At 38.0% G+C, this 72,089-nt stretch overlaps 1 protein-coding gene and 1 long non-coding RNA gene across 4 annotated transcripts; one reads left to right on the forward strand and one right to left on the reverse strand.

Moving 5' to 3' along the window:
• The first annotated feature begins 9,518 nt into the window (after window positions 1–9,518).
• Window positions 9,519–23,910, forward strand: LOC131223377 (disease resistance protein RPS2-like). 3 transcript variants are annotated; one of them, XR_009160406.1, is made up of 3 exons: window positions 9,519–9,874; window positions 11,959–12,019; window positions 12,513–13,063. XR_009160406.1 is itself a non-coding variant. In XM_058218786.1 (3 exons), the coding sequence occupies exon 3, from the start codon at window positions 21,131–21,133 to the stop codon at window positions 23,795–23,797; it is 2,667 nt and encodes an 888-aa protein (XP_058074769.1). In that variant the 5' UTR covers window positions 9,525–9,874; window positions 11,959–12,019; window positions 21,129–21,130; the 3' UTR covers window positions 23,798–23,910. The 3 variants fall into 3 exon arrangements, 2 of the variants coding, with proteins under 2 accessions (XP_058074769.1, XP_058074770.1); XM_058218786.1 differs by lacking the exon at window positions 12,513–13,063 and adding an exon at window positions 21,129–23,910 and having other exon boundaries at window positions 9,525–9,874; XM_058218787.1 differs by lacking the exons at window positions 11,959–12,019; window positions 12,513–13,063 and adding an exon at window positions 21,129–23,910 and having other exon boundaries at window positions 9,525–9,874.
• A 7,630-nt stretch (window positions 23,911–31,540) lies between these two features.
• On the reverse strand, window positions 31,541–32,216 carry LOC131223378 (uncharacterized). Its single transcript, XR_009160407.1, has 2 exons — window positions 31,870–32,216; window positions 31,541–31,780 (listed from the first exon to the last, which is right to left on the reverse strand). It is a non-coding gene; the product is annotated as an uncharacterized LOC131223378 (long non-coding RNA).
• Window positions 32,217–72,089: the final 39,873 nt, after the last annotated feature.

Genomic DNA, 72,089 nt, shown 5'->3' on the forward strand with positions numbered 1-72,089 from the left:
ATACCACAATCCTGTAGGTATTTAGCGAATGGCCCTGGATTGCGTCCTGATTCGTCATATCTGCCATAGTATTCACCACCACGGTCAGATCTGACAACTTTAATTCTCTTATCGAGTTGATTTTCAACCTCGGCTTTATAGATTTTAAAAGCATCCAGGGCATCTGATTTCTCACTGATAAGGTATAGGTACCCAAAGCGAGAGTAGTCATCTATAAAGGTAATGAAATATTTGTGGCCACTCCATGAGGCTGTAGGGAATGGTCCACAGATATCTGTATGTATAACCTCTAACAGATCTACACTCCTGGTTGCACCTTTCTTTCTCGTTCTAGTCTGTTTGCCTTTTATGCAATCAATGCATACTTTATAGTCAGAGAAGTCTAGAGAATGCAAAATTCCTTCTCGCACAAGCCTGTCTAATCTCTCACGAGATATATGGCATAGCTGCCTGTGCTACAACATGGAGGTATTCTCATAGTCTAGTCTTCGCTTGGATCCCACTACATTTCCATGCAAGGTATTAATATTATAGACGTGAGAGGCAATCAAGTCCAACTGGTATAAGTTGTTTACTAAAGAGCTGGTTCCAACTTTAATCGAATTAAAGTAAATACTAAAACTTTTATTTCCAAAGTGGAACGAATATCCCAACTTATCCAAACAGAAAATTGAAACTAAATTGTGCCTTATAGACGGCACACAGAATGTATTTACTAAATTCAAAAAATGACCAGTCTTCAACTTAAGCCTATAGACTCCTATTGCCTTCACGTCAACTTTGACACCATTGCCTACGTATACTGAGTGCTCCGCATCAGTTGGTGGCCTGGCCTGTAGTAATTCCTGCATAGAAGTGCATATGTGAATAGTAGTTCCTGAATCTATCCACCAGGAATCCACTGACACATCACTCAGATTAGATTCAAAACAGACAAGAACAGAATGATTACCTTTCTTTATGAGCCATTCCTTAAAATCTTCACAGTCTTTCTTTAGATGACCCATCTTTTTACAAAAGTAGCACGGTTTGCCTTTAATCCGTTTGCGTTTAGATCCATTTCCAGATTGATTCTCATGGTTTCCAGATGGAGGACCAGAAAATCCATTATTAGAACCTTGTTTCCTCTTCTTTCTACCTTTATTCCCTTGTCCATGCCCTTGTCCTGAAGTTACCATATTAACATTTTGAACTTTTATCATCTGTCTGATCCTGTCTTCTTCTTGGACGCACTGTGTGATGAGTTCATCCAATGTCCACATGTCCTTCAGAGTGTTATAGTTTACCAGGAACGTGCTGAATTGGGGAGGTAGGTTGTTCATGATCAAATGAACCAGTTGATCATCAGTGGGTACAAGCCCTAGAGCACGGATCTTAGAAACAACTTCGATCTGCTCTACAATGTATTCACAGATGTTGCCTTTTCCATCGTAGGATGAGCGAGTCAATTTATTCAGAAGAATGCCTACTTCAGATTTATCAGATTTCTTGAATCGTTTTCCCATTTCAGTTAGGAAAACTTTAGCCTTATCTGTTTCAGGCATGACACCCTTCATCGATTCAGAAATTGAATATTTAATGACTTTCAGGCATGTATCATTTGATCTAAACCATGCAACCCATCTATTATATTCAGCTTCAGTGGCATTATCAGATGGCTTTGGCGGTTCTGGTGTTATCAAGGCAAGATCTAATTGAAGACAGCCCAGTACAACTTCAATGACATTCTTCCATTGAGTATAATTAGACCCATTTAAGGCAGGGACTTGATGCGTATTAGTTGGAATTGAGACTGAAATATAAGAGATACACATATACTCACATTAGTTCATTATTTCACAAAGCAATTTAGTGAATGTAAATAAATATCAGGCAAAGTTAATCAATTCAGTTGCTGAGGGAGGCATTGACTGAATCATCCAAGATGAAGATGGGCCCAACCATCACATCTTAGTGAGAATCTGTTACATCATCATCATTCTTCCTGTGGGAGGTAATAACAACATGTTAGTGATTCTCCTAAACATGAAGCTAAGTGATGTCAGTCATGTAAATCTGAGACACTCAACACCTGTGGGTGAGATGAGTCTTTCAGCTTTACATTACCAGCACCATTTACCTCACCCGTTCACTTGACTGCCAAATGGTAATCGTCTTTGTTTTCGTTACCGTATGCATGAAAATGTGAACGCAACTGTATGCAATCCACTTATCCCAATGTTACAAGTCTGTACTTGCAATATTTTCATCGATTGAGGTCACTATGGTGGCTAACACAACTGAATCCAAAACTACAAATATAGACTTTAGGATTGCTATTATAATCCTGTCTCTCTATGGATTATATCTTAATTAGTCCGATGTGGCCCATAAGTTAGTTGATACTAACCTTTTTGAAAATAAAGGGACCTTAAGTGAAACATATAAATAGGTTTCACACCTTACATTCCAACGGTCCATATCAATACTTAAATATGGGTGATGGGCAAATAATAGGGCCTAATTAGGACTCTCATTTGATCTGTACTTGTTCAAATGAGCATGATTAAATCGAGCTCTTGACATTCTAATAATGGACCGATATTATGGATTGAATAAATTTGATGGGTAGATCTGTGTATGGCCGTCCATAAGTTTGAATAGATGAGTTAAAAGTCAGATGAAAGTTCCTGATCAAACTAATAAACGGTCAGATCATAATAAATGGTCCCTATCCTCCTGAATGAGTTAGATCATACGCTCATGATTGAACCCATATATGGTCCAGGCCCAAAAATAAAATTATATCAGAATGATATCAAGTGGACCAGATTATCGGACCAATGGGCCTTGAATGATGTCAGGGCCCACTAATAGAAATATTGGATAATAGAAAATCCGGTTCGGGTCCTGAATTGCAGACCCGACTATCATTCAATCTGGTCCGCAAACCCGTCACCCAAAAAAAACTCGGGTAGGTAAAATCCCTGCCGCTAATGCTTCCGTTCGGAATCGAAATCTCCCTCCCTAGTGAAAGGTCTAAGAGGCATCTAAGACTGACTGTTATCATTGCCGCCACCATCCTTGGGACCGGACGTCCGACGTCCATCACCAGACCGACGGGAAGAATCTCCAGTCACGATGATGGCCACCGTGGCCAGGGAAGAACACAACTAGCTGAGATGCTGCCATGGATGGAAGATGGTGGATATAAGGATCCAGTCGGCCATCAATGGAGGTTGTAACCTCGGATCTGCTGAAGTCAAAGATGATGCATAACTCCGGCGGTGAATAGGGTATCCATGGCTGCCTCCTTTAAAGACACAGGTGAGGGTATGGAAAACCCTAACGAGAAGAATTTTGGGCGTCTGATCTGAAATTTCCCAAACTGTATTTGGAGATCTGGATTTTGAAATCCTTAATTAATCTGTATTTGGGGATCTGATTCCGGAAATCCCTAATTAATCAACCGGATTTGGGGATTTCGAAATCCCTAACTCTGGATTCTGTAATTGAGGTTCAAATCCCTAATTACTGGATCAAAAGTCCCTAATTGGATGTCTGCATTTAGGGGTTCGAATCTAAAATCTCAGATTTTAGGGCTATTGGAACTGAAATCCCTAATCTGGATTTGGGATTCGAAATCCTGTTTCAGGAATTCGAAAAAATCCTAATGTTGATCTGATATGAGATTCGAATTAGAAAGCCCTAATTGCTGTATGGGTTTCGAATTTGAAAGCCCTAATTGACGAATTTGATCATCCATTCCTATGCACATTGTCTCTGATACCAACTGTGGGATCTAATCTAGATGCGGAATAGGCCCACGGATCTGTCTGTGCATGGGACATGGCGATCAGGGGTCGGATAGCTTACCTAGCTGAGACGCCGCCATGGAAGCCGGATAAGAATACCAGAATACCTGTAGAACTTAGGATCTTCCTCTCCTTCACACCCTTTCTGCAAATCAGTAGATGGGACTCGAATTTCTGCTGTGGTGTAGGATTGGGGACCCAGCTCTCTTTTATAGAGTCTGTGGAGAGGGAGTTTGAAACCCATCACAACTCTCTCTCCCATGCTCCACGTTGTAGCATCCTAGTTCAACTCAAACTGCTGTCTGCGTAAGACAGCTATAGCATTCCAGCCCTAGTACGCAGAGCTGCGCAGATAGACTGCGCAGCGCATCACCTGAAGTGGGGCCCACTGGTCTACTCAATCATCCAGTCCAACTGTATAACAATCCAGACCGTTGATCAGTGAGGCCCACTAAATAGAGTTCTTACAGAACGGCCAGATGATTCGCCAGCCCATCACATTTAACGATGGAAAAATAGCTCCACCATGTTCCCTTTCAAGCTTAGAGAAATGGTTGGTGAGGTTGGAATCTTTGGCTTTTGCTTTACTTTAGCATCCTGTCTTTGCTTTCCCAAAAGCATATTTTTCTTGTCGGTGGTTAGCTTTATCCTTCGCTAGCTTTTACCTTTTTATTTTTATTTATTTATTATTATTATTATTATTTTGGCTCAGTGGGATGTATTTCTTATATCCGCTCCATTCAACCGATTGGCAAGCATAATTTAGGATATGTCCTTAGACATGAGTTAGATCCAAAGCTCAAATGGACCACACCGTAGGAGATAATCGGGTTAAAGATGGACCACACCATAGGAGAAGATAGTGGGATTAAAGATGCCAGACGTTGAAAACCTTCTTATGACCCACCAACCCCTTCATATTGCTAGAGGTGTACACGAGTCGATCTGAGTCGAGCTTGGCACAACTTGGCTCGACTCGGTCAATAGCTAACCCCAGCTCGAGCTGGCTCAAAATTTTTTCCAGCTAAGTCAGCTCAAACTTTGTTTCGAACCGAGTTGAATCCAGCTTTTTCGAGTCGAGTCGATCAAGCTAATGGAGCTAACTTGGTTCATATACAACTCTACATATCACTACTAACTTGGTTGAAGGGAAAACACATGTCACCAGAAATAATGATAAATGACTGTTAAAAACTTTTTGTAGACCATGGAATTTTTGGATCAATTTGATATTTGTATTTTCCCTCCATCTCTAGCTTTTACATTATCATCTGGTTAGATTGCAAATAAACACTAAGAAAACTTTACTATAGCCTCTTTAGTAATTTTAAATAATGGGGCACTCAGTCATCACTGTTTCCAGCATTGTGGCTCACCTGATATTTGGATCTTCATAAAATTTTGAACCCTGTCCTATGGACGCCACGGAAAGATTAAGGCGCATCCTAAAAGTTTGAAAATGGATGGATGGGGTGAATATTGAATACACACATCAAGGTGGGCCCCACAGTGAGGGTAGCAGCATCTTTGGGTGAGGCCCGGGTCTCACTTAATCGGCTCCCATGTTGAAACCTCCTACGGTTTACAATGATGTTTTTTGTTTGGTCATCCAACCGGTCACACATACCTAGATGAAGGGCAAACACAAATGTCAGCATGATCTAAAATTTCTGTAGCCTTGAAGAAGTATTCGATAGTGGGTGTTCAATTCCTAATGTGTTTGGTCGTGTGGTCCACTTGAACTTTGGATATGATTCGATTTTCGGATCATGTTCTTAAATGAGCTGTAAAATTGGATGGATGTCATGGATGAAACACATATATTACAGTGGGCTCCAAAGAGATATTCACACCACAGTAAAGGGTGGTGAAGAGCTAACTACAAAATCCGCCTTCTTTTCTTCGGTGGTGGTCCGTGTGGACGTGAAATCCGCGTCTTCTTTTCTTCGGTGGTGGCCTGTGTGGATGTGAAATCCGCATCTTCTTCTTTTTTTTTTTTTCGGTGGTGGTCCGTGTGGTGAAATCCGCGTCTTCTTTTCTTCGGTGGTGGACCGTGTGTACGTACAATCCGCGTCTTCTTTTCTTTGTTGGTGGTGTTTGTGGAGGAAGCGGATTGCTTGCGAAAATTTGAAGCGGATTGGGTGGTGTACCTCACACAGCTATATAGCTGATGTATTGACTTCAGCAAGTTCTGTGAGTTTGATAATGAGATATGTGTTATATCCAAACTGTCCATCCATTTGAAGATCTCATCTTAAGACTTGATATGAAAAATAAGACAGATCTACCTACAAGTGGACCACACTGCAAAAAGCAGCGGGGGATTGAATGTCTACCATTGAAACTCTTTTTGGGGTCACATAAGTTTTGGATCAGTATAATTTTTATTTTTTTTTCCTCTTCCTTAAGGTCTTTGTGACCTTATGAACAGATTGAATGGAAAATAAACGTTATGGCGGGCCCTACGAATTGTTTAACAGTGAAAACCATTATCTCGGCTGCTATTTGTGGTGTGGTCCACTTGATCTTTAGATATGATTCATTTTTTGCAAAATGCTCTAAAATGATCTCTAAAAATAGACGAACGGTGTAGATATAATAAATACTTCACTATAAGCCATATAAATTTGATTTCCTTTGAACTGTTCGTACAACTCGGAGCTCCGGGAGGGTCAGTGCTCGTCTTCGCACGACACGTACACAGCAGCTAATAGCTGTCGTGTGGTACACGAGCCAGTCCGCTTCCGCGAAAATTCCGCAATCGGCGTCTTCTTTTCTTTTGTGGTGAGCCTACAGTGAAGTTCGCAGCAAGTTTCAGCACATGGGTAGGACCATTATAATGTTTTTGAGAAATCCTTCCCGTTTATCCTCATTATAGGACAAGATGCTAAAAATGATGTGTGGTCCACATAACTTTTTTTTTTTTTTTTTTTTTTTAAAAAAAAATTTCTGGGGTTAGTGCTTATTAGTACACACCCACTGTCATTGCATACTACGATGTTAGAGACCCCACTAGGAAATCGATACCAAGACCTCGGTCTTGAAACCAGGTATATGCAGTTGAGCTTATCAGTGCATGAATACTTGCAATCCCCGGCTGTATATATGCAATCTGCAAACTTTTTCTAAAGGTTGTAGGAAGGGACATTCAATGGAACTGGCTGTGACAACGAATGGTGGATGGTCCGAGAGAAGGATGCTAAAGACGGTCCTAGCCAGAGTAATATTAGGTACGGGCACCTTCCACCATGTGGGTCAAACTAACCCGTTCATCAGGGACACGGCCGCTTGTTTAGATCGGAACCCATAAATCGGGATAATAAAAAGCATGGGGGTAGGTCACACCATAATAAACAGTTGATATAGAATGCCCACTGTTGGTTGTGTAGGGCTTACTGTATATATGTACATCTCATCCACCTCGTTCATCTTACTTATCTCATCATTGTAAATTATTCCATTACAGGAAGGATGCTATTCCAAAACTCATGTACGAGGCATAACACTTGAACTTAGATGTTTATGTATTATTCCCAATGGGTAGCCCACATGAGTGTTCAACCAGTCAGATTTTTGAAACCAAGGGTAACAAGGGCTTTTATACGTGATGGGCGGGTTGGATATCTTGCATTTAAAGTCGTTCTCCTCATAGAAGCCTTTGGCATGCAAGACCTGATAATAAGTATGCAAGAATTTTCCAAGAATTAAAACCAAACTCCTTCCCTTAGCCTATTCAATTGCCAAATACCCATAAGTCATAGGTTAGGATCATGTAATCGATTCTAATTTTAAGGACATGGTCTACTCAATGGATGGTCTGGATTGAGGTAGTGTCTGCACGTTTATGGTATCAGTATGCACGTACGAGTGTAGTTGATTACAGTGTGTTTGGGAGTATCATTGTTTCTCTCATATTATTGTACGGTTCTTAGCCTTTTAAATTTTTTTTTTCATTGGTTAAGATTGTCGGCCACTTTTTCTTTATCAATTCCGTGTTTCTTCCTCATCCACATGTCAGGGGAAAGCTGAGAAGAAAGGATGGTCAGGGTTGTCCTGTTATTTTTGTTTTTTTAACTATGAACTACGTATAGCAAAGACCATCATGTGGACGGTCGTGATCCATCATATATGCTTGCAAATGGATTGCAGATGGGACTACTATATCATTTACTCCACCTATGGGGTCAGTGCTATCGATGAGTTAGTGGACATGATTCAATCCGAACTGTCCAAAATGTTGGTACCACTTCAGATGAGACATGGCCCCTAATTAAATCAAGTTGCAGATGATCTAACCTCTAATGAATGGGTACTTGTTTGGTGAATTTCATATTTGACTACTTTGATTTTAACCATTCATTTGATTGATAGCACTCCAATTTAGTCCCACGCCCCAAATATCAGCCATATCTGTAATTCGGGTGAACCACATGATTGGAAATAATGAAAAGGGCAATGCTTATCTTCCTAAGAGTTCCTCTTCTTGTGGCCCACTTGAGTCACTTATTGGGGTTGTTTTTGAGCCATATACCTAAATTTTAGTGTCATCTTAGAGTGGATTTCATATAAAAATCATGGATTTTATATAAAAATCACATTAGGCCATGTAAAAAATCATAGGTCACCGTCCCTTTCCTAACTATTTCCTTTGGTGTAGCCCACCTAAATCACCGGTGAACCCGATTTTATAGCCCTAGGCCTACCATGAGATTATACATCTAATGATGAGAGTGAATTTGAAATACACATTATGATAGCATGCACAGTAAAAAATCAATAGTGGATATATGGCATACCAAAATTTAAGCATGAGGGCAAAAAATAAGGCCCATACATAATTCCAGTGGGCCACAACAAGAGAAACATTTTAGAGGACTAAGTGGCTATGGCGGGTGACTGGTTAGTAGAGAGACTAAAGGACTGAGAGAGAGATCTCCCAGTATAAATAGAGGGACTAAAAAGAGCTGTTGCAGCAGAAACTGTAACAGCTGAGCCATTAGTGCAGGGTCCAGCTGTAACTGCTAGAAAACGGCCAGTTGTTGTCTCACAACAGTCAGCATGCAGCAGCTTGATGGTCCATGCACAACAGTCAGAAAACTGCCATAAAACGGCTAGTTTTCCAACAGCCAGAAATGGCTTAATGGAATTTAAGTCTCTGGACCATAACCCCCTAGCCACCATAGCCTATAAAAGGAGGACCTGGATGGGTTTCCAAACCATCTCAACTCATTCCAGCAAATCCATACGAACTGAGACAGCCAGCCCATCTCCACTCATATATTCTAGTGTTTCCAGCAACATAGCAAGGCTTAAACCTTAGCTTGAAGAACTGACCAGCGGTGTGGTCTAGAACGGTTCAACTGAACCAGTAGCTGAAGATTTGAACTGACCTGTGCAGAAGTTTTTTCTCTTCTTTTCTTCTTCTTTTGAGATTTTTTCCTTTATACTGTAATACTGCCAGAAAGTGTGTAATTGAGTTTCATTTAGTGGGCCTTCGTGTTTGCTGAACGTAGACCCACACCAGGCTCGTCGTATCCTATAAGCTATTTGCCTGTAACCTACCAGCATACTCAATTTACTTGAGTAGGGGCAAATAATGCTTTAAGGACAGCGTTTTAGACATGCTTCAGCTTGTCCTGATTTCTGATTATTTTGTACTTTTCGGTTTTCACATTATACAGAAATACATTAATCTGTATAATTTCTAACATTTTAGAGGGTGAGAACCCAGTACATCGTTTCTAACTGTGGTCCATCAGTCCATGTGAATCATGGATAGGGGTGACACATAACGATTGGGGTTGTGTGGTCGTAAACATTACAGTGGGGCCCACACGCCACCCTCCTAATTTATTCCCCTCTTTCTCATCTTCCAACCCACTTCCCCTCTTCTTCTGAGTTCCAACCTCCTCTCTTTCTTTCACCTTACAAGCTCTTCCAGTCATTGTCTCTGACCAAACCATCAGATTTTTGCCTGAACCTGCCCCAAATTTGGCAATATTCTCGCCTTATAAATACCCAACAACCACAGGACCAAACACAAAGCGTTGTGGCTGTTGCAGAAGTCGAGCCTTGAACAGGTCAGCGTAACTCTCTCTCTCACTCTCTGCGTGAAAGAAGACGGACTAGCCTTACTGATAGTGGGTGAGTGGGGAGCATACCTAAAACCATGTAGACCAAATTTTGCATTAGATCCAACCCATTCATAAGCTACACATACTCTTATTTAGGTTCGTACCAAGAAATCATGATGGTCAAAATCTTATGCTGGCCACGCTATGGGAAACAGTTTGATAAAGAATGCTCACCATTGGTTTTGTGAAGGGCCCACAGTGTTGTATATATATCATCCAGTCCATTCATCTAAATTTGATTCATCAGGATGAAAGCATTCCCCAAAATCCAAGGCTATTCCAAATCTGAGATGGGTCATAACATGTGAACTCAGAGGTTTCTGCATATGGGATGGCCCACCTGAGTGTTGAATTGGCCTTATTTTTGGTGATCAAGGGAAGCAAGGGGTTTTATACCTGATGGACAGTGTGGATCTCATGCAAGTGAAGTTGTTTCCCTTGTAGAAGCAAGGAAGAGTTTTTCAAGAATTAAGATTAATTTCCAAATGTCAATTAGGAGGTTAGGACCATAAAATCAATTTAATTCGGATGACATGCCGTAACACCTGGTATTTTTCAATACTAGGGTATTATCCCGTAATAACTTGGAGCGGTGCTTACATATTAGCCCTTGAAATTTTTATGGAATATAATAAATCGGTCTAAATTAATGTGTTGGACTGTCTAAGGTCCCAACGCCAACTAAGAGCACTCGGGAGCGGATTAGGTGAGACACTGGATCCGGCTGGTGGGACCTCTGACTGTAGGGCTCATAGTGATGTATGTGCCTTAAATCCACACCATCCAACCGTTTTGAAAGCTCATTTTAGGGTGTGATCTCAAAAAAAATGAAGCAGATAGAAATCTTATGTGGACTATACCATGGGAAATAGTAATGATTGAATTCCTACCACTAAAAACTTCATTGGAGCCACTGGAATGTTTATTTGCCATCCAACCTGTTGATAATGTCACAAAAATCTGGATGAACAGACCACGCAAATATCATCTTGCCGACCCAAAACTTTTGTGGCCCACAAGAAATTTTTGATGGTCGATTACCACTATTTCCTCTATTTTGGTCCACCTGAGATTTGGATATGCTTTATTTTTTAATCATGCCCTAAAATGAGCTTTCAATATGGATAGACGGCGTGGATGTAGTCACATACACACAGTGGGCCCCACAGTCAAGGGTCCCACCGACCTTGGTGGGTCCGGTGTCTCACCTAATCCGCCCCCGGAGCACTTACAACGTATAATAGTGCTTTGAGAGCAGTTTTGATCAAAGATATAAAAAAGAAGTCTTACAGTGCCCTCGGATCACTATATCAGTTGCAGTGCTCCTAGTTGCATTGGGACACTTGGACAATCTATTCCATTGATCCAAACCGTTCCGTAGGTCCAATACACATTAATTCTTCCATTGATCTAAATGGTTCAATAAGTCCAGTGCACATTTCCTGCACCACCCATAAATATCACACTCATCTGAAAAATATTAGCTATTTGATCAATGGATTTTGATACGGATTGTCAAGATTATTTACATGAAAAATATCTAATAAAAAACTTGAACCATCTACTTTATGGGAACCAACATATATTTCTTATGGTTCTTAAGAATCACTTTTGTTAGGAAATTATAATCATCCGTCAATGCTTGAAAAAAAAAAAGACTATTACCAAATAAATCCCATTTTCTTCCCTTTTCAACGAAACATAAAGGTGACCTGTACATGCATGTGGGCCCAGCAGAACTCATAACTTTTGCCTCATGTTGGTGTTGGTTTGTATGCATTTTTACGTGAATTTTTCTTTAGTCCAAGTAGAGGCTGTGGACTAACAGTGAAGTGTGAACTGACAGGGGGCATACGATAGCTAACAAAAAAAAAAAAGGAAAGAAAAAAAAGAGCGGAAGCTGTGGAGGGTTTTTTCTTCTGGTTTTATTTTTATTTTTATTTATTTTTGTAATGCTCATGCCCTAAGTTTAAAAGTGTAATGAAGTATATTTGGTGTTTGGATCATTTGAATTGTGATCCACATTATAGGGTTTGGATTACATAACCAGCTGCCACGTTTGTTCAAACTGAAATATAGCTAGAGATTCTGGTAAGTGTTTTATCTTAATTTTCAATATGATTTCATCATGTTGCAGTTGTTAAAAGGTTACTTGTTTGAATACATTAACTCAAATTAAAATGCATAAACCGTGAAACTGATTGTAACTAAACTACAATTGGAAAATCAGATTGTTTGAAAAATCTGATTGACATCTGTTTGCTGAAATAAGGCTGTTTGATATTTTTCATTTCAACCGTCCAATAACTCCTCGTAAATCCATTAGTCATGCAGTTAAATAAGACCAATTTCCTTTTCTTCGTGAGAGGACATTCCATTACCAAATGTCCATTAGTAGGAGGCTAGGATTATATAATATGCTCCATTAAATTGGATGGCTTGGATTAAAGTAGCGTGCAGGGATGTAGATAGTGTAGATGGTCTCAATCTGTTTCGGAGTATAGTCTATTAACTTGAATTATTGTACGGGTCTTACTTTTTTCTCGGTTGAGAGTGCCGTCCTCTCATTTACTGTCATTTTCAGCATTATTTTTACAGCTTCGGCTAATGCAAATTAAATGTCTCAAACGTTCCATTTGTGTGGGCTGAAAAGAAGGAAAATGAGTTAGCGGTTGTAATTAAAGGGGAAAGATGAGCAGAAAGGATGGTCAGGGTTGTTCTGTTTTTATGATTCTCGAACCAATGGGCCATGTAAGGCTGAGGCCATTATGTGGACGGTCATGATCTATCATATATGGTTGCAAGTGGATGGCAGATGGATTGTACCATATCTTTTCCTCTAAAGAGGGGTCTTGATGTGTTGGTGGACATACCTCAATCCAAACCGTCTAAATTGTTTGTAACACCGTAGATGAGACATGGCCCTTAAATAAAGTTGTTGGATGATCTAACTTCTAACCAATGGACACTTATTTGTTTTGATATGTGACTACTTTGATTTTGACTGTATATTTGATGGACACCACTCCAATGGATGGATCCCTCTATTCATCAGTTGCACCTCTAGCAACCTTAGTATCATATAACTCAAAAGTTTTACTTTTCTCGTAATATCGTCCAAGTCCTCATAGGATGGAATCCTGACAGTAATTGCGTGTGGCCCACCATGTTATCTGTGGCACATCTACTCCATCCATCGGTTGCACCCCTTGACTCTAGGCCCAGGGCTAAAAAACAGCCGGGTTCACAACTTAAGTGGACCATCACAACAGGGAACAATGGGTATGGGACCCCAACCATTGGCTTGTTTGTGGGCCCACCATGTTATTTATTTATCATCAAACCTGTTCATCAAGTATGAAAGCGAAAGAATCAGCCTGCTTCAAAACTTAGCCCAGTCACAGGTTCGTGAACTTAAAGGTTTAGCCGCAACTGTTGATTGTTGCCAGAGGTTTAGCCCATCTGAGTTCTATATCAGAGAAAGCTTTTGTATGTACCGTGAACATAAGGACTAGCACCGGATGGATGGACTGATGTTGTTGTATCATGTTTACTACGGTACCTAAAAGCAACTAATTAAAGAGCTACAAGTGTCATTACACATGAAGAAATAGTTTTTAAAGAAAATATATTTTGAGCCCTTTTTATGAAACTGTAGCTGGTGTTGAACTGGATGGACACATCAGCCAATGACAGGCATAGCTGAGAAGACCGAGAGACAGAAAAGTGGGTCGAGGGAAGAGAAGCCATTAGAGGGACACGTGTCAAGAAAATATAAAAAGATATAAAAGACTAAATGTAATGACCGTTTCAGCTGCTATAACTGTTGAATTAAGGGAGAAACAGCCAGATGGCACAACAAAAATCTATAAATTACAAGAAGTTTAACAAAGAAAGACGTCTCATACAAATCCAACAAATTTAGTCAAATTTATCTTATTTTATCTTAGCATAATCAGTAGCCTTAGATCTATCTTAAGAGTAACGTTAATTTTTTAGTTGTAATCCAAGTCTACATTTCTATGTTGGATTATATCTGTTTTTAATATGACTTCTTCATTCAGAAAAGGTTCTTGTAGTTGCTCCTCGACCGGCTATGAGTATTTCTCTCTATCTATTTGCAACGAAGTAGTAACAATTAATTGTATACGGAATGTAGGATGTGATTCACCTAGCTCTATGAAAATTGGAGTTGTGTCGTACAATGATCACGGATGGCTGAGTCTTGCCTTGAGTTCGGGGTGGAATTAGCATATTCGCAATACAGTCGAGGGTTGCATGGTCAACTAACTCTCATAGTAGAAAGTTTCTATTCTTTCTGATAGATAACGAATCTGTGGATCACTATACATAAGATTTTGATCAATTCAGTTGTTAGTCATCGGCCGAGGGAAATCCTCGCTCTAATACTACTGACGCGGGGAAGACGTGATAAGGTCGATCATTGTCTTTCTCAATCGATAACTACCTTGAATCCATAAGGCTCTCTTAAATTCACAAGAAAAAATCTCAAATCCACGAGAATAAAAAAGAAAACTTCTAAGAAATTATTATTTCTTTAAATTAATAAATAATTGAATTATAAAAATTGAGTTTTAACCTCTTTAAATAACCCAAAACAAATTCTAAAAACATAATCAAATAGTCCTAATCAAATTAGAAAATAAATTTAGAAAATATGCAAATTTTCTTCGCTTGTCGACTTGTCATCGATTGGTTAGTTCGATAGGTCGACCTTAAGTATCTAGAGACTTAAGTAAGAGATTCTGCGATTTTCGATCCGTTGACTTATGAATAGTATTTTGACTTATTGAACAATTCTATTGACTTGTTGAATAGACTTGTGAACAATATTTTGACCTATCTAAACTAAGTAGAAATTAATCCAACAAGCAATTTGAAATTTCTTGCAAAATATAGACCCTTCGACTTGCCGAACCGTATTGAAATTTTGTCAATTTCTTTTTAGGCTTCTTCTATTCCATGTGCGTTGGGAACATTACATACCGAGTAGATATACAAAATGTCATTGAGGTGGCTCCTACGGCAAGGGTAACGCCCACTAAGCGGCACCAAATCCGTGCCCATAACTTACTGGGCACTTAGTTGCATTTTTTTTTTTTTTTTGCCATTTGGATAGTCTAATGGGTTCATCTAAACAGTCTATTCACTCAACAACACTTTTTATGGACTAACATAGAGAAATTTCCTCGTCAAATGATCCAATCCATCCTTTATTAGGCCTTATTTTCTCTAGCTATGCATTTTGAAAGCCATGGATCTGATGGTTATAACTGCATAACAAAAGTGATTCTTTAAAATAATAAGGAACCTTAATGGGCCCTAACAAATAGATGGACCGAATTGTTGACTGGATCGGTTTTTGTATAAACAGCTTTGACCGTAGACATTAAAATCCTTTGGGCCAGTGGTTAGTATTTGTTACATTGGTACCATGTTTACATCTTGGCTCCTGAAATGTTTTAGATTATAATGAGTGGTCTAGATTAATGTGTTGGACTGTTTAAGGTTGCAACACAACTAGGACCAGCATTGGAGCATTTCTCTGTTACCTTGGGACGCGGATTGCCAGTTCCCCGCCTACATGAAGTTCCTGTAGTCGGAATCTCTCACAGATGCCTGCGAAAAATCCACTCCTTCCATCAGTAAAACCACAGGAGTCTAAGAGACAAGCAAATCTAAAACTCACGTGCGTCACACAAAACAAAACAGTAAAATGTAGGTGCAACTACATGAGAACGAGGTTGCCTCCTACACTAAAAGAAATTGACCTTTTACCGATGAACTTATTACCGACGAAACTTATTTCGTCGGTAAATATGACTTTCCACGACAAAATATGATTTCGTCGGCAAAAAATTTCCACCACGACTAAATATGTTCCCGCCACTATTTACAACGATGACCCGGAAACTTTTACCGACAAAATTATTTATCGTCAGTGAAAACAATTTTCCCGTCGATTTCATTCGTCGGTAAATGTAATTTTTCCCGACGAACCAAATAGTTCGTCAGAAAATATCAGAGATGCTATTTTTACCGACGTTATATAATATCGTCGGTAAAAGTAACTTTTTACCAACGAATGAAATCGTCGGTAAACATGACTTTTCCCGACAAAAGCATATTTTGTCGGCAAAAGATTCCCGTCACACCTAAATATATTCCCACCCAATGAGGAGAGGCTAATTTCACTGACATTATACAATATCGTCGGTAAAGGTGCTTTTTACCGACGAAAAAAATCGTCGGTAAAGGTAGCATATGATTTCACTTTTTACGGTTGATCATGGATGTTGAATTATAATTTTTGTTTTTAGTATAGTTAATAAGTATATTTGTATCTAAGATTATTTTTAACAATTGATTGAATGTAATATACACACACACACACACACACACACACACACACACATCAAATAAGTGAAAATTTATTTTTTAAAATTAAAAGTAATATATAAATGATTTGTAATATCACATGAAAAAGAATATTGAGAAGTTTAAAATTTTAACAATGTATGAGAAAAATTTTGAAAACAAAATGATGCTTTTACAGAAAAAAAAAAATCGGCATTTTGAAATTTTTTAGAAAAAGTTAAAATGTGAGAAATTTTTTGAGATTTTGAAAATAAAAATTCAGAATTTGTATTTTAATTGTTTTTTTTAAAATTTTTATAATAAAATTGATATTTTGTTAAAAGCTTTCAAAGAAAGATTAAGAGTAAAAAAATATACATTTTGAAAAAAAAAAAATGTTATTTTTAAATGGAAATTGAAATTTATCTATGAAAAAAAAAATATATTGTTTTACCGACGAAATATATTGTTTTTCCTACCAAAAGTAACATATTTTGTTGACGATTTTTTTCGTCAGTATTTGTTTTACCATTGCCGACGAAGTAATATTTTGTTGGGAAAAACCTTTAGCCACAGTCTTATATAGTGACGATCTTTTTGATGACATATTTCATCGGTAATAATTATTACCAACGAAAAAAAATAAAATAATAACGAATTATGTCGTCGGTAAAAGAACAATTTCCTGTAATGCTACTGTCGTCGCTTGTCTCTAGCCACAAATGGACAGATTTGTGTGGGAGCCCGCCATGATGTATCTGTTTATCCATGCCGACCATCCCTTTTCTCATGTCATTTTAAGGTATGATCCCAAAAATGAGGCAGATCCAATGATCAAGTGAAAACATAAAAAACTTAGTTTGATACGAAACTCTTGTGGCCATACAAATGTTTTAATGATGGTCACTAAATACTGTTTCCTCTCATACGGCCACCTTGAGTTTTGGATCTACTAGATTTTTTCATCTCTTATCCTAAGGTGATCTGGAAAAATAGATGGAGGGAGTGGATTTCTCACAAACATCACGGTGGGCCCCATCTAGCATCCCAGTGCAGGAATTGTAAGGTTATTAATTTAGCACATCTGTATTTCCTACCGTTGGTCCACTAAGCACAAACAGCAACGTACGTCAGTGCACAAATTTCTCTCAAAGGTTTTATTTTCTTTTTATTTTCTGAGATTTATTTAAACTTTTATCTTTTTTTTTTTAATTACTGAAATATAACGAGACTCGGCTGAGTTAACTCATTCGATTCTTGACTCATTGTTTGATGGAGCCAAATCTGACACAGAAGTTTATACAGTGGGTATATCTTTCAAATAGTGGGAAAATCATGTAATGGCCCACCTTTAATGCTCTGTGGGCCATACTATGATATCATGTGCATCATCCGCGCAGTTCATCTATTTTGTAAGGTCATTTTAGGGCAAGAAATTAAAAATGAGTCGGATCCACATCTCAGGTGGACCATACTAAAGGAAACATTGGTGATTGAACACTTACCATTAAAAACCTACCTAGGCCCCACTGTAATGTTTGTTTGACATCCAATTTATCCATGAGATCACGTAGACTTGGATGAAGGGAAAGCATCAATATAAGCTTGATTGAAATTTTTGCAGCCCCTGTGAGGTTTTAATGGTGTCCATTCAATGACTACTATTTCTTGTGGTGTGGTCCACCTGAGATTTGGATCTGCCTTTTTTTTGGCTAATGCCCTGAAATGATCTGAAAAATTGAATGTATGGCATGAATATACAATGAAATGCATGCGTCTGAGTGGGCCCACTGCCAGGGTCCGCGCACCTCGCTGGTGCACAACTTGTCTTTAGTAAACGATGGATTATCTTTGGAAAGGCTTTCTCGGGAACTTCCTGCCGCAGGAGCTGCTGGCCCCACCGTGATTTTTGTGTGACCTCTGCCCGTCCATCTTCCATCCATTTGCACGCATATATGATGGATCATGACCATCCACATGATGGCCTTTGCCCTGCCGTGTGGATAGTGCAAAATGGATCGACAGAGAAACGCGGATTTGATAGAGAAAAAGTGGCCGAGGCCGACTCTCTTGACCAAGGAAAAAAAAAACAGTAAGAACCATACAATAGTTCGAGAGAAACAAACGCACTGTAATCAACTACACTTGTCACGCCCCAAAATTCGGGTACAGAGTGTGCACCCTCAGATCCGAATTTCAATTCGTAACTCGTATACAAAGTGTACTAATTTAATTCCCTAATCGGTTTAATCAGAGATAATAATTATATTTAATATAAGGTCCACCATAATCTCAATCACACATACATAATACTTAGCACCAATCAACTAAATATATATAAATCTTGACGACCCTTAAAATAAAATGAACCTTAAAATCATTCACTTATTATACCATTATACTATAATGATATTTATTCCATGCTAACATTATTTCAAAGAAATAAATCTAAATAATTGCTTAAATTCTCAAAATAAATACTAGTATGCATTATCAAACTATGCTAACAAAATAAAACATATAATCAAAAATTGTCTAATGCCATCACTTCATCTTCAGATAAGTATGCCCATATTTCAGGTGGGTCGTGTTCAGGTATAGTAGATCCTTCCGGTTCTTGCGTCACATCATCTGCTAATAGTTCCTCTGTACGGTTTTTTCATCAATAAAAATGTAAGCTGGCCAGGCTTAGTGATATAACTCAGCATGGTTCATAATCATAGCAATTAAAATAATACATAAATACATGTTCAATAATATGAATGTAAAATGATGTATGAATGCATCAGATGGGATGATCGTCCATCTGCTTGGGTTGGAGGTCGTCAACCCGCATTCACCCGTTGCGTAGGCTTCCACCTTTCAATAGGCTTGGGCATAGCCTGCATCTGGTAACGCTCTACCAGGATCTACATTTCTTCCAGGGAGGGCCCTTAGAATCGACCATACATTATGCAATGCAATGAATGAGGGATAATATGTAAATGCATATTTTTCATATTTAGCATAGTTGTCTCGATTAAAATATTCACACATAAATTTATCGTATAATTATCATATCAAAATATTTAAATCAGTAAATCAATCAAACAATCACAATGATTTATTTTAATTTTAATGAATTAGGAGACAAGTTGGGTCACTCATCTAAGTTTGGTAGTATTGACTCTGCAATGTAATTAGGTTGATTTGAATTCCGAGGTCCTATCAATTATATCAACGATATTATTATTCATTTATTTATATTATATGGTGGGGTCCACATTTGATTAACATTCTAAGTGGCCAAATCTAAAATAATCAAATAATTAAAATTATATGTTTATATAAATTTAATTATCAAGATTTATATTTTCTTTTTAAGATCTTGAAATTGAATGTCAAATAATTAATCGGGGTGGCCCACCGGATGATTAGATCATCTAGATTCTTGAGGTATTATCATGTTTTGCCTCTACACATTAGATGGATGGTGTGGATCTAACCACACATACACCGATGACCTATCTCGACCTTTTACGCCAAGTGATACCAACACTTGCGCGAAAATCTAAGATTCCTTTATTAAACACTTTTAGATCTGACTAATGTGGTCTATCTGATTGTTAGATTGATCTAAAAATTATGACCTTTGTATATTTTGGCCTTAAGGATTATATGATCCGTACAGATCTATATTAGCAAAATCAGATTTTATCCATTTAATGTATTCCTAAAATATTACTAATTAGACTGAAATCATAAAAACATCACTTTATTAAAATTGACTCTACACAACTATACAATGATTAGAACTTAGGGCTTCCTATTTTCTTTTTTTTCTTTTTTAAACGCAGAAACCTTCCTTATCTCTTTTTTAAAAAAATTCTCATAAGATAGGATGAGGAGGTCGATCCCTAAACCTCTCTTTCAATTAAGAATTTCGTTACCAACTCAACTATTGACTTATTTTTATTTTTATTTAAAAATAAAATCTTTAAATATTTAATTTAATTTTTTTTATAATGTACCAAAATTTAGGGTTGTTACATAAGTGGCCTCAGAGTCAGGCATTCGGGGTCTCACCTAATCTGCTCCCCGAGCACTTACAACGTCTAGTGCTTCGAGAGCAGTTTAAACAAATTAAAGAAGTATTACAGTGCCGTCCGAGCACTATATAAGTTATAGTTCTCCTAGTTGCGTTAGGACATTTGGACCATCTGTTCCATTGATCTAAACCGTTCCGTAGGTCGAATGCACATTCTTCCATTGATCTAAATGGTTCAATAAATCCAGTGCACATTTCTTGGACCACCCAAAAGTATCACACTCATCTGAATAATATTAGCTATTTGATCGAATGGATTTTGATATGGACGGTCAAGATTTTTTACACGAAAAAGATCTTAACAACAAGTTGATCTTCTATTTGATGTGAACCAACACACACACACACACACACACACATATATATGGTTCTTAGGAATCACTTTTATTAGGAAATTACAATCATCCGTCAATGCTTGAAAACAATGGCTATACCAAATAAGGCAATGATGGAATGTATCATCCGATCAGTGATATTTTTGAATGATATCCTCTGAACTGTTGTTTTTGAATTAATGTACAGTTTGGATCGACTGATTGTACTGTCCATGTGAACCAATGCAACTAAGAGCAATACAATTTATAGTGCTTTTCTCAAATAATCATCTTACTTTTGACTAAAAGCTGTGGAAATAATAAACTTCAAAAGCAAAAACAAGAGCTGTGAGAGTTCTATCGTACTCTCTACTCTCAACCCTTCCATACATTTTAACATTTCTCATTTTCTCATCCACAGTCATGGATTCCATCATATCTCGCCTGTTGGATCCCATCACTCAACGCACAGGATATGTCGTCAACCTCCAAAAAAATATGGACTCTCTGAAGAACGGCATGAACGAATTGAAATGTGCAAGGAACGACGTGAAGAAAAGGGTGGAAGTTGCTGAACGGAAGAAACTCAAACGCACAGACCATGTCCACTGGTGGCTAGAAAAAGTAGAATCCATCGAAAGAGAAGTAAATGCTGTGGTAGAAGAATCTAAGAAAGTGACGAGAACGAGTTGGTCTGGCTACCAGCTCTGCAAGAAGGTGGCGATGAAGCTCGACGACGTGGTCGAGTTGAAGAGCAAAGTTGATTCCTTTGATGTAGTGGCAGAGAAGCCGCCTCCTGATGCCATTGAAGAGATGCCTTGCACATCAGCTGTGGGCATGAACTTGATGTTGTCGAATGCTCTAGGTTTGATTAGTGAAGACGAAGTGGGAATTTTTGGAATATATGGAATGGGGGGAGTCGGGAAGACGACTCTCCTAAAAAAGATTAACAATGAATTCCTTGTAAGAACTCATGAATTTGCTTTCATCATTTGGGTGGTGGTGTCTAGAGAGTCAAATGTGGAAATGATTCAGAAGGATATCGGGCAGCGGTTGGGCTTGTCTTGGGTGGAGAATGACAGCAAAAATGAGACACGGGCTCGAGACATTTACAAGGTCTTGAGCAATAAGAAATTCATGCTGTTGTTTGATGATATATGGGAACGGTTGGATCTAGAGACGATCGGAATTCCTCATCCAAGTAGCCAAAACATGAGCAAGGTCGTCTTCACCACACGATTTGAGGACGTTTGTGGCCGCATGGCTGCCGATAAGAAGATCAGAGTACAATATCTCCCAGAGAAAGAAGCAATGGATCTATTTCTACGGAATGTTGGTGAAGAGGCTATGATTTCTCATCGGGACATACCGTCCCTTGCCATGAAGGTTGCCAAAGAGTGCAAAGGTCTGCCCCTTGCGCTAATAACCATCGGGCGGGCCATGGCATGCAAGAAGACACCACAGGAATGGGAGCATGCAATATCAGTTCTTAGCACGAGCAAGCCACCATCCGAGATATCAGGTATGGATGATGAAATGCTTTTGCGTTTGAAATTCAGTTATGATAATCTCGGTGGTGACATGATTAAATCATGCTTCTTGTACTGCGCACTGTTTCCGGAGGACTACTCCATTCGCAAAGAACAACTTATAGATTACTGGATAGGTGAAGGATTCTTAGATGGGTGGGATGATGATCTTGATGAAGCACGTAACAAGGGACATGATATCATTGGAAGATTAAAGGCTGTGTGCTTGTTAGAGAATGGTTCAGATGAAAAAACAGAGGTGAAGTTCCATGACGTGATACGTGATCTAGCGTTATGGATAGCTTCCGAGTGTGGGAAGAAGAAGAACAGGTTTTTGGTGCGAGCAGGCATTGGACTGAGGCATGCACCGGACGTCGAAAGGTGGAAGGAGGCCGACAGGATATCTCTAATGAATAATTACATAAAAGAAATAACAGAGAAACCTCAATGCCCCAACCTATTTACCTTGATGCTCCAAATGAATTCGCATTTTGAAAACGTCCACACTGATTTTTTTCAATTCATGCCTGTTCTTAAGGTCTTAGATCTTTCACATTCATCTATTAAGGAGCTTCCTGTAGGGATGGGTAACTTGGCAGAGCTACGATATCTCAATTTATCATGCACATGCATTGAATCATTGCCTAAAGAGATAGGAAATCTGACGAAGTTGAAGCACTTGGACTTGGAATCAACAGATTGTTTGCAGATAATTCCTCGCGGGGCAATCTCTAGGCTTTCTGAGTTAATTGTGATGAACCTAAATCAAAGTTATTCAAAATGGGAAGAGGGAAGTGGTGGATGTAATATGACTGAGTTGGTAGGCTTGAAACGTTTAACCCATCTTCAAATCTGCATAGAAACTCTGGAAGCTCTTGAAAGGTTGCTGAGCTCTAACCAACTGAGGAATGCTACTAGGTTTCTACAACTGAAAGGATGCGAGGGACTGACTACATCCACCCAACTATTATACTCTTTTTCAGCAATGAAGAGTCTTAAAGGACTTTCTATTCAATCTTGTGATATGTTGAAGGAGGTGACGATTGGTGCTGATGGAGAGAGAGAGGATGATTATCTTGTTTATTGCCTAGAATCTCTCGAACTTGACCGTCTCCCGGTCTTAAATTACATTCATGTGGGCCGCGGATGCTTCCGGAGCTTTCGCAGTATATATATTTGGAATTGTTTCGAGTTGAAGAAAATTCATTATTTACTGCAACTTGAGAATCTTGAAACAATCGAAATAATAGATTGCCCTGTACTAGAAGAAGTAATAAACACAGCTGATGACGATGAAGTGAGAGAGAAAGGGCTAATGCAGCTCAAAGCTATAAAGCTCTGGTACCTTCCAGAACTAAGTAGCATATGTAGCCATGCACTGCATTTTCCTTCTTTGGAGGTACTCAACGTGATGCACTGCCCAAAGTTGAAGAAGCTCCCTCTTCATGTTGATCAGAATTCTCTAAGGCTTATACGTGGTGAAAAAGATTGGTGGGATGCATTAGTGTGGGAATCAGATTACATCAAGTCCTATTTTCTTCCCTTTTTCAAGGAATGGTGAGAGTTATTGTAAAGGTAGAAATCTTTTTAGGAGTATTTCATAAATGAAGTGTGCATTTTGTTATTAATGTAATACCTGATACCTGTTCCATATGATTTTAAATTAGTTTCTCATGAGATGGCTCACCACATTAGCTTACTACTTTAGTTCTCCAAACTTGGCTTTGTCTCGCACTAAAAACTAAGAGAAAATGAGTTGGTCCTTCCAGGCGTGAGATGTATTATATAACTCTTGAGATTTTTTAAGTTCATTCCATCAGTTAATGGATATGCCCCCACATACGCAGGCATGATGAACAGTTGCAATATCCAAACCACTCATCAGAAGGGTACCACTAGCCCAAGAATCACGACGTCAGTCCACTAGTCAAGCTAACCACAATTACGTGAAAAAAAAAAACAAGAAGTAAATTTAAACTTGTAATTCTTTGCTCATGGAGCCCACATGTAGGCAACCAACGCTAAGTGCTGATTCTCATTTAGGATAGGTAGTAGTTGATTTCATAAATGTTCAAGATCAGGAGAAACGGGCTGGAAGGCCCAAACCAGGACAATATTAGCCTAAATAGCATTATAGTTTTGGACGGTTATAACTTTGCTTCCAATTATCCGATCGGCTAAATTTGCGAAAAGGTTTGCATAAGTTCTCAAACCGGTCAACTTCATATATGATGGTGCACCTAAATTAATGGACGACCTTTATCTTTTGAGTGCGGATCCTCTGTTTCGTGGAAACAGTGAGCCGCTGAATCTGCTATTAGTATTGGTCCACGTCACTCTAAGTGCCGTGTCCGGATCCTTTGTTTGCGAAAACCACGACTTTCCTGCTTTTTTCCTCCTTCGCTGTATAGCGATTGGTCCGTCTCAGTGAGCGATTGCAAATTCAATGGATTTCACAGTCATACGGTCCAAATACATTGTAACAATCACAATTTTCCAGCTTACGCAATCAGAGGATCCGTATTCCGAAGTGACACATCACCGGATTTTTTAAATATATTTAAAAAATTTACATTTCGGGAAAAGTCTAACGCCGTTAGACGGTTTCGCCCGGAAATCGGATTGCATACTGAGTACGGTACGCTCTTGCTCTTACCGTAGTGATCAGTAAACTCCCTTGGGCCCACCTTGTATGTATGTGGTCTATCCACACCGCCCATCCGTTTTTCCATCTAATTTAAGGGGTTGAACCCAAAATTGAAGTATATCCAAATATCAAGTGAATCATACCACAATAAACAGTGGGAATAATGATTTCCACCATTGAAACCTTGCTAGGCCCCACAGTGATGTTTATTTGTCATCCAACCTGTTCCTAAGATCATATAGACATGGATGAAGAGAAACACAAATATAAGCTTGATCCAAAGCTTTTATAGCCCCCGAGAAATTTTCAACTGTAAACGTTCAATTCAACTGTTTCCTATGGTGTGGTCCAATTGAACATTGTAGATGCTTCATTTTTTGTGTCAAGCCCTAAATTTATCTGGTAAAATTGATGGACAGAGTGGATAAAATACATAAATCATGGTACACCCCACAGAGTTTACTCATTGCGCTAAGGTAGTGAGTTACTACGCAATCCGCTTCCTTCCATCTGAGGATTCAGCGCACGGGTTGAGCAGGAGACTCGCAACTAAAGTGAGGTCACCTGGTTACATGGGTCCACCATAATGTATGTTTTGTATCCACACCGTCCATCAATTTGGAGAGATCATTTTAGGGCATGAGCCAATGAATGAATCAGATCCAAAACTCGAGTAGACCCCACCACAGAAAGCCGTGGAGCGAGTCACACCCACCACTAAAAGCTTCTTAAGTGTCACAAAAGTTTCCCATCAAGCTAATGTTTGTGTTTTCCCTTCTTTAATGTCTGTGTTAACTTATAAATAGGTTGGATCTCAAATAAAAATCACGGTGGACCTTAGGAAGACTTCAACCGTGGACATCACTCTCCTCACTGTTTTATGTGGTGGGGTCCACTCCAGCTTTGGATTTGCCTCATTCTTTTGATCATGCCCTAAAATGATCTCTCCAAATGGATGGACACTGTGGATACAACACATACATCATGGTGGGTGCCACACAATTTGGTGACATCACTTCAATCTAGCTACTCAACTTGCTGTCGATAGCTAATCCGTCTCCAAATTCTTTCTTTTAAAATTTAATTAGGTCACGCTGTCCTATGACAATTTTATAAGATATATAAAAAAATATATTTACAAAATCTGTCTAATTAACAAGGAATATTGGCTGTGACTCGGGATGAGTGATGTCTGTAGGATCCTCACCGTGGGCATACCTTGATCTATGCATTGTATATCTACCCCATCCACCCGTTATCTCATATTATTTTAGAGAATTGTACAAAAAATGAAGCAGATACAACTCTCAGGTAGACCACACCACAGGAAACAGTGGTCATTGAATGCCGACCATTGAAAACTTCATTGTCCATTGTAATGTTTATTTGCCATCCAATCTGTTGTTGATAAAGTCACACAACCCGAATGAAAGAAAAACACAACTGTCAGCTTGATCCAAAACCATTTGTGGCCCACAAAAAGGTTTTAATAATCAATGACTATGGTTTCTTGTAGTGTGGTCAACTTGAGATTTGGATAGGCTTCACTTTTTATCCTACCCTGTAAAATGAGCTCACAAAATGGATAGATGGCATAGATATTCAATGTATACAATTAAATGGGTCCCATTCACATAGGGATTTGTAGTTGTCGGGTTCTTTCTTTTACACTTGGATCACGTGGCATAGTACACGGTACCAATGTTGGTATTGTATGCTACTAAAAATAAAAAACCTTTGTGGGCTTCATCGTGATTAGGGCTAGGCAAGCGACGACTCGGTAAACTTGACTCGTCCAACTCGATACGAACGGAGTGGGTGAGTTGATCCTAATCGAGCTGACTTTGTCCAATCTGAATTCAAAACGAGTTGAGTTTGAGTCACCTAGTAACTCGACTCGACTCGACCCAAAATCCAACTCGGTAGTCACTCGACTTAATCCGAAACTCAACTCGTATATATATTTAAAAAAAACTTAGATATGACGTTTCAGATTTACGATGCCGTGTAGCTATGGAGAGGCTACAATTCTAGCAAGTGAATCTGGATTTTGAGTTGTGATTTCAGCTCGTGGATACCCACTGCACCCAACCCAACTCAGTCTGAATCGACCCAAATCAGTACTTGTAATCGGGTCATACTCAGTCCGGATTAGTCCAAGCCAGACCCGGATTCAGATCGGGTTGGGCATGCTGGACTCGGTACCGAGTCAGGCCTATTTCAAAACCGAATCGAGTCGGGTCAGCCCTAACTCAGTCTGAATCGACTTGATGCCCACCTCTAACCATAATGGTTGTTTTTTTATCCACACGGTTTATCCAGTTTGCTCGCTTACATCAGGTCATGAATCTAAAAATAGATAGATCAATATCTCAAGTGGGCCACACCACAGGAAAAGTGGTGATTGAACACATACCATTATAAACTTCATAGAGACCAATGTAATGTTTATTTTCCATCCAACCAACTGATAACGTCACAAAGACATGGATGAAGAGAAAATACAAATATCAGCTTGATTCAAAAGTTTTGTATCCTTCAATGCACTACCAGAAACTGGGCAAAGGCTACGGATAAAATCCGTAGCTAAAGACCTGTAGCTACAGTTTTAATCCGTAGCATGACCGTGTTGTAGTTTTAATCCGTAGTTACAGTATTTCATAAATGAAGTGTACATTTTGTTATTAATTTAATACCTGATACCTGTTCCATATGATATTAAATTAATTTCTCATGAGATGGCTCACCACATTAGCTTACTACTTTAGTTCTCCAAACTTGGCTTTGTCTCGCACTAAAAACAAAGAGAAAATGGGTTGGTCCTTCCAGGTGTGAGATGTATTATATAACTCTTGAGATTTTTTAAGTTCATTCCATCAGTTAATGGATATGCCCCCACATACGCAGGCATGATGAACAGTTGCAATATCCAAACCACTCATCAGAAGGGTACCACTAGCCCAAGAATCACGTACGTCAGTCCACTAGTTAAGCTAACCACAATTACGTGAAAAAAAAAGAAAAAGAAGTAAATTTAAACTTGTAATTCTTTGTTCATGGAGCCCACATGTAGGCAACCAACGCTAAGTGCTGATTCTCATCTAGGATAGGTAGTAGTTGATTTCATAAATGTTCAAGATTATGAGAAAAAGGGCTAGAAGGCCCAAACCAGGACAATATTAGTCTAAATAGCATTATAGTTTTGGATGGTTATAACTTTGCTTCCAATTATCCGATCGGCTAAATTTGCGAAAAGGTTTGCATAAGTTCTCTAACCGGTCAACTTCATATATGATGGTGCACCTAAATTAATGGACGACCTTTATCTTTTGAGTGTGGATCCTCTGTTTCGTGGAAACAGTGAGCCGCTGAATCCACTATTATTATTGGTCCACGTCACTCTAAGTGCCGTGTTCGGATCCTTTGTTTGCGAAAACCATGACTTTCCTGCTTTTTTCCTCCTTCGCTGTATAGCGATTGGTCCGTCTCAGTCAGCGATTGCAAATTCAATGTATTTCACAATCATATGGTCCAAATACATTGCAACAATAACAATTTTCCTACTTACGCAAACGGAGGATCCATATTCCTAAGTGCCACATCACCGGATTTTTTTATATTTAAAAAATTTACATTTCGGGAAAAATCTAATGCCGTTAGACGGTTTCGTCCGGAAATCGGATTATATACTGCGTACGGTACGCTCTTGCTCTTACCGTACTGATCAGTAAACTCACTTGGGCCCACCTTGTATGTACGTGGTCTATGCACACCGTCCATCCGTTTTTCTATCTACTTTAAGGGGTTGAGCCCAAAATTAAAGTATATCCAAATATCAAGTGGATCATACCATAATAAACAGTGGGGATAATGATTTCCACCGTTGAAACCTTGTTAGGCCCCATAGTGATGTTTATTTGTCATCCAACCTGTTCATAAGATCATACAGACATGGATGAAGAGAAAACACAAATATAAGCTTGATCCAAAGCTTTTATAGCCCCTAAGAAATTTTCAACTGTAAACGTTCAATTCAACTGTTTCCTATGGTGTGGTCCATTTGAACATTGTAGATGCTTCATTTTTTGTGTCAACCCCTAAATTTATCTGGTAAAATTAATGGACTGAGTGGATAAAATACAAAAATCATGGTAGACCCCACAGAGTTTACTCAGTGTGCTGACACAGTAACTTACTACGCAATCCGCTTCCTTCCATTTGAGGATTCAGTGCACTAAAGTGAGGTCACCTAGTTACGTGGGTCCCACCATGATGTATGTTTTGTGTCCACACCATCCATCAATTTCGAGATATCATTTTAGGGCATGAGCCAACGAATGAATTAGGTCCAAAACTTGATTAGACCCCACCACAGAAAACAGTGGAGAGAGTCACACCCACCACTAAAAACTTCTTAAGTGTCACAAAAGTTTTCCATCAAGCTAATGTTTGTGTTTTCCCTTCTTTAATGTCTGTGTTAACTTATAAACAGGTTGGATCTCAAATAAAAATCACGATGGACCTTAGGAAGACTTCAACTGTGGACGTCACTCTCCTCACTGTTTTATGTGGTGGGGTCCACTCCAGCTTTGGATCTGCCTCATTCTTTTGATCATGCCCTAAAATGATCTCTCCAAATGGATGGACACTGTGGATACAACACATACATCATGGTGGGCCGCACATAATTTGGTGACATCACTTCAGTCCAACTACTCAACCTCCTGTCAGTAGCTAATCCCGGTAGCTAATCCGTCTCCAAATTCTTTCTTCTAAAATTTAATTAGGTCACGTCGTCTCACGGCAATTTTATAAGATATATATATATACAAGGAATATTCGCTGTGACTCAGGATGAGTGATGTCTGCAGGATCCTCACTGTGGGCCCACCTTGATCTATGCATTGTATATCTACCCCATCTACCCGTTATCTCATATTATTTTAGAGAATTGTACAAAAAATTAAGCAGATACAACTCTCAGGTGGACCACACCACATGAAACAATGGTCATTGAATGCCGACCATTGAAAACTTCATTGTCCATTATAATGTTTATTTGCCATCCAATCTGTTGTTGATAAGGTCACACAGCCCAAACGAAAGAAAAACACAAATATCAGCTTGATCCAAAACCATTTGTGGCCCACAAAAAGGTTTTAATATTCAATGACTATGGTTTCTTGTAGTGTGGTCAACTTAAGATTTGGATAGGCTTCACTTTTTAGCCTACTCTGTAAAATGAGCTCGCAAAATAGATAGATGGCATAAATATTCAATGTACACAATTAGATGGGTCCCACTCACATAGGGATTCAGAGTTGTCAGGTTCTTTCTTTTACACTTGGATCACATGGCATAGTACATAGCACTAATGTTGGTATTGCGTGTTACTAAAAATAAAAACCTTTGTAGGCTTCACCGTGATTAGGGCTAGGCAAGCGATGACTTGGTAAACTTGATTCGTCCAACTTGATACGATCGAAGTGGGTGAGTCAATCCTAATCGAGCTGACTTTGTCCAATCTGAATTCAAAACAAGTTGAGTTCGAGTTAGTAACTCGACTCGACTCGACCCAAAATCCAACTCAGTAGTCACTCGACTTGATCCGAAACTCGACTCGTGTGTGTGTGTGTGTGTGTGTGTGTGTGTGTGTGTGTGTATAGATATATATTTAAAAAACTTAGATATGACGTTCTAGATCTGTGATGCCGTGTAGCTATGGAGAGGTTACAATTCTAGCAAGTGAATCTCGATTTTGAGTTGTGATTTCAGCTCGTGGATACCGATTGCACCCAACCCAATTCGGTACTTGTACTCGGGTCATACTCAGTCCGGATTAGTCTAGGCCAAACCCGGACTCGGATCGAGTTAGGCATGCTGGACTCGGTACCGAGTTAGGCCTATTTCAAAACCGAATCCAGTCGGGTCAGCCCTAACTCAGTCTAAATCGACTTGATGCCCACCTCTAACCATGATGGTTGTTTTTTTATCCACACAGTTTATCCAATTTGCTCGCCTACATCAGGGCATGAATCTACAAATAGATAGATCGATATCTCAAGTGGACCATACCATAGGAAAAGTGGTGATTGAACACGTACCATTATAACCTTCGTAGAGACCAATGTAATGTTTATTTTCCATCCAACCAATTGATAATGTCACAAAGACATGGATGAAGAGAAAATACAAATACTAGCTTGATTCAAAAGTTTTCTATCCTTTAATATACTACCAGAAAATGGGAAAAGGCTACAGATAAAATTCGTAGCTAAAGACTTCTAGCTATAGTTTTAGTCCGTGACCATAGTTGTAGGTGCTTTAACCATAGGTCTGAAACCTATGGCTACGAATTTAATCCGTAGCTATGGATGATAATAGCTACAAATATAATCCGTAACGATCATTTCTCTAGCTAAAAGTACCTACAGCTACCGATAGTATTTGTAGCTAAAACTAGTGCTAGATCAATAGAAATACGGTTGTCAGATTACTAGCTACAGTCAATATCCATAGCTATTACCTACATTTAAAAAAAAATAAAATTATAATCATTCATTCATTCAATTACCATCTGCATAATCATTCATTCATTCATTCAATTATAATCATTCATTCAATTACAATCATTCATTCAATAATGAATTAATTACAATCCTTTCTTTCAATCAATTACAATTACAATAATGTTGAAAATACAAATCTTGGTGAGTCTGTGTGCACTCGCATATGGTACCATAGTGAATTAATCAACTGGTGAGGATTTCAGACTATGATCGACTGCTCCTTGAATTTTAGCTTACACAAATATTCAGAATTTCCTTCTATTCACATGGTACCATAGTGATTGTAGTAGAGCTTTCCCAGAATAAGGTTGTAAATGGAAATTGTGACCTAAAGGAAAAAATAAAAAAGAAATACACATTTCAGCTTGAATCCTATGAGGAAACAAATGTTACTATTTTCATTCATGATTTTCATACCTTGCTCCACTGAAAAACTTCACCATCATCAAACTCGAGAGTTAGAAGACCAATAGGATCAAGCTAGATTGAATGACCCCAAAATTTTCTTTCCAGATTACTGTCTCTCCAAAATTTCCATCCTCTACCTTCACAGTGGCATGTAACAATCATTGGATGATGACTGACCTGTCTCAAAGTAAAATATCAAGTTACCTCCTTGACTCAAACCAAGTTAACAATGTGAAGTCTTATTAGATTCTAAAACTTGTCAAACCAGTCCATTCGATAGGTTTATGAGCACTAGATAAACCAACAATGTCGACCCTGATTAGATTCCCACATATAAATGGAGCTTACTTGCCTAGCTTTTTTCCCAAATACAAAGAGCATTGCATCTATCACATTGCTTTTACCACTTCCATTCAGACCCACTACTGTTGAAAAACTTTGCAGATAACAGAAAATTCAAATGAGACAATAAACACATGAGTCAAGATGTAGTGCACAAAGCAAAATTGTGTGAAATTTACACTCAAGTAACCAGAAAGGGACCAGATCCAGTGCCATTGGATGCATGGAGGTACCATGGCCCATGTCATTGTTGCACATGTGACATGGACATGGATTAGGTGAGGCAGGGTAACAACTTAGTGGGTGAGGCCTTGACCGTGGGGCCCACGTACCTTGATGTATGTGGTGTATATCCACGTCATCCATCCGTTTGACCATCTCTTTTTAGAACATGGTCCAAAAATTGAGGCAGATACAAATCCCAGGTGGACCACATGACAAAAAAATAGTGGTGATTGAACACTCACCATTAAAAACTTCCTAGATCTACAGTAATGTTTATTTGCCATCCAACCTGTTGATAAGTTCACACAGACTAGGACGAAAGGAAAACACAAATAGCAGCTTGATCCAAACTTTCATGGACCCCAAGAAGTTTTTTATGGTGGGAATGCAATCCCTGCTTGTGTGGCAAAACAGATGAACAGCGTGGATATAGAACATATACATCAAAGTGGGTCCCATCATTGTGTCTAATGAAACCCTATCACTTTATCAAATGAACCCGTCACTTTGTCTATTAAAACCCCGTCATTTATTTGACAAGCCGCCACTTTATCCTATCACCTTTACAGAATAACATCTTCATTTTGTCTAGTGGAACCAAGTCACTTTATTCAAATACTCATCATTTTATCGAGCGAAACCCTATCAATTTGTCTGGCAACCCCATCACTTTATCTAGTGGAACATCGTCACTTTGTCTAATAGAACCCCGTTACTTTGACCAATAATCACATCTATAAGACCCCGATTCCCGAAACCCAAGTACACTACTCGTTTTCTAAAAACCTGAGTGTTAACTTTTAAATATAGCCCAAATTTCATGTACATTTTTTTCTTTATCAGAATTAATAATTTAGTGGAATAGAAACAAATTAAGTATAAGAAGGAGTCCAAATATAAATAACAAAATAATCGAGTGGCTACTCGAAGGCATATACAAACCAATGTCTTAAGTTTTTGCAATACACGACAGTACAAATTAAATACGAATGAAATCAGGAATAGATAGTCGCAAGATCATCTATCTCTTATTCCACGTAAGCACCAACATGCCCATCATATGCGTCTCCTGCACACTAAATATAGTTTGATGGCGTTAATGGCTATCCCAGTGACGTATAACCCTCAAGATTTACCTAACATCAAGATAATTAAACATAGTTGTCGGGAACAATATATAGTGAATAGTTTTCATGGTAATAAGACAATTTAACATGGACCTTAAATCATATGGGGCCACCGACAATAATGACCATCTATTGTCGATAATTTTTTCTTAGTCATTAGACAAAGTGACGGGGTTTATTGAACAAAGTGACGGGGTTATTAGACAAAGTGACAGAGTTATATTAAACAAAGTGCCGAGGTTGCTCGACAAAGCAACATGATTCCACTAAACAAAGTAACAAGGTTAAACGAGACAAAACAAATAGGGTTCCATTAGATAAAGTTACAGATTGTCGGAAAAGGTGATGGGCTGTCGGACAAAGTGACCTGGCTCCACTAAATGAAGTGACAAGGCTGGAAGACAATGTAATAGGTTTCACTAGACAAAGTGACGAGGTTGTTGGACGAAGTAACAAGGTTCATTAGACAAAATGATTAGATTACGGGACAAAGTGATGATGTATTACTAGACAAAGAGACTATGTAGTAGGACAAAGTGACAAAGTTCTACTTATCAAGTGATGAGGTTCTACTAGACAGAGAGTGACAAGGTTATTGGACAAAGTGATGGGATTTCACTACATAAAGTGAAATGGGTGCTAGACAAAGTGACAAAGTTCTAATAGACAAAGTGACGTGATTATTGGACAAAGTAAAGTGGTTCCATTAGACAAAGTAACGATGTTCCACTATGTAAGGTGATGGGGTTGCAGAGAAATTGATAGGGCTTTTCTTGATAAAATGACAAGTTTTTGAATAAAGTGACATAGTTCCACTAGAAAAAGTGATGATGTTACTGTGCAAAGTGACAGGATTTTACTAAATAAAGTAGCGGCTTATCAAATAAAATGACGAAGTTTCAATAGACAAAGTGACAGGTTCATTTGACAAAGTGATAGGGTCCCATTAAACAAAATGATGGGGGTTCTATTAGATAAACTAATGTGTCCATTTTATATAATTATTATGATTGGTCATATAAATTTCAAGGGTGGATGTCTCTCTTCCAAATAGTTTCTTTGGTGTGGCTCACATGAATCTCGTGTTAGCCTAATTTTTTTTGGATTCGGGCCTAAATGATTATGCATTTAATTGTCAGAATGAATTTTGCATACACATCATGGTGGGCCCCCACCAAAAATTCAATCCCCATACTTCTTCAATTGTAAAGAAAGTTTTATATATATATGGAAATGTTTCTATGCGGTCGATGTCATGGGAACTTCCCATGAGGTCGAGCTGTGTGGGCTCCACTGTGATGCGTGTCGAACATCAACACCGTGCATTTGATGGGTCCCCTTTAAATGATGGGATATCCCAAAAATTAGCCACATAAGGAACTCATGGAATGTTATATCTAACTGATGGGGTAGATGTTCAACACGCATCATGGTGGGGCCCACACAGCTCGACCTCTTGGGAAGTTCCCATGAGCTCGACCGCATAGAAGATTAGAAGATAAAAATCTTATTAAGGGCTACAAAAATTTTGGATCAAGTTGATATTTGTATTTTCTCGTCATTCATGTCTTTGTGATGTTATTAGTTGGTTGGATAGAAAATATACATTATATTGGGCTCTATGAAGTTTATAATGGTATGTGTTCAATCACCACTTTTTCTATGGTGTGATCCACTTGAGATATCGATCTATCTATTTTTAAACTCATGCCTTGATGTTAGTGGAAAAAATGGATAACAGTATGGATAAAAAAAAAAAAAACCATCATGGTTAGAGGTGGGCATCGAGTCGATTCAAACCGAGTTAGGGCTGACCTGACTCGATTCAGTTTTGATATAGGCCTAACCTGAACTTGACCTGACTCGGTTCCGAGTCCAACATGCCTAACCCAATTCGAGTCCAAGTCTGGCCTGGACTAATCCAGACTGAATCTGACACAATCACAAGTACCGATTCAGGTTGAGTCTTAAAATAATATAAGAAAACGGATGGATGGAGTAGATATACAACGCATAGATCAAGGTGGGCCCACGGTGAGGATCTTACGGACATCACTCAACCTGGGTCGCAGCTAATATTTCTTGCTAATCAAGTAGATTTTATAAATATTTTTTCTATCTTATAAAATTGACGTGAGATGACATGAGCTAATTAAATTTTAGAAGAAAGAAATTGGGGGCGGATTAGGTACTGACATGTTGAGTAGCTAGACTCGCTACTGAAGTGATGCCACTAAGTTCTGTGGGGGCCACCATAATATATGTGTTGTATCCACACAATCCATCCATTTGGAGAGATCGTTTTTGGGCATGATTAAAAGAATGAGGTAGATCCAAAGCTGAAGTGAACCCCACCATAGAAAATAATGAGGAGAGTGACGTCCACCGTTGAAGCCTTCATAAGGTCCACCATGATTTTTATTTGAGATCTAACCTATTCATAAGTTAACACAAATATTAAAGAAGCAGACACACAAATATCAGATTGATTGAAATCTTTTGTGGCCCTTAGAAGTTTTTAATGGTGAGCGTACTCTCTTCACTGTTTTCCATGGTGGGGTCCATTCAAGTTTTGGATCTGATTCATTCTTTGGCTCATGCCCTAAAATGATTTCTCCAAATGGATGGATGGTGTGGATACAAAACATACATCATGGTGGGACTGACATAACTACGTGATGTCACTTTAGTAGCGAGTCTCACTACTCAACTTGTGAAGAAGGGAAAACACAAACATCGGCTTGATCGAAAACTTTTGTGACACCAAGAAGTTTTTAGTGGTGGGTGTGACTCTCTCCACTGTTTTTTGTGGTGGGGTCTACTCGAGTTTTGGATCTGATTCATTCTTTGGCTCATGCCTTAAAATGATCTCCTCAAATTGATGGACGGTGTGGATACAAAACATACATCATGGTGGGATCACATAACTAGGTGACCTCACTTTAGTAGCGAGTCTCGTGCGCTGAATGTCAAATGGAAGAAGCGGATTGCGCAGTGAGTAAACTAGGTTTGCTTACGGAGTAAACTCTGTGGGATCCACCATGATTTATGTATTTTATCCACTCCGTCCATCAATTTTACCAGATAAATTTAGGGCTTGAGACAAAAAATAAAGCATATAAAATGTTCAAATGGACCACACCATAGGAAACAGTTGAACTGAACGTTCATAGTTGAAAATTTCTCAGGGCCTATAAAAGTTTTGGATCAAGCTTATATTTGTGTTTTCTCTTCATCCATGTCTGTATAATCTTATGAACAGGTTGGATGACAAATAAACATCACTGTGGGGCCTAACAAGGTTTCAACGGTGGAAATCATTATCCCCACTGTTTATTGTACTATGATCCACTTAATATTTGGATATACTTCAATTTTGGGATCAACCCCTTAAATTAGATGGAAAGAGGGATGGACGGCATGGATAGACCACATACATACAAGGTGGGCCCAACTGAGTTTACTCTAAGAGCAAGAGCGTACTGTACTTAGTAAGCAATCCGATTTCCGGACGAAACCATCTAACGGTAGCGTTAGACTTTTCCTGACATGTAAATTTTTTTAATATATTTTAAAAATCTGGTGATGTGGCACTTAGAGTGACGTGGACCAATAATAATAGTAGTGGATTCAACGGCTCACTGTTTCCACGAAACAGAGGATCCGCACTCAGCATTGTGAGATCCACATAGTGAGGTTCAGCTGATGGATGGCTTGGATATTGCACCTGTCGGTGGTGTTGGCATATGTGGTGATGAGTGCATTAGCTGACTTCATGCCCATGTGGCCCTATCAAAGCTTAGGAAACGGATTGGCTAATCCCCCTGACACCAGCCAATGGTGGATGGTCGGTGCTCCGTGGGCCCCACTATGATGTATGTGTGTAATCCATGCCGTCCATCTATTTTGACAGATCATTTTACGGTATGAGACCAAAAATGAGGTATATAACAATCTTAAGTGGACCACATTACAGGAAACAATGTTGAATGAGCGTCGACCATTAAAAAATATTTTGGGGCCATAAAAGTTTTGGATCAAGCTGATTTTTGTTTTTTCCCTTCATCTGGGACTGTATGACCTAATCAACATATTGGATGTCAAATAAACAATACAGTGGGCCTTAGGAGGATTTTAATGGTGGATATCCAATCACTATTGTTTTCATGTGGTGTGGTCCACCTGAGATTTATATACCTCTCATTTTTGGGATCAAGACATAAAATGATCTTTAAAAATGTATGAACGGAAAGGATGAAACACATACATCATGGTGAGGCCCACAGAGCACCAACCACCAGCCACAGGGCTGGTGTCAGGGGGAGTAGCCAATGAGTAGCCAATCCGTTTCCAAAGCTTATAGCTCTTAAGCTCATCGTGGGGGTTGTTTGTGTTTTTACGTGGGTTGGTCTTTAGTCCAGGGGGAGATGGAGGTTTTTGCTTTTGGATTTGTTTTTAGTAGTTTTTTTTTTTTTTCGATGTTCATGTATAAGTTTGAAGTATAGTAAGGTATATTAATACTCTCTATCTTATGATGCCTGAGCATTGGGATTATTTTCGGTCACAACTACAGAGCAAGTGTGAGATATTTAGTGTCTAGGCCACTCAAATTGGAGTCCACAATGTCAAAGGTTTTGACGTAGGGAATGTTGTATTTGATCATGTCTTAAATCAAGTCAGATACAAGGCTGTTGATGCCATCGATAGTCTGTTTGATGCCACTTTCGATGGCATCGAGCAGTGCTCGATCCCATCGAGATTTTTCGAATTTTCTCTAGTTAGTCACTAGACTATCAGGGCATTCGATGACATCGAAGGAAATGTTCGATACCATCGAATATAGCACAATACAATCGAGAATTTATGGAAAATCATGCTTTATCTCTGGATTATTCAGGTGTTCGATGGCATCGAAGGATAAGTTTCGATGACAACGAATCGAGCAGATTTTCACAAAGTTGCGATTTTACGAGATTTGTTTTTAATTTTGTTTGGAATTCTTCCATAGGCTATGTATATATATATACATGGGATTGAAAGAAAATTTTAGGGTTTTTAATTCATCCAAAGGGTTTCAAGGGTGCATAAGGGTTTGATTCGAGGTTGTTCGAATCGGGTATCTCTTCCGTTGTAATTTCCCTTCTTTCATAGTGATCATCTGTGTTATAGTTTTTTCCTGCAATGGTTTTTCCACGTTAAAATTGTTGGGTGCTCTTCGTGGTTGCTTGGTGTGATTGGACTACTTCTTTTGATCCTACTCTATGTGCCTCTGTAGGGTGTGATGAGGACAGTCACTATCTTACAATAAACACTTTGAATCCACATGATTCTCTTGAATTTACAAAAGAATATATTATTTCTCGAATCCACAAGAGAAATAAAGAAAAGTTATTTTTAAAAAAATTAAAAGCTATCAAAATAAATGAGTTTGTATGCTTAAATACTTTTAAACGAATTCTAAGATGTAATTATAAAACATATAAATAAAAATTGAAAAATGCACAAATTTCTGCGTTCTGTTGATCGGTTCATTGATCAATCGATCGATTTGAATGGCGCAATAACATTTAAAGATTAAAACATATAAAATTGTATTTGTTTCGATCAATCTACCCAATCGATCGGTCGATGAACCAAGCAAAAACTTGTCCAATAAGCTTTCACCTAAATCCGAATTTCCATTGATTGATCAATTGACTCAATCAATCCACTATATCGACTTCGATCAATCGAATTATGATGAAATTATGTTGATTTCTTTTTGAACATCTTATAGTCCATTTGTGATAGGAACGTGCTTGCTCTACGTCCTACATTAGATCACCTCCACTTGAATAAAACGTTGTCCTTGAGTTATTCTCCGACTCCGGTTCATGATACTCGTACGGGTCGGTTACATTGAATATACGTGAGATCTTCATGTTTTTATGAAGATCAACAACAAATGCGTTGTCATTGATCTTATAGAGTATAGGCACCAGTCCGATCTTCTTATTCTTCAATTTGTTGTACGTCTCGATTAGAAATCTCTCATTGGGCAAGCGAACTATAATATTATCACCCACATTGAACACCTTTAGGCACAAAATGATATTTATTTATTCCCTTCATTTAAGTCTATTTGACTTTATCAATAGATTGGATTACAAATAAACATCTCGGTGGGCTCTAAGAAGGTTTCAACGATGGGGGTCATTGTTGCCACTTCCTATGGTGTGGTCCACTTGAGCCTACAATCTACTTCTTTCTTGGGCTCATGCCTTAAAATGATCTTTCAAAATGGATGTACAACTTAGATAAAACATATATATCACTGCCCCGTCAGTCTCTAGCCAAGTCCTGGTGGGAGTAGAGAACCTATTCCATGCTCATTAGCCAGCCAAACTCTAGTGGGCCACATCAAAGGAAACAAAGGAAATGTGATGCAACTATATGTTTATGTGCGGGGGCCACCATACTGTATATATTTCATATAAAATCAACTCGATCCAAAACTCAGGCGGGCTAGATGACACATGAATTTAGACTTATAAGTTTAATTATACATTGTTCTTCTCTTGGGTGGAATTATCTATTGTTTGCATCGATGTGGCCATGTCAGTTTTCATGTGGCTTATGTATAAAGGTTCGAACGTGGTAGACGTTGGATTTCACATGTACATGGGAGCCCACATAAATTAGCTTCATGACATGTCTAAAGGTGGATGGTGCGGATATACATCAAATCATCAAGGTGGGCTCCAAGGTAAGGGACTACTCTATAACCGCTTTTGTTTTTTTTTTGGATGAATTATTGTGATTTGCCGAAACAATTCACAAACCACAACGATTAAGAGCCATCAGAGAAACCACCATATGCATGTCGGCTTTTGTAATTTTCCGGTAGTGAACCCGTGATAGTAACTATTCCAGTCAAGAAGAGGAAGGAAGAGGGGTTTTAAATAGAGGTTCGAACGTAGTAGATGGTCGATTTCACATGTACAATATGGGAGCCTACAGAAATTAGCTGCTTTACAGGTCTATTGGTGGATGGTGTGGATATCCATCAAATCATAAGGTGGGCTCCAAGGTAAGGTACCACTCAATGACTGCTGTTTGTTTTTTATTTTATTTTATTATTATTATTTTTTTTTTTGACGAATTATTGTGATTCTCCTACGACTTTAAACCATCGGTGACTCCGACAATTCAGAAACCACCGTATGCCTGTCGGTTTTCATCATTTTCCGGTAGTGAACCGGTGATAGAAACCATTCCAGTCAAGAAGTGGAAGGAAGAGGGGTTTTAAATAGAGAGCTTTGTTGAGCGAACGTGTGTATGATAGAGCTCGTGTACATGCTACACGTGCTAACATGGCATATTTGTACTTAGTACGTTTGGTGCGAGCTTATATATGTTTTCCCAAAAAATAAATCTGGTCCACTCATCATGTGGCTCAATATTAAGAACAAATTAGTGGCTTAGAAAGCTTCAGCCAAGTTTTCAACAGTCGTACGTTCGTTTTGTAAACTGTAACCAATCAGACTAGTGGATCAATCGGGCACAATATAGTGGTCCCTTTATGATGAGTGGACTGGATAACAGCTATCATATTAAGGGGTGGCGTTTGGCAGCATAGATTTGCGGGATTTGATCTTAAAGTAATTGAGGGTTTGGAATCCCCTCAAAGAGGGTTTGAAATCCTTACATCTAAAATCTTTTCAAGAGTTGCATGTGTAACATGTATGTAATCGGATTATTATTCTATTGGGCACATGGCTCACTAATGATGTCCCAAAAAAATTAGATTATCAATTGCATCACTATAATTACTTTAATATGATGATCAACACCGTCCAAATATTGTCCATGTAAATCAAGGGTTAAAAATCCTTGGTTAGTCACTGGGACATTATTTTGTGCTTGTGGCCGGTTCAAGACTTAGAATTTCATCATTTTCAGGCAAATCATATATTTTAGCAAGTTTATTGTAACCATTGTGTCAAACATTACCTTTGTTAACTAATTAGATATATAAAAATTGATTTAGTAATTAAATTCATGAGTTAAATAAACCATACATAGCTACTTTTGGATTAAAGTTGATTCCCAATGTGGGGTGCCAAACACAATAGTTCCTTCACAATTCTGATCATGCATCTAATCTAGCTCAACCCTTAAAAACTCTTTAAAACTAGCATATCTCTTTAAATAATAATAATAATAATAATAATAATTTTAAAAACACTCTTTGAACCTACAAACATGAAAGGACCTATTACCCTCCACCATTTTCCTAACAAGGCTATATTGGAAGCTTGAAACTGTTAGCTCCAGGTAGAAAGGGTCCTTGACTCTTAGAGATTCCATAAGAACATCTCAGGAAACAACACAAGTTGCCATTTTATGCAATCTGAGTTATTAATATAACATTAACGAGTCTTAATAGAAAGAATACAAGGACATCTTCTCAAGCAATTAAGTTGTTGAGCATGAGATTTCAGAATAGTAACAAAGTAGTTGCAGGTGACAAATACTTGGAAAGTACATGCAGTAAAAACAACATTTTACCAAAAAAAAAACATCATTTCCTCAATTTTTCCTCAAGGTCAAGTAGGAATTAAAGGTAAGTAATCCAAAGTATTTTGATGTTTGAAATGCTTATACTTCTTGAATCACAATTATTTCTTTAATTTTAAGAGCTTCATATATCTAGTGCATTGAAATATATGAAAAGCATTCTAATACAGAAGGAATTACCTCTCAAAAAAGAATAATTGGAAGGAATACAGAACTAGAATCTCTGGATATTGGAGTACTTGAGTAAAAGTAGTATGTGTACATATTCAAACAAACTAACCTCACAAATTTCTCCTCTTGATGATACATAATTCTAGCTTGTTTGCCTTATAGGGTCCAATATGGTGAGTCAACCTTGGAACTATTAAAGACAATAAAGGTATTCCAAGCAATAGATGTATTCGGTGATCATTCAAAAGTTCAACTGTCAGCCCTTAAGAAAGATTAACCTCAAATGTACAACTTCCCACCTTCCTCCAGTTTAGAATGTGGTAAAGGGCGGTCTGGCAAAAAAATGACTCAAGCTATAAAATGAGGCAGATAGAGCAAGTCTTAATTAATAATTAACAACACTAGATACAGTCCGTTTGACAGAAAATAAATGAAATGCTTGTCTAAGCGAATACTTGGTTCATATCATGCGACCTTAGCATGTGTGTCCACTCATCAGCTCTTCAACAGTGACCTAAATAATCTAACATGGTTTAGTCCAATAAAACTATGCTGATTGAACATCCTAACTACTGAAATGGTGTCCATCAAATGGGTGGATAAAAATCATTGGTAACCATCAATAGGCAAGTCAGATGTTTAAGATCAAATAATTAGTATGATATTTAGGGACAACTCCATCAACAATAGGGCCAACCACCCAAGATTTGGACAGTCTCTAGATTGCCAAATATGAATGTCATATGTATAGTTAATGAGTGATGACACTTAAAACTAGAAAATATAGCAAGAGAAAAACCATAAGACGAATGGAACTCACCTAGCTATTGGTAAAACCCAACAAGCAACCTACTTCCCAAAAGAAGCATTTTCGAAGAATCAAGTAAGCTGAAACTACCACAAAAATGCACAAAAAAGGAATCCAAAAATCAGGCTGATATAAAACTTAGGTGGGCCACACCACAAGAAACAAAAGGGATTTAATGCGTACTATTGGAAACTTTTTGGGTGCCATGAAAGTTTTGTATCGGAATGATATTTGTACCTATACTTTATTTGAGTAGTAATAAGCCTATGAACGGTTTAGACGGTTAGCTCCAGGAAGGTTTCAATGGCGGATGTTTCCGTTCTAACTTTTTCTTATGGTGAGGCCCACCTGAATTTTGTATCCACTTGAGTGATTGCGTCCTACTAGGGGTGAACACCCAGTCAAGCTGACCTCAGCTCGACCATTAGCTGATCCTAGCTTGAACTCAGCTCGGCTCAGTTTGGTCAGTAGGTCGGGTCAGCAAAGCCGAGTTTCACCCAAAATTGAGCCTATGCAGCGTTTTCACAAACATATACAGGGCACTTTCAGTTTCTCACTATTTGTAAAACAACAACAAGTATTCCTTAAACACCTTATATGCAACATCAAAATCAAGGAAAAATGGTATTTGTCTGGGGTGCATACCTTCCTTGCCACTAGCCAACATTTCGTTAAGTCATTTCATCAAACACTTGGTGAGCAACATCAATATCAAAATAACCGAGTCATCAAACTTCAAAGAAGAAATCCCGAAAATAAAAAAGAAAGAGAATTTCGTTTCATGAATTTAGCACTATCAAACAATCATGAATATATTAAAGCTGAGAAGATCAAAAGAATATCACCTTCCAGAATTGGAAACCCTAATCCGTTGGATTTGTATGCCGATGAGGTGTGGTCGGAGCACCGTTACAATGCCGTCGTAGGGCAGCCGGGTTGCGGTAGAACAGAGCTACGACATGTCTGCAAGGCAAATGACAGAGTGAGAGAGAGAAACAGGGAGAGAGAGTGCGCGAGAGAAAGATAGGGAGAGAGAGAGAGAGAGACAGGGAGAGAGAATGCGCGAGAGAGAGTGCGTGCGCACGAGAGAGAGACAGGGAGAGAGAGGGCACGAGAGAGAGAGAGAGAGAGTGCGCGAGAGAGAGACGGGAGAGAGAGCGCAAGAGAGAGTGTTTGGGCGCGGCTCTGTTTTGAGCGCGCGCCCAAATTCGGGGCTCTTCTGACGGACAGACCGATTAGGGACTCCATGGGGCCCACCATGATGTATTTCGTTAATCCATTCCTATCCATAGTTCTAATAAATTATTTTACTTTAGGAAACTAAATTTCAGATATATTTAAGGCCCAACTGGACCACACCATAAGAAACAACTGTAATTTAATATCAATGTTTCCTACCATGTGGTCCACTTGAGCCTTCGATCTAGCTGATTTTTTTTTTAACCTCCAAAGTAATATTTACAAATATATAGACGGCTTAGATAGAACATATAGTCTTTTTTAGGCTTCATAGAGCCCCTTACAACACTATTAATTATTAATGGTGTATCAACTTTTTAGCTACGGATTAAAACCGTAGCAAGTATAGCTAAGGTTTATATCTGTAGCAAAAAAGTAATGTGGTTTGAATCCTTTCCCCATTTTTTTGGTAGTGTGTTTGATCCTCGAGCGTCTCAACATCCTCAGCCACCCCCAATCTTCCCCCGCTCCTTCCGTGGTCAAATGGGCCTCGCCCCCTGCCCACTGGGTCAAGCTAAATATTGACGGTTCAGCTCGTGGGAACCCCAATCCTTCTGGAGGTGGCGGCGTATGCAGAGGTGCTAATGGCGATTTCCTTTTTGCTTTTTCATCCAGTTATGGTGAGGGCTCAATAACTAAGTTGAAATGAGAGCAATTTGGGACGGTTTGATCCACTGCTTCTCTATGGGGTTTTCACGGATTGTGGTTGAATCTGACTCTTCCTTGGTGGTGGATATTGTTAATCATTCTTCCAAGCCATCTTGGAAATGGTTAAACTGGAAGGAAAAAATCATCAATCTGAAGAAATGGGGTCAGTTGACTTTCATCCACATTTTTTCGAGAAGGAAATGCTCCAGCAGATGGGCTGGCCTGCTTGGGTAGCGATTTGCAATCATCGGCTTTCTTCTCCTCCTCGGCCTCGCTCCCGACTTCGATTAGAGGCATGTTGTTTCTTGATAAGGTTGGCCTTGGCTCGTTGAGGCTCTCAAAATCTCCAGCTGGGCCAATCCCTAGTTTGCCCTAAGTCGATGCTACTGCCTCTCTGTTTCCTTTTGTTCTTGTTTTCGTTTTTTTGCTTACCCCATATGATAGGAGGTCCCTTTGCTTTTTTTGTTGGGACCGCCTGAAAGCAGTCGATGTACCATCCTATTCAGCTTCTAAATGAAAATGAGTTCTGTTTTTTTTTTTTTTTTTAAAGTAGTAAATGAGCCACTCAGATTAATCGAGGGCCTAAATATGTGAGTAGAGAAGAAAGAATTTTGACACTCTTAAGGAGAAGATGATCGAGGCTCTTAGATTTCTTACTCTACTTTACAAAATCTTCGATCGTAAGAAGATGACAAACTTTAATTAGTGTGAGCGAAGAAAAACTTTAGCATTCCTCATTTAAAGAAGTTGACCAGAGCTTTTCGATCTGTGCCCTACTTTTAGGACCTTCTCACACCAAGCTTTGAGGAGAAGAGATCTTAGAGAGGGGAATATTCATCATCTTCGCTAGGATTTCCTCACCGAGTCTTTATAACTCGAGTGCCTAGGATGGTCCATCCTTAGAGAGAGGATAATATTTCATAATTTTCTCTATGACTTTTCTCAACAATGATCTACTAGTTTATTGAAAATAAGAGGAGTGAAGGGTGTTTATAGATCAATGTGATAACATTTTGGTTACTAAGAGATTTATTTTTTATTTTTATTTTTATTTTTTTTTTGGGGGGGGGGGGGGGGGTGTGAAATACTACGTGCATTGTTGTGATTGGTTTTTTGAAGCATTCGAACATAAGGCATCTTCTCATTGGTGTAGACACCTCACCCTAGGTGGGATGACCAATTGCACCAAGATTCAAATCGTTGATGACTTTTAAAATCTCAAATTCATTCACTTTAAAAAAATTCCAAACCAAGCCTAATTTCATACCCAAACCAAGTCAAAATCTACACCCAAAATCAAGTAAAATCCTGAGCTAAGTTAAGTTTAATCTTAAGCCAAGTCATAAGCTAAGCCAAGTCCATTCCTAAGTCCAACCCCAAGCCAGATCTTAAGACATTCCTTAAGTCTAATCAACCTCAAAATCTAAGCCAAATTCAAACACAAGAAAAATCCAATAAGTGCATCAAGAGAAGGTATATCCAAGCTAAGTGTGTGGGGGTGTGTGTGCGTGTGTTAAAAAAAAAGTTTATCCAAGCGAGAATGCATACAAAAGTCAACATTCCTACCAAAATGCCCTTGAATTTCTTCTTAATTACACCCCAACCACTCCCAAAGCAAATGAGGGGATGTCATATGGCATCAAGCCTCTCTTGTTAATGAGAACATTTTATGTGTTATTTTTAACCCTCATATAACCTTTAATTACATTTTTTCCATTCCTCCAACAATAAAAAGGGGTTTCCCCCTTTCGTTTTCTACACACCAAAGAAAAGAGAGAGGAGGGAGCTCACCTAAACTTTTCTTCTCCTTAAGCCCTTAGGGGTTGTTTGGCACTGGGGGGGTTTCCCCTAGTTGTTTGGCGACATAAAGTAACTGGGGTAAGGGCTTTCAAATCAAAGAGGGTTTGCAATCTACGGTGAGAGCTTGGATTACACATAAAATCATTTCAGTAGTTGCAGGTGTAACATGTGTGTCACTATACATTATCATTTTATTGGGCACATGGCCCACTAATGATGATCAACACCGTCCAAACATTGTCCGGCACCATCCAAACATTGTTCATGTAAATCAACGGTTAAAAATCGTTGGTTAGTCACTCAGATATGATCTTGTGCTTATGGCCCTTTCGAGACTTGGAATTTCATCGTTTTCGAGCAAAACATATATTTCAGCGAGCTTATCACAACCATTGGGTAAAAAATTACATATCTCTCTAATTAGAGATATTAAAGTTGATTTAGTAATTAAATTCAAACCCCTGTAAATATACCATGCACAGGTACTTTTGGATTAAAGTTGATTCACACTCCAGGGTGCCAAACACACTGGGAGGATTTCAAATCTAGGAGGTTTCCAATCCTGGAGGTTCTGAATCCAGGGGGTTCTAAATCCATGCTCCCAAACAGGCCCTTAACCTAGCCATCCAACTTAGCCAAACCTAGCTCAACCTATCCCAATCTATCCCATCCTAGCCACCTAACCGAGCCCAACCTATCTTAACCTAGCCCATTTAGCCCATATAACTATCCAACACTCTCCATCCATCTTACCCAAACTACTTAAATTGAAACCACCCATCCAAAACTACCAATTCAAAACCACATAATAAAACCATCTTCCAAAACCATCGACAAAACCATCAATCTAAAACCACCTATCCTAAACAACCAATCCAAAATCACCGATCTAAAACTACCAAGCAAAACCATCTTCTACATCAAGCAACCAAAACCATCAATCCAAAACCACCAATCGAAAAACACCCACCAAAACCATTTTCCAAAAGCACCAATCCAAAACCACTAATCAAGACCATCTTCCAAAATCACCAACCAAAACCACTAACCAAAACTACCAATCCAAAACCATTTTTCAAAACCACCATAAAAAACCCCCATTTAAAACTACCATTCCAAAATCACCAATACAAAACCACAATTCCAAACCACTTAAATCATCAAAGGCACCATCCAAACCATCCAACCTAGGCAACCTAGCATATCCAACTTAATCTAGCCAATCCAAGCCATTCATCTAAGCCTTATATCATATCTAATCTGGTCTAGCTTGCTTAAAGCCATCATCCAATCAATATAAGTTGTCTTAATGTTTTAGATCTTGCAAAGTAGGGATGGGGTTGAAGATATTTGATCATCTTTTTTATGAAAAGTATTGGGTCTCTTCTTTCGTCTCTCACATCTATTCTTGATAGTAATTTCACATGGTGCATTTTTTTTCTTTCTCATAATTAGTCGCAACACATCTTCTTTCTCACATCTTGCTCTTATAGCCAATTCGTGCCTCACATCTAGCATTTGCATAATCACATTTCTCCCTAACCTCCCTGCTTTTCTAGTCTACTTGAGTCTATACTTTAGGGCTTACCGATTCACCTGAATCTTGCCACATCAAAAACTTAGAGTGAGCAGAGTATTTTTCTTTTCTTTACCATCTCTTTTAATTAAACGGGTCATGGTAGATTGCATAGATTAATCCCTAACTCCCACTCTTGAGCTGGATATTGCACCCCTCATTTGAATTATTCCTACATTTTAAATATCTATATCAATATATATTTTCTCATCATCCCCGTACTCTAATAGGCTTAATTGTTTGCTTTTATGATTTGTCAATTGTTCAACTCTTGTCACATCAAAAGCTTGGATCAATTGAAGTCATTTTCTTTCTTTATTGTCTCTCTCAGGTAAATGGGTCCTACAGATTGCCCTTGCTCATCCCTTTCTTTCACTCCTAAGTTGGACATTACATCATTGTATCACATACCATTTCATTGCATAGTTCGATGATGGACTAATCAGATTCTTTATAATTCACCAAGTTTCGTGAAATAGAGACCATATGTTAATATGGGCAGAGAAGGTGCCTAATATCTTCTTTTCTTTGTCATTGTGGTCTTTACTTAGAATTCGAAGTCGCGTATAAGGAGTTATTATAAAATAAAGAATTCTTGAATTCTTTGATTTTTAAGGATTTTGTGGGGTCTAGCCGACTGCGGAAATTTGAGTTACTGACTAGTGGTGACTCAAAGTAAAACATCTAATACCCCGAGTCATAACTGCACAACTAGAAAAATCTAAAAAAAAACCCCAGTGAATGCAATCCTCACGATTGAGTGATAGTTAGTTCGGTAGTTGGGGTGAAGTTTATGGGAAAAGATATCAAGTGGTTTTCTTTTAAGATTTTTTGATAAAGAAATTGAAGAATAGCTTTTGATAAGCGCTGAATGATAGGAAATTGGAAAAAATTGAGAAATGATGTCATAACTAAGTCATCATTAATAAATAAAAATACAATTTTCACTTATGATATTTAATTAAATCTTGATATTTGACTAATTGCCCGTTGATTATTGAAACACTTGGCATCGTCTAGAACAAAAGGTATGAACTTATTTTGGATTTCCACTCTTGCTATTTTTAGAAGTTTATTAATTTTAAAAACTTGCTATTTTGTTAGGGATAGATTTTGGATTTTCACCTTTTTTTTTTAAATTTAAAAATTGGCCCATTTAGTCTTATTTTAGATTTGGATGGTCTGTATTAAGCTCTGAGTCAATTTCAATTAGATTGATGTAATTTGGATCGCTTATACTAACTTACATAGACTTAAGTATGTGTGGTTTAAGGTTTCCATATAAAAATCGATCATTCAGATCATGCGTGATTGATTATTCTATTACCAAGTGGAGCATTGACACAATGAAGAGCATAAAATAATAATGAGAAAGATCATTGCCATTCTCAAGTAATCAAAACCTTAAATCCACAAGAAAAAGAGATAAAATTTAAATATTTTTATTAAATAATGCCTAATGTGTATGATTTCTCGATTGCACCACTATTAAAGAAAAATAAAACCCTAATTCGTAATGACAAAAAAATAACAAAATTCTAACCCTAATAGAAATCCTAATCTAGCTAGAATAGAACTTACAAAATAGTAAGTTTTTTAAAAAATGAAAAAGTCCTAAATTAACCTTACAAGAAGATTTGTGGCATGATTAAAATTAATCTCTAAAAAAGATTGGAAATCTAAATTTCTAAAATAAAGAAATATGACAAAAATAATATTTTTTTCGTTAAAATCTCATTTTTGAACGAGAAGCGTGCGTTTTCTAACGAAATGGATAGATGTGACCCATTATGTGGATCGGTTGACCCTGAATGACCTCTTACGGTAAAGATTGATAGGTCGTGCGTCCTATAATGATACCTGAATAAAAAAAAGTTATGACTGATTTATGGTTCACACTTCAAACAAAGGTTTCTCCCTAGCTAAATTAAATTTCTTCAAAGCGGATGTGTTTGGGGCTCAAGTATATCATGCCATAGGTATTTACATGTAACTAATGTTTGAGTAACATCTGTCACTTTCCAGTGAGGTGCCCTTTCCACGGGTCACTATGTGATGGGACTCAATATGGACTAAAGCCCTAGAGATCGATGGAAGCATGGAAATGTAACATAGCAATTAATATTTTCTATAGTTAACATCTATGATGGGTCTGTTAAAATTTCAGGTTTAAAATATGTGTGTGTATTAAATTCATTTTCCCTCCAAAACGGTTTTGACAAATAATAATAATAATAAAAGTGTGTTTTCTTTAGTCCCACATTAGAAAGGGTGGGAGAAAAGTTGTGGTTTATAAGTGGTTGATCTTACTTAGAGAAATGGAGGATGAGATGCTCAGTTTGCATCTTCCAGTGCTACTACAAACGCATGCATGCGTGCTCTTGGGCTCAAGTTCCGGCACGGGCAAAGGTATGGGTAGTATGTTTGTAGTAGTGCTAAATGGTGCACTTTGCACTTCGCGAGATAGGGCAATCGCAGTGCGAGAAGTGTGAGATGGGCCTAACGGTAAGATTGCTAACCCAACGATCTAAAACACCCAGAAATTAGTGCCAATGGTCATAAATATTTTACATACATTCTCAACCATTGATGACCACTAACCAACGATCCACACCTCAAATGCTATATAAACTGGACCATCCAGTCCAGAATCAACAAATCCCACTAGAATTCAATTTTCTCTCTCCAAACATCTCCCTTTTAAGAAAATTTTGCCAGACGATTTCGCATTCCTAAGAAGATCCCTTTGTGATTGTTGCACTCAAGATCTAGAAAAGACTTATCTTATCCTGGAAGCATTTCACCTATAACCCATCAACAATTAAGAAGTGGGCAAATCAAGCTTAAAGGATAATGTATTTATATGTGATTCAGCCTAGTGTTAATTTAAATAATTTTATCTTCAGTTTTTTAATATACTTTTACTAATAAGGTCCATAGCCAACATTGGGCTTATGTCCAAGTAGCCCTTTTCACTTTCCAGTGGCTTTAAATCAAGTACAGGTAACCCCTTTTACAAAGGCAACGGCTTCCCACGTGAAGACACCCACAATACCGATGTCATATCTAAGTAGCCCTTTCCACTTTGCAAAACCTTGGGTTCATTTGTCAAATTTGAAACTCGAGTGTAATTCCTAATATTTTATTTAGATTTTTGGTGTATGGTCTATACACAGGATCATATAAGCCAACCCATTTATTATTAAAAAACAAATAATCCATGAAAATTAAACTGCAATTTTTGAAAATTTCATATTCTACCTGAACCCATCGTGCGAGATTGAAATATCAAATAGCAAATGCAAGTCTGGATTAATTGGTCCATGTTTTCTTGTAAAAACCAGGCATTTATGGTAGCCCAACCCCTCGAAACATCTGAGCCATACACGAAGTGGGTCCCATTGTGTATACGCCGTAGCCCATGAATCAGGATGGTCAGTGCGTAAACTTAATATAAGACTTAATAAAAACTTGGTCAATGTTTTTCTAATGTGTTATGAGTTGGTCGCACAAAGCAACTCGCCCAAAGTTTTTCAAATCTGCCCACTTATTTCTTACAATGTGGCCCACCTAATGAGTGGACCCACATGAAGTACTGTAACAAGGGACTTTACACACATGGTGGGATGAGCCATCGAAACTTATCACTTTGGATAGAATCTTCTTTGCCGCATCGTTGTGAAAAGTTTAAATTGACAGAAGACAGAAAGGGTGTCAAATAGTCTTAAAGAATCCCAACGGCTCTGTGAGAAAAATTTTGGATACTCGGGCAGAGTGTGACAGATGATACGCAGGAACTTAGAAATTAGGTACATGCATGTAAGTAATCTAAACTAAACTGTCCAATTTATGGGTTGTGGTTTAGACCTATCATGAACTAAAAATTGTGGTTATTTGAGGTTAATTTTTTGGATTCCTATTTCAATATATAAACAAGTATGCCGGGTACATAAATCAGAGGTCAGACACTGGGTTCTACAATTCTGTTACTTTTACGTGAATTCATTTTGGGCACTTGTAGTGCCTGCTTATTAAATGGCATACTCTGGCAGAGTATCAAATAACTCCCTTTCTAAATAATTGAAGGAATTGAGATAGGTGAGCTTGCAATGCACACCTTTTAGTTGCAGAAACAGATCGAATTGGAAAGATTGTTTGTATTTAAAAATTGGGAAATTATTTTATTTTATTTTTTTCTTTATAAATCCTGAATCTGTTTTAATCATTTAATTATCTTTCTCTTGAGGAAGTTATTTGATATTATCTGGTGACGTTAGAAACTCTATAGATGTCATATGCAAACTAAAATTAAACTGTCAAAATTGAGGGGTGTTGTAAACCCAAAATCGAATTTGGTTAAATAATACAAACCTTTGATTCATTTATTTGCCGACTTACAATTTATATTACATTTCTATTGGCTAGTCATATGTTAGAATTTTCCATCTCGGTGGCTTGGATTGAGAATTGAATTTTGTTGTTAGATCTTTAGGATGAGGTATTGTTGGAGAGCCCCACGCAGGATGTGATAAGTAAATTCTGAAAGGCAAAGTCAATGCAAATGACGTGTACAATATGTGTACGCATTATCAACTATCAGTCTACCGGAGTCTTAAAGTTAATTACCTTTTTTATTTTTATTTTATTTTGTATATGCTTTCATATCGGTGTAACCACGACACACAAACGTGTCACACCAATATGACAATTGGAATGATTACATTCTCAAATTGTGATTTATACTTATCTCAAATTAACTAAATGAGGGTATATTCTAAGTGGACCCCACATGATAGATGGTCCACAATAAAGGTGAGACCCACATGATGGATGGTAGACGTCACCGCCCACATGATGAACAACCCATATTGAAGGTGGGGCCTCATATTATGAGTGGTCCAAATCGAAGTTGGCCAACATAATGCATGGTTCACATCAAAGGAGGGCCCCACACCAAAATGCGTCCCATCGATGTGGGCCCCACCTAATGGGTGGTCCACATCAAAGGTGGGACCCACATAATGGATGATGGACATCAAAGGTCAGCCCACATGATAAACAACCCATATTGAAGGTGGGCCACACACAATGAAGGTTCCACATTAAGTTAGGCTCACATAATGGTTGGAATGGGTTTCATGTGATGGATGATCCACATCAAAGTGTGGCCCCTCAGGATGGATGGTACACATTAAGTGGGCCTCACCTTATGAACAATCCACATCCAAGGTCTCGTATAATGGATGACCCATATCCAAAGTGGCCCACATGATGGATGATCTGGATAGGGGGTGCACCCCATGGGATAGATGTTGGATATCAAATGTGAGCCCCACATTATGGATAATTAATTTGAAGGTAAGGCCCACACCATAGACACATCAAATGTGGACTCCACGTGATGAGTGATAGGTAGTGGACATTGATGGTGGGACCCACATGTTGGATGACCTCCTCAAGGTGGGCTCCTAATGATGAATGGTCCACATCCAAGATGGGCCTGGCATGATGGACAACCCACTTCGAAAATTTGGATCATACAATAGACAGTCCACATCAAAGGTGGGTTCCATATGATGGACAATCCACATCCAATGTTTGACATAATAGATGACTAAAATATCTTAAAACATGAAGATTTTAGCCATCAATTCTTTGGCCATTTAGGGCATGGTCCACCTATGGTGAAATCCTCAAAATAACCATTTGCATTGCTATTATAATAGAGTTTTGCTCATCTTTAAAAATGACATCAATTACCCTTAAAAATGCTCCTATGTGAAGGTTTTGTTCAATGTACTTATTTCAAATAAGAATTTTTTCTGATTTAAAAAAAAAATGATTTTACTAAATTAAAAATTAAAAAAATTAAATTTTTTTTTTTTAAAAAAAAAAACCTCATTATAGTAGTCCCTACTTAAAAAGTACTTACTGAATTAGAATAGAGATGCCAAACGAGCCCCAACTAAAATTAAACTGTTCAAATTGAGGACCCTTGAAAACCCAAAATCAAATTTAATTAAATGATACAAAGCATTTGATTCGTTTGTTCAATTTGAGGGCCCTTGAAAACCCAAATCAAATTTGGTTAAATGATACAAACATTTGATTCGTTGGTTTGCTAACTTATAATTTATATTATATTTTTATGGCTAGTTTTGTACGTTATTTTATTATTATTTTCATTTTGGTGGGCCTACACAGATCAATGACATGAATTGATAATTGAATTTTGCTGTTAGATCTAATCTGGATTTGGTATTACTCGAAAGCCCCACGTACGAAGTGATCGTATCCAAGTATGATAGGGTTGGCAACGCATCGGAAAGGCAAAGTAAACGCGTGGAACGTGTACAATATGTGTAAACTATATCAACCACGATCATGGTCTATCTGAATATTAAAGCTCTTTATCTTTTTTACTTTGCTTTTATTTTGTGTATGTTCTCTCCACACCTGGTGCTTAACCACGACACACAAACGTGTCACACCATAGTGAAAATTGGAATGATCACATTCTCAAATTCTGATTTATACTTATCTCAAATTAACTAAGTTAGGGTATATTCCAAGAGTCTAACACAACCGAATCTACCTGTAGACTTCCAACACCGCAATCCATTATTTCCACAATCTACCCCTTCTCTCTTTTGAAAATCCACACCATTCAAGATATGTGGGCCCAAAATCTTCTACTTTATGGCATAAAAGAAGGACACCCATTTTCTTTGTGGCACACAAATACAATTTAATAAGGTTTTTATACTCAATAAAAGATGATTTGGAGCTTAAAATGGAAGAATCATATAAAAATTAAAGTTGAGGATCTCTTCTTTTTTTCCGCCCACTTACAAGAATTGAATCATGCATAAAAAAATGCAATTTTCCACGAGCCTTTTTGGGCACACAAAAGTCTCACTTTAAGTTGATCTCTCATTCAAATTAGCATTTCCAATAGTTAATTAAAATAATATTATGTCAACCAATATTGGTAATTTTCCACATGAGTGGATTAAAAATTCAAGTTAAATACGTAATCCCCCACAAGATTAGTGGTAAGAATAGACACTTATACCACATGGTTGTCAGTGTCGTCTGTTCCTAATGTTCTTTGTTTACATCGCTAGTCATGGTTTGGATTTCTTAAAGAGTTGGTATACTATACTTCAGCAGAAAGGCTGTACAGTATCATTCAGGCTTTCAGTTTGTGAAAGAGGGCTATGGTTCAATGTTTATGGTCCCAGTTAAAGATGGCCAATGAAGTTCGAACCTCCCAAAACGAAGATTTTGAGTAAAGCTTTGTAGGATAAGCTTATCTTAAAGAAACTGTGAGGAGCCCTTTATGATGTGCTTATGACATTCAAAGTTCTCCTTGGAGCCTAAAAGTTAGGCCAATCCAAAACTTAGGTGGGCCACCATAAAGAACGGCAGGAATGGGGATGTCCACCGTTGAAATCCTTTCAGATTGTTTGGGGCGTTCTAAAACTTAGGTCATGGGCCACAAAAATGGTTTTGGACGTTATAGGCATGATGTCACATGGCAAGGTGAGGCCTGCCTGACTTTTTGGATCAGCTCGATTTTTAGGGTCCTTATTCTACAAAACTTTTTGTAGGGCTGAGTCGGCTGACTGTGATGTGTCCATGGCATCAGCTTCGCCCCCTTCCTGATCTCCTTGGTACCCAAAGATCAGGACCATCCAAGACTCTAATGTGCCACACCATATAAAATAATGCCCAAAATTTCTCAGTTCACGTTTTGGAGTGGCCTGGATTTTGGGGTGTCCATTCATCCTGGTCAAACACATCTTATGAATGGAATGGATGGCGTATACACTACACATTGGGCACACACCTTCTGGAAGGTCTTTAATGGTGGACATCCCCATTCCAATTGTTCCCTTCCGTGTGGCCCACCTGAGTTTTGGATCACCAGAGTTATCGTAGCCAAAGAGAACATGAGGGGCCCCACATGATGTATCGGATTGGATTTCATGAAAACATTACGGCGTGCCCCACAAGAAGTCATGTTTGATAAGCTAATCCTATAAAGCTTTGTAGTGGGTCCAGCATACGTCATTGGCATTTCAATATTCTGTGATTGAATGTGAACCATTGTTGGGTTTTTTTTTCTTTCTCAGCCGTTAATTTTTTGAACCCCTTCTAACGTCTCATATTCTTCGATTGTGGGGGGACTTTGGTGCATGCCCCATCCACAGTAAAAGCTATGATATCTACCGTCTGGATCACTTAGCCATGGCCCCACTTAAACCCCGGTTGTGCAGACTGAAAACCCAAACCGTAATGTACAACCTTTTTTCTCTTAAGAGTGTAGTACTCACTCTTTCTTAAACTAATCTTGACCGACAAATAAACCTTCCTTGGGTAGCTTATGCTAGATGAAATATTAAACAGTAGTCCTGCTTTGAATAACAGCCGTAGATTTGCCTAAGTAATGACACATGTTCATGGGCGGCGGTCGTGGAAGGGAATTTTTCATGGTGCATCACTTACGCGTGACAACTTTCGAGTTTCAATGTTTCTAATCATAGTTTCGGATTTTGTTTTTAAACTATTCTTCACTAGCAAATAAACCTGCCTCAGTTGAAAAAATGAAATATATTACCTTCTCCAGTTAGTTTTTCCGAGACAAGCGTGTCCAACTCATGTTTGAAATATAGCAGTTGTTGGACCATGACAAGTGCACCCCACTATTGCCACTTGGTCATGAGTGTTAGTGGCCCACAATGTCTAGTGGGTTTCGATGACCTTAATCATAGTTTTGATTTCTTAATTTGATTGTCCCTCAAACATAAATCCTCCACCAAGATGAACCATGGATTTATTTGATTTCGACAAAGAAAATTTTGGTCATAAGAACCTGTGAGAAGCATTTGAGAACTCTTCCCATGTAATGTATCCAAGCAATATCCAGGCCATACAGACCCTTCATTTGATGATATTTTGCAACTCAAGCGGGCTCTCATAAAAATCAATCTCACTTTGATGAGACCTACCTAATATTTGTACCAGGCGGATTCATGAGCCCTATAGGTTTCATGAGGTGACTCATCTAGCGGACAAATTGGATTTTGCATGTACATCATGCGAGATGAGTTTCCATTGTGATGCATGGATGAACGTGATGAGGTCGATCACCGTCTTCCTCAAGGATAACTAATCCGAATCTGCAGAGCTTCTTTGGACTCATCACAGAGATTTCTCGAATCCATGAGAAAAAGAAATAAAAATAATTTTAAGATATATAAAAGAAACTTGTTAATTGATTGATAGATGAAATAAACGAGTCTACAACCCTTTAAATAGGAATACCAATAGTAGTAAGAAGTTTAAGAATTAATCTATAATTAAAACTTCCTAAAATTCGTAACTTATTATAAATAGTAAAATTTCTATTTATGGTAAGTGTCTTATGTGGCTTAACCGTGTTATTCTCATAAACTTTCTAAACACTTTTCATGTTGGGCGCAACTCCTATAGCCCAATGGATGAAGAGTTATAATCAAATTAAAACTTACTATTCATAGTAAAAATAGAATTAAACATGGAATTCGATCGTCGATAGGATGGAATCTCACAAATTTGACATGCATAACCCTGCTAAGTTGGGTTGGTTAGCTAAAGTAGCTCATCCTACCTTAAAATCATATATGGTACTTCAAATAACTCATTCCGATTTGCGAGATATGCCTGTTTTAAGGTTCTGATGGTCTTGATGACTTCTACCTCTGATCGGGCCTTCTCTGATCCATCTTGGGCATGAAAGTCTCCACGACCGACTCGACATCACAAGCTCATTCCATCATGGTTCAAGCCCAATGGTTCCATTTAGTATGTGGCAAATTTTTTCCCTTTTATGATCGGGCCTTCTCTGATCCATCTTGGACATGAAAGTCCCCGCGACCCGCTCGACGTCACGTTGAAAATGTCAATAGGTGGAGAAGTTAGATTTTACATACACTCCCAAGTTTAAGTCGAACCACCTAGATTTTAGAACTATGGATTTTTATCACTAATGAGTCTGTACTTGGTTACATAATATTTACAACTCGATACATATATTATTTATATTTTGCATTGTAAGTATACTTTAAGAATGAACGAATATAATATGAAATAACAAAGATATGAATATTACGTATCTTTCTACTTCTGAATTTTTTAGATCTCTTAAGAAATTCTATAGTGATCTCATCTTTAAATAGTATGAATGATCTGAGCATCCTTATATGTTGGAGAAATTCCTGTACCAATACAAGTATATTAATCTTTTGAAAATGGCAAAGTTGCAATAGTTTTTTGTTCATATCTATGTTTGGAGAATCACCGGAAAGAGTGGTACTATGATCTGAGAAAGTGTTGGGTACCGTTACATCCCCCACAAAATTTTATTTTGGTTTTTTGTTGTCGCTGATTATGGATCTGGATATCCTTGGTAGGCTTTAAGATTTCCATCTTCTCACTGTGGAGGACACTCTCAATATAAGAAAGAAACGGACGCTAAAGAAGTTTTGGGATAAAGACTACTTTATTATCTAAAGGGCTTTGAAGAACCCTAAACTCAAAAGGAATCCTTTGCTGTAAACTTTCAACGCTTGTTAGAATTTCATCATATGATTCAGTGAATGGTGTGGAGGTGCATGTCATGTGGGATTTGATCAGGTTATAATTAAGTTGTAGGGAAGCGCGAAAGGTAAGCCCTCAAGATCTAATGGTTTGCACGAGTTTTGGAACCCTCACAAAGCAGAAGATTAACGCTCCAACGGCCCGCCTATCTACTACTAGAGCAGATGGATCTATTCACACCAGGAAGGAATGAGAGTTTAGATGAGATTGGATGAGACCATATCATTCGATCATATCTTTATCTTCCATCAAAAATCAAATTCATATTTGAATTAGAAATTTAACTAAAAAGATGAGGCTGGAAAAAGAATGGGTTGTACCCACTAGTGATTGCTCACTAGTGGGCTCCACTGGCCTAGGTCCAACATAAATAGGTGGTACTGGTATACTCGTTGAATAAGATCTAACGGCTAGATTCTATTGTGTCTAATGATTGTTGATCTATGATGGTCCGCCAATCGAAAATGTCTTAAAAAAGCTTCATTCAGATATGAAATATAAGACCACTGCTTGGCCAAAATTGTACCGATATATGAAATGCATGATTAAATATTACATTACTCGACAATCCCATGAATTTCATAATATTTGTACAAAAGTCATGCATGGAAATGTGGTTAGAAAAATGTGCAGGAATAGAGAGGTTGATGGGCTTCCATGTTAAATATTCATCACTCAGATACTTAGTCGGCATTGTACTCCTTTGAACGATTCACACAGGTACAAGTGGTGGACCTTTGATCTATTGGTCCCTATGGCCAATGGGCCATACCCTGAAAATTACAACAGTCGGATCAATTCTATCTCTTAATTAGAGGAAACTTTTTTCCCATCAAATGTCAACCATTGGTTGGAATTTTGCATGCATGTTAATTTCTAATTACTAAAAGACCTCCAATTAGTGTCTAAGGATCAATATGATTGTTGAAGCATTCACCTATCTTGATGTAGAGCAGACCATAGACCTATTTCTAGCTCAGATGGACTGAAAAAAATCTGAACAGAAGCGAACATAATCTATTAGATTTGGGACAGTCTTACATGGGGCATGATGTAACCGGGCCTCTGGTGCATCCGAATCAGAGAAATTTATTTCGAAATGAGAAAAATTACTGTTCAAAGTGCAAATTATAAATTAATCATAATTTTTTTATCTGGAATGAGTTATAGGTGCGCGACTTATGAATTTCGACTGAAATTTTGTTATAGGGCCAATCGCTTTATTTTAAGAGAAAACGACTCATTCCTACTCAAGTCTCACATTTTTCCAAAGACTTATTATTTTAATAAGTTTTAGATCGAATATAATTTTTTATTCTTAGAGTTTTAATGTTTAGTGTCTTCTCAAGGTTTGACTTTTATTATGCTAGTAATCATTCTACATAGGTAGATTGATACTTTTTATTTTTAGTAAGTTTTACTATTTTAGAAAAGTTTCAGCTTATTTATGTTAGGACTTTTAATTAGGTTTTTGTTTTATTATTTAAAGCTTTATAATCTCGTTTGAAAGACAAATTTCAATTTTTAAAATTTTTAATTCTCATAAACTCCAGAGCCATTACGTTTAAGGAATACAGTGGTAATCTTTCTCATTATCCCTTCATGCTCTTCCCTTCATCACATTTTCTATATAACAGAAAAGCCTTTCGGATCCCATATATGTGTGCCTCTGTGCCACTTGTAATAGTTCTTTGATCTTGACCTTTGAATCTTGGATTTGAATATAAACCATATATCTAGAAAATGAGCAGCATAATGTAAATCTTCATGAGCTCATTACTTCTCAACCATTCATGAGCTTGTGTCTATGAATCCAGACTGACCGTCCAATGGGCCCTACCTTGGGTGGACCCTTGGGGCCGGGAAAGCAAAATATATTTAATTACGTGTATGTGGTAATATAATATATATACTTAGGCCTATAGCCTTTGTGGAAGAAGCATTGGCCATGGTCCGCCTGACATGTTATTTTTCTCACCGTTCATTTGATAGCCACCACTGGGTTGGTTGTGATTCTTCAATGTCTGATTCTCCATTCATGATGGCCCCTACAATTTGGATGTATGGATGTATGCCACGTGTATGATGAGACACCATAGATGTGAAAAAGGTTGCAAACTGTGTTGTCATGGTCTAGCCTCCGCCCAATATGTATACGAATACAATTTTATGCTAGGAAATAAGAGGGATTTTAAAAAAAGCTAATATGAACATTCCAGTACCTTCTTCAAAAATATTTTCAGCAAGCTAGCAACTTCATTAACCCGTGTAATAATAATTCCACTACCTTCTGCACCACCACCTAGCCAGCAAATGAGTAGTGGCTCGATTGGGCTCAACTGTGATGTTTATATAAATTCCACCCTAGCCAATAACTGTGTCACCCCATGTTAGGCCAAGGGCCCAAAAATAATCTCCATCTTTAATTTAGGCAGACCACATTATTAGAAATGGTGTACAGGGGATTTAAGCTCTCCAAGCTGTTTCCATTAGTACCACATGAACCACTGATGGATATAATTTTTAGGCCATATGCCTAAATTGTTGTGTGGAATGTAATGGTTGGAGTGAACTTCATATAATTATCACATTGGCCTTGTAAAAATCAAGGGGATTATAAAAATCAATGGTGGTCAGCTGTCTCTTACCTTTTTCCTTTGGTGTGGCTTTCCTGAATCACAGGTCAGCCTAAGTTTTTGTCTTTTGGTTTAACACAGGACTAAATATCTATTAGTCAGTGTGAATCTTACATAAACATCGTGGTGGATGCCATCAAAATAAAGGGTGGCAATGCATGTAATTCTCTTCATGTCCTTGCGCATGGCTCGGTAGTGCACTCACAAGAGTTTCAATTGAGTGGTGATGGGTTCAACCGTTCAAGTACCCATTGTGGCGTGTGTGTGGTGTCTATTTGTGTTTAAAAACAATAAATAAATAACTAAAATCCTTCATTTTCTAAATATTCTCTTATACCGATGTGGGAGGCCCCAATTTATTTTTGGCAGGGACTAACTTAATGCGTATGTAAAATTCGCTTTGACCATTAGATGTTAATCTGAATTTAAGATTAGAGCTAAAAAATCAAGCTAACTTTTGATTCATGTGAGCTATACCAAAGAAAACTGTTGAGAGAGAAACATGTACCATTATTTACGTAGAGAAGAATGCTCGCACCTTCTTATGTGAGTACTTGTGCACACCTTTGCACATGTGTCATGAGCATAGAATCTGAACGGTCCACATGATGCAGCACTCCTTGAAACCTCATAAAACCAATTTTCAGCCCGATACGAAACTCTAGTGGGCCATGGAAAAAGGAAATTGTTTCCTCACTTGATTTGCATTTCTCTTTGCTATGGCACACCGGAGTTTTGGATTGGATTGAAAATTGGTCTTCTATGGTTTCAAGGGGTGCTCCATCACGTGGACTATTAAGATTCTGTTCCCATGACAAATATGCAAAGGTGCACATGGGTGCTCAGCAATAAGGTGCATGGGTGAACATTCCCCACCATGATGCATGTTGAACATCTACCCCAGCAGTAAGATGCGCCATTCCATGGTGGGCCTCAGGCTTAAAAATCAAGTCAATCGATGATTTATGTGGGCCACACCACTTACAAAAATTGAGAGGGGTTACCCTCCCATTAAAACATTCATAATCATTTGTTGGCCCCACCAAGGTGTGGTTCACAAATCCAGCCCATCCATTATGTGTGTCCCACTTGGATGAGGTGTCAGACCAAGTTTCATATTCATACAAATTTTAGTGGGCCCCACAAAGTGCTTTTATATGTTTTAGGAATGTCTTCACATGATTTTAGATGGTATGGCCCATTTGAGTCCCATTTACGACTGATTTTTGGGATATCCCATCATTTAAAGGGAACCCATCAAATGCACAATGTTGATGTTCAACAGGCATCACGGTGGGACCCACACAGCTTGACCTCATGGGAAGTTCCCATGAGCTCGACCATACGGGGAAATGGTACGATGAGGTCGACCTCGCTGGAACTTCCCATGGGGTCGAGTTATATGGGCCCCACTGTAATGTGTGTCAAACATCTACCCCATCAGCCAAATGCACCATTCTATGGTGGGCTACGGGCTTAAAAATCAACGTAATCCATGACTTGGTTGGGCCACACCATGTACAACAGTTGAGAGGGGTTACTCTCCCATTAAAATATTCATAATCATTTATTGGGCCCATTGTGATGTGGTTCACAAATCCAGCCCATCCATTGTGTGTGTCCCACTTGAATGAGGGTCAGACCAAGTTTCAACTACATTCAAAACTAAGGTGGGCCCCACCAAGTACTTTTATATGTTTTAGGCATGTCTTCACATGGTTTTAGATGGGATGGCCCACCCGAGTTCCATATATGGCTGATTTTTGGGATATACCATAACCTAAAGGGGACCTATCTAATGCACGGTTTTGATGCTCAACACACATCATGATGGGGCCCACACAGCTCAACCTCATGGGAAGTTCCCATGAGGTTGACCTTATAATACTATTACCCATATAATAACCTAAGGAAATTCTCGAAAAAATTAGCACCGTAGACTCTTCTGTACTATGCCTTCTTTTTCTTTTTTCGACGCCCGAAAACTTATATTACCAAAGCAGATTTTTAAGGTACGGAAATAGGATTTTTGGACAAAAATACCCTTGGTCTTTAAGGTAAAGCAGCTGGAAAAAGTGGGGGTATTTTCATCTTTATGTGTTCGTCTGTACCGGTAGAGGTCTAGTTTGGTTAGATAAGTTTTGTTCGGGTTGAGTAAAAAAAAAGGTGGGTGCTCCCGACGGAGAGGTGGGCATCGAGCCAAGTCGAGGCAAGCCGAGCCAAGCTGGGCTTGACTTGTCCATGGTGTACTCGAGTTCGAGCTCGAGCTCGGTCTCGAGCTCAACATTGAAGCTTGACTTGTTCACCAAAGCTGTCGAGTCGAGTTCGAGTCAAGCTAGTGGTTCGAGTCGAGTTGAGCTCGAGCTTGTTCATATCATTCATCATATGTTAAGTTATTAAAATTTTGGCTAAAAAATGTAAATTAAATGCCACATTACTAAGACATAAATGATAAACCTCTAGATACTATCAATATCATACCACAAAAACATAATTTGTCCTCAACAATCAACATCAACATCAATTCGAAATAGTTAAAATATATCAAAAATTATAATTCCGTTCATGAAAATTTTTAAAGCTTTCATTCCTTCAAGCATTCTGGCCTACGTTTTCAATTGCATGGTCCTTTTCATACTCTTTAGCATCGAAAGTGCTACCGCCCCAAACTGGATACAACCAATCTTGCGTACATATCAATGCTTCAACTGTATTCGAGGCGAGTGAGCTTCGATACTTGCTAACTACCCTGCTGCCGGTGCTAAAAGCTGATTCTGATGCTACGATCAAAATTGAAATTGATAAATTGTCTCGTGCCATCAACGAAAGTCTAGGATATTCACAAGCTCGAGACTTCCACCATTGCAAAACATTGAAATCATTATCTTTTATCCTTATGACTAGTTCCTTTAGATACTTGTCCACTTCGGATTCGGTTTTCTGCATCTCTATTTCTTCTTCATCTAAAAAAGACATAAAGTCACGAAGTCTCTCGCCCGCAGAAGAAGAACAACTATCCGTAGTTTGAGAAGTACATATTACACTTGATGGATCGGCCAAATTATCAACATATGATGCGAACAACTCTTCAATTGTAGCATTAATAATGGCGGTCTCTACTGAAACTCTTTCGGAACTGGAATAAAGCGATCTGAAAAAAAATCTAACCATTGCCATCTTGTATCGTGGATCCAGGACAACTGCAATGGCCATTAACAAGTGGCATTCAGCCCAATACATATTAAATTTCATCTGCATTCCTAGAGCCATCACTTTTAAAAATTCCAGACCATCAACAACACATTTTTTAAGCGTGTTCATAATGAAAATAATTTCAGGAAGAAATAGATTTGCCGTGGGATACTTATTTCCTAAAAAAATCCTCGTGCAGTTGTAAAAAACTTTGAGAAACCGATAAACATCTTCAGTTTTCTTCCAGTCTTCATCACTTGGCACGTATGCATACATTTTATCACGCGTCGCAAGTTCAGGGAATGTAATTTTAAATTATAAAGCCGTATCCAACATTTCATAAGTGGAATTCCAGCGAGTGCAGATATCTAACTTCAACTGCTATTTAGATTTTAAATCCAAACGTTGGATTATATCATTCCACGTACTCATTCATGAAGGTGACTCCCTTATATATTTAACGTTATCTCGTATGTTTGCAATTGTTGAATCAATTACTTTCAGCCCTTCTTGCACAATCAAGTTGAGTATGCACAACATCTAACTTGAAATATTTTACCTTTGAAGAATAAATTTCCAGCAGTCTCGAACTGAGTACGTAAGAAAGAAATCAACGTATCGTTGGACGAGGCATTATCTAAAATAATTGAAGAAATTTTCTTTTCAATGCTCCACTCAACAAGACAGCTGTAAATGTAATCGGACAGTACCACACCGATATGAGGAGGAACGTGGCAGAAGTTTAAAATCCTATTTTGTAGTTTCCAATCTATATCAACGAAGTGTGCGGTCAATGACATATATCCCTTTCTCTGATTTGAAGCCGTCCACATATCAGATGTCAAACTTATTCTGGATACAGATTCCAGGAGAGCTTTCAAGTTACCTTTCTTAACGGCATACATCTTTATGCACTCTCTTTTCACAGTAGATTGAGAGGCCTTCTCACATCTGGGATTTAGAAATTTACAAAATCTCATGAAAACCTTGCTTTCTACCATGCTGAATGGATTTTCATTAACTATTACTAACCTCGCAAACCATTCACTTAGTTTATCCAGGTCATACTTATATGTTGAGATGCAGCTTTAGAGTCTTCATCTTCAGAAATATTAAATGAAAGCAGTTGCTGGACTCCACCCCTAGGTGTTCTTAGTCTCTTCATACATTTATCTAGATGCATCTGATAGTAAGTTGTAGAAGAACCAGAATGCTTGCTGTAAAGAGTTTTACAAAACTTGCATCTAATATTGACAGAACCACCTGGTTGCGTAATCTCATCAAAAAATTCTCATATTGCCGATTTTTTTTCCCTTTCACAGAACTTGAAGTTGTTTCAACTTTGTTTTCTAATTTTTCTTCATCCACAGAAAAAAGAGAATTGATTGACGCACCAGGGCCAGGAGTACTTGGGTTTTCTTCAGTGGTCATCTAAAAATCAAAAGTTAATATGAGTAGGGTAAGATCAGGAATTTTATAGGTTGAAGGAATCAATCAATAACATTTATACGTATATATAAATATATAATACAAACAACATCGGGCCTCTCCATAAACTGCAAGACACAAGTGTCTCAAATAGTCCCCTAATAAATAAATCTACCAGGATATATACATATACATAACTATAAATTGTTCATAATTGTTTCAATTTTTTTACTAATTATTTCTAAATATCTTATTCCTACCTGTCTCTATTTAGATGTATTAATTGTCTCTATCCCACTCGGTAACATACCATATACTATCACTATACAATTTACATGCGAGTCGAAATTTCGGCAGTACCTCCCTATATTCTTCAGATATATGTAAAATTCAATACTAATTAGTTACTACAGTCACATGTAATCCATTACACATGTAGTGAAAACTAACTAGTAAATAACCACATATCCGGAGAAAATATAAGGAAACACTACCGAAATTTCAATTACATGTAAATTGAATAATGACAACCTAAGTACATGGTATGGTACCGAACTATCCAAAATGGGACAATTTAGGAATTCATAAAAAATAAGTATTTTCAGTGGAATGATTGTACTTGTTGAATATAAATTCCTATACGGGGGGTATATTACTGAACCACTAGGTGGCCTAAATATTAATTAACAACATCATATCACAAATAATTATAAGCATCAATATAACAATATATAAAGAACAATTATCAAAATATATAAGAAACAATTTATCCATATAACTACAACTTTACAAGAAGATAATGTTTAGGAACAAATAAGAAGATAATGCATATGATCATTAACATACAACATTGCATAATGCAACTATATAAGGAGATAATAAAGTAATATGTTATCATTGTTTATTTCCTCTACATTATAGTAAATCAGGTGGACTTTAAAAGAAATTTGTGATCATCACAATTTTATATTGTATAGTATGGAAAAAAAATTGTATAATATTTTTTCTATTAATTTAATATTTTAGTAATGTAAAAATAGTATTATTATGATTTTACCACTTATATTCAAATATAAAAATGGTCAGTCCAGTTACTTAAAAAAAAAAAAATCAAAGAGAGATTGTAATTTGTAATTATTATATTTTTATGATATCTTATAGCCGGTAATTCTAATTAAACCAATTACTGCCAACATAGCTGCCTTTCCGTGTACTTTTTGTACGATTGTCTAAATATTGATGACTTATTAACCAAGCAAGTGGCATGCATGTATGTCAATCCTGACCATCCAAAATAACTCACTTAGGATACGACCTTACCTATAAGGTTTGGACCATAGATGATCATCTTTTTAACTGTCCATTTGCTGGCCATACTTAGATAACTAGGACCATTTGATTAGTGTGACTACTGAGGGGGCATGATTTGGGCACTGTAGTGCACCGTGGATGAAAGAGAATTCATCACCTACCGTTGGTTTTTCCTCGTGGAATCCACCCCTCATTGAGTTACCATCCAAAAATCAGATTAGTTGAACAATCCTGGCCTTTGATTCTTAAACACTTGTTAGATTATCTAATAATCTCAATTTTCAGTCCATGATACATAAAATCTGGTACCCAATATTTGAATGGTTTCATTTGAATTATTTATATATCAATGTAAACTCTGAGAGAGAAAGATGGGAAATTAATTGATACTCTGCATGCCTGCCTATGATGCTTGATATGCAGTCACTTAAAAATGATATATTCTTGGAATATATTGACTCAAATTAAACAAATTAAATTGCAGAATCTACCTATCTTAAAAAATCATGACCTCTGAGTCGGAAACCTTGTTTGTTAAAATCAGACCATATGATAAGATTAATTTCTAATTGTCTAATATTTTTTCATAAATTCGATATTAGATGATGAAGTGGGTATAATTTTTTTCTAAATCTAAACCCATACCCATAATTCAGAAGGTTTAATTTGAACTAATTTTACACCATGTATGCAAGTCTCAAGTACATGCATATCGTCTATGATATTTCCCCAGAGTATCAAAGGTGTTTCTCGGTAAGGGACCGAGGCATATATATAATGGTTGGTAGTTTGTAGAGCCCAAGCACTATCGGCCCCATCATGATGTATGTGTTTCATCCATGCCGTCCACCCATTCTTTAAGATCATTTTATGATATGAGCCCAAAAATTAGTTTGTTCCAAATCTTAAGTGGACTGCAGAGTGTTGATTGAACTCCCACCATTAAAAACATTTTGGGAGCCACAAAAGTTTTGGACAAGCTGATAACTATTTTTTCCTTTCATCCAAGTTTTTATTACCTAATCAACCAGTTAGATGTCAAATAACCATTAAAGTTGGCCCTAGGGGATTTTTAATGGTGTAATTCAATCACTACTGTTTTCCCATGGTATGGTCCACCTGAGATTTATATCTACCTCAATTTTATGATCAAGCCTTAAAATTATATTTCAAAATGGATGGACGGCATAGATAAAACACATACATCATGGTAGGCCCCACGTAGCACCAACCGCTAGCACACAAAATCCAACGCCGCCTGCAAAAATCACATGCCCCAGCGTAGATTCCAATGAGGGGAGAAACGGATTGGCTACTCCCCTCACAACAGCCCCGTGGCTAGTGGTCGGTGCTCTGTAGGCCCCACCATGATGTATATGTTCAATCCATTCCGTTCATCCACTTTTCCGGATCATTTTATGTCTTAATCCCAAAAATGAGAGGTATATAAATCTCAGGTGGACCACACCACATGAAAACAATAGTGATTGGATATCCATAGTTAAAATCCTCCTAAGGCCCACTGTACTATTTATTTGACATCCAATATGTTGATTAGGTCATACAGTCCCAGATGAAGGGAAAAAACAAAAATCAGCTTGATCCAAAACTTTTATGGCCCCAAGATGTTTTTTAATAGTCGACGCTCATTCAATACTGTTTCCTGTAATGTGGTCCACTTAAGATTGGGATATAATTCATTTTTTTTTTTTTCATAACGTAAAATGATCTGTAAAAATAGATGGACGGCATGAATGAAACACATACATCATTGTGGGGCCCACGGAGCACCAACCACCAGCCTGGCTGGTGTCAGGGTAGCCAATCCGTTTCCAATGAGGGGCTTCACAGGCCATGCCTGAAGTGACGTTTCAATATTCCCTTTTAATGATTTCTCTCTATACCTTCTGAAAACGGATTGGCTACTGGTGGTCGGTGCTCTGTGGGCCCCATCATGAGGCATGTGTTTCTTCCATTCCGCCTATCTATTATTCTAAATCAATTTATGTTAATATACAAAAAATGAGACATGTCCCGTCTCAAGTGGATCACGTTACAAGAAATAGTGTTGAATGAACTTCGACCATTAAAAACTTTTTGGGGGCTAAAAAAGTATTGGATCAAGTTGATCTTTGTTTTTTCCCTTCATCTGGGTCTTTATGACCTAATCAACAGATTGGATTTCAAATAAACAGTACAGTGGGCCTTAGGAGGATTTAAATGATAGATATCCAATCACTGTTGTCTTCCTGTGGTATGGTCCACTTGAGATTTATATCTCTCTAACTTTTGGGTTAAAGACCTAAAATGATATTTAAAACTGGATGAACGGAATGGATGAAACATATACATCATGGTGGACCCACAGAACACCGGCCACCTGATCGGGGGCTGGTGTCAAGGGGAGTAGCCAATCCGTATCCCACAAAAACTGCAGCCCCTGATCCATTCCATTCTTTCCACCTCCAACCTCCTGCATCCTACTATAATTTGTATAGTTGTTCTTAAACCCACGCTACAGGCAGATACATGAGAGATCTAATCCATCCACTCATCAGGTGGGGGCATCGGGCGGGCCATCATGGAACCCGATTTGAGATCTAAGCCACTCATCAGATGGACCCCATTTTCCAACGAAATCAAGAAAGAAGAAAAAAGAAGAAGAAGAAGAAGAAGAAGAACTCACCTTGTTAATGTTGGTCGGACGGGCGTGCGGCGAGCAGGGGCAGCGGGCTGGCGGCTGGGTGGGGCCCGTGGGGTAGAGAGAGAGAAAGAGAAGTAAAGGGAGGCAGCCGTACGGGTTTTTAGTTTATATATATATATATATATATAAACCTAGTTCTAACGAGCTGAGCCGAGCCGAGCCGAGCTCGAGTTCGAGTTACGGTACTTTGTGTGTTTGAGATCCCAGCCGCTCATAAAGTGGACTCATAATGTACAGTTATTGATCCAATTAGCAAATTGGTCCATCCATCAAGTTGGACACACATGAATGAAAAACAGATGGTTAAAAAGATGTGACCAACATTCTACACGTAATATTCCACCTGATGATGAGGCCACGGCACATGCAAATTGAGTCCCACCTGATGAACGGCCTAAATCTTGCACAAACGCGCAGCGTTGAGCTCATGTTACTTCCATGATCCAAAGCCAGGTGGATATATTAAAGTACACGTAGACCCCACCCATTATAGAATACAAAATCTAGCCACGTGAATGACTTTGATTTTGGTCAAAAAAGAGAAAAGCACTATGTTCATAGTTTGCGAAGCTGTTTTCTTGGATTGGAATATACATGGCTTCCATTACCTCTCTCACATGATATTTGATAACAAATTACACCCCTTAGCACCATTACTAATTGAAAATAGACATGCTTGTAAAGTCATGAAATCTACATTGGTGTCTTTTGGGAATGAGATTATTGCATCTGACCTTTGATTAAGATGTAGGGTCAAAATAGAATGTGAGAATCACTCCCATTTGATTTAATCCATGTTACATGAATACAGACACGTGTCTTGGGGCCCACCTAGACAACATGTGCAACCATAGTGTCCAAAAGTCAGGATATCGGATATGCATTAATACTCGGTAGGGATGCAATATGCTGGGCCAGGGCTCCACTGGGCTGGGCTGGATCAAATTCAGTGGGCCATATCAAATGAAATAATGGGGAGAGAGACATCCACCTTTGATTTTCAGAAGGCCCACTGTGATGATTATATGAAATCCACTCTAACTATTAGATGGCACATCAAAATTTAGATATGGGCTGACCAATCATTCCATCCATGAAAAGCAGTTCGGAGGGTATGTATTTTCCACATGCTTTTCTCTAATAATGTGGTACACTTGAATCAGGAGCTGAGCTGCATTCGGGCCCTCGGCGTAACAAGGGAGTGACGCACCTAGTGGTTTACATAACATCTCACTAGATCCACTAAGCCTGAGCCGCAAACCCCTTTGTTCACACTTGATCCGTCATTAACAATTCAAATGAAAGGTAATCTAATTAAATATTTTGCTTGTGAATTATGGTTTTAATGTAACATATAAGCACTATCATTACAATTTTTATAATGTTTGTTTAAATATGTAATTCACCACATAAGTTAACAGTCAAATGCCAGTATAATAAGAGATAAATTAAGAAATTTATACTTATTATAATTTAAATTTATATTAAAGTGAAAATTAATTCCAAACACGCATGTCCTTCTAGTTATTGTTTGGCATTTCAGCAAGGTAAAGTATCATTAGTAAATACAATGCCTAGCTAAATATGAGAATTGTTAGCTAAATTACCTGTTTTTCAAGACACATGTATTGTAATTTATAATTATTATAGTTTTACAATAGGTTATGCTGTAATTCACAATTTAAACAATCCTAATAAATAATTACTTAGATTGATAAGTTAACTTATTGGAAACCTTCCATTTTTAAAGCTATCAGAATGTAATTTCTACATTATGCACCTAGTTTTTGGTAAAATGCCGTTAAAATTTTCTCAATAG

The sequence above is a fragment of the Magnolia sinica genome, chromosome 13 (assembly GCF_029962835.1).
Source record: "Magnolia sinica isolate HGM2019 chromosome 13, MsV1, whole genome shotgun sequence".
Classification (NCBI taxonomy): domain Eukaryota; kingdom Viridiplantae; phylum Streptophyta; class Magnoliopsida; order Magnoliales; family Magnoliaceae; genus Magnolia; species Magnolia sinica.

Excerpts from the sequence above, each read along its gene's own strand:
- LOC131223377 (XM_058218786.1), top strand. The coding sequence starts at position 21,131 with ATGGATTCCATCATATCTCGCCTGTTGGATCCCATCACTCAACGCACA.